This window comes from Oreochromis aureus, linkage group 18 (genome assembly GCF_013358895.1).
Source record: "Oreochromis aureus strain Israel breed Guangdong linkage group 18, ZZ_aureus, whole genome shotgun sequence".
NCBI classification, from domain to species: Eukaryota; Metazoa; Chordata; class Actinopteri; order Cichliformes; family Cichlidae; genus Oreochromis; species Oreochromis aureus.
In genome coordinates, this window is record NC_052959.1 from 12,172,112 (window position 1) to 12,233,059 (window position 60,948).

General features: G+C 41.3%; 6 protein-coding genes across 14 annotated transcripts in view; 3 read left to right on the forward strand and 3 right to left on the reverse strand.

The window, feature by feature from the left end:
* pcyt1aa (phosphate cytidylyltransferase 1, choline, alpha a) overlaps window positions 1-752 on the reverse strand; it is an 8,194-nt gene extending 7,442 nt beyond the window's left edge. Inside the window, exon 1 of the mRNA XM_031734844.2 lies at window positions 352-752. The gene's annotated coding sequence lies outside the window, so the exon portion shown is untranslated. The remainder of the gene's footprint in view (window positions 1-351) is intronic.
* Window positions 753-3,193: 2,441 nt separating this feature from the next.
* On the forward strand, window positions 3,194-10,955 carry LOC116316287 (dynein, cytoplasmic 1, intermediate chain 2a-like). Of its 4 annotated transcripts, none has more exons than XM_039601930.1 (17): window positions 3,194-3,347; window positions 5,111-5,219; window positions 5,313-5,445; window positions 5,871-6,006; window positions 6,368-6,430; window positions 6,630-6,757; window positions 6,847-6,936; window positions 7,371-7,533; window positions 7,612-7,711; window positions 7,938-8,063; window positions 8,151-8,297; window positions 8,392-8,505; window positions 8,634-8,767; window positions 8,906-9,050; window positions 9,156-9,296; window positions 9,422-9,547; window positions 9,639-10,955. In XM_039601930.1, exons 2-17 carry the CDS (start codon window positions 5,112-5,114, stop codon window positions 9,738-9,740), a joined length of 1,956 nt encoding a protein of 651 aa, XP_039457864.1. In that variant the 5' UTR covers window positions 3,194-3,347; window position 5,111; the 3' UTR covers window positions 9,741-10,955. The 4 variants fall into 4 exon arrangements, with proteins under 4 accessions (XP_039457864.1, XP_039457865.1, XP_039457866.1 ...); XM_039601931.1 differs by having other exon boundaries at window positions 5,922-6,006; XM_039601932.1 differs by lacking the exon at window positions 6,368-6,430.
* Window positions 10,949-20,357, reverse strand: LOC116316278 (calcium-binding mitochondrial carrier protein Aralar1-like). Of its 2 annotated transcripts, none has more exons than XM_031734823.2 (18): window positions 20,210-20,357; window positions 19,426-19,479; window positions 18,154-18,299; window positions 17,648-17,763; window positions 17,130-17,269; window positions 16,870-17,016; window positions 16,514-16,652; window positions 16,297-16,390; window positions 16,115-16,199; window positions 15,871-15,952; window positions 15,608-15,766; window positions 15,342-15,394; window positions 14,296-14,376; window positions 13,665-13,805; window positions 13,320-13,458; window positions 12,933-13,091; window positions 12,731-12,821; window positions 10,949-11,905 (listed from the first exon to the last, which is right to left on the reverse strand). In XM_031734823.2, exons 1-18 carry the CDS (start codon window positions 20,219-20,221, stop codon window positions 11,713-11,715), a joined length of 2,031 nt encoding a protein of 676 aa, XP_031590683.2. In that variant the 5' UTR covers window positions 20,222-20,357; the 3' UTR covers window positions 10,949-11,712. The 2 variants fall into 2 exon arrangements, with proteins under 2 accessions (XP_031590683.2, XP_039457863.1); XM_039601929.1 differs by lacking the exon at window positions 20,210-20,357 and adding an exon at window positions 19,836-20,197.
* Window positions 20,358-24,052: 3,695 nt separating this feature from the next.
* On the forward strand, window positions 24,053-29,711 carry metap1d (methionyl aminopeptidase type 1D (mitochondrial)). The gene is made up of 12 exons (XM_031734733.2): window positions 24,053-24,397; window positions 24,487-24,521; window positions 24,624-24,710; window positions 25,705-25,862; window positions 26,430-26,579; window positions 26,659-26,807; window positions 26,957-26,999; window positions 27,108-27,271; window positions 27,355-27,452; window positions 27,674-27,721; window positions 27,807-27,885; window positions 28,178-29,711. Exons 3-12 carry the CDS (start codon window positions 24,671-24,673, stop codon window positions 28,266-28,268), a joined length of 1,020 nt encoding a protein of 339 aa, XP_031590593.2. The 5' UTR covers window positions 24,053-24,397; window positions 24,487-24,521; window positions 24,624-24,670; the 3' UTR covers window positions 28,269-29,711.
* A 7,143-nt stretch (window positions 29,712-36,854) lies between these two features.
* Window positions 36,855-49,612, forward strand: itga6b (integrin, alpha 6b). The gene is made up of 25 exons (XM_039602414.1): window positions 36,855-37,119; window positions 42,005-42,132; window positions 42,243-42,322; window positions 42,489-42,753; window positions 42,920-43,051; window positions 43,169-43,382; window positions 43,488-43,681; window positions 43,786-43,883; window positions 44,254-44,378; window positions 44,460-44,555; window positions 44,657-44,718; window positions 44,846-45,012; window positions 45,095-45,238; window positions 45,322-45,461; window positions 45,594-45,750; window positions 45,830-45,904; window positions 46,023-46,102; window positions 46,264-46,338; window positions 46,427-46,520; window positions 46,652-46,819; window positions 46,942-47,043; window positions 47,148-47,258; window positions 47,681-47,776; window positions 47,902-48,027; window positions 48,817-49,612. Exons 1-25 carry the CDS (start codon window positions 36,944-36,946, stop codon window positions 48,979-48,981), a joined length of 3,270 nt encoding a protein of 1,089 aa, XP_039458348.1. The 5' UTR covers window positions 36,855-36,943; the 3' UTR covers window positions 48,982-49,612.
* A 153-nt stretch (window positions 49,613-49,765) lies between these two features.
* LOC116316229 (neurabin-1-like) lies at window positions 49,766-59,692 on the reverse strand. 5 transcript variants are annotated; one of them, XM_039602241.1, is made up of 19 exons: window positions 59,559-59,692; window positions 57,187-59,349; window positions 56,389-56,521; window positions 56,144-56,264; window positions 55,947-56,051; window positions 54,154-54,241; window positions 53,907-54,068; window positions 53,716-53,769; window positions 53,143-53,243; window positions 52,826-52,954; window positions 52,622-52,718; window positions 52,468-52,537; window positions 52,122-52,258; window positions 51,808-52,034; window positions 51,558-51,623; window positions 51,216-51,420; window positions 50,941-51,039; window positions 50,597-50,785; window positions 49,766-50,281 (listed from the first exon to the last, which is right to left on the reverse strand). In XM_039602241.1, exons 2-19 carry the CDS (start codon window positions 57,358-57,360, stop codon window positions 50,042-50,044), a joined length of 2,397 nt encoding a protein of 798 aa, XP_039458175.1. In that variant the 5' UTR covers window positions 57,361-59,349; window positions 59,559-59,692; the 3' UTR covers window positions 49,766-50,041. The 5 variants fall into 5 exon arrangements, with proteins under 5 accessions (XP_039458175.1, XP_039458174.1, XP_039458177.1 ...); XM_039602240.1 differs by having other exon boundaries at window positions 55,947-56,075; XM_039602243.1 differs by lacking the exon at window positions 50,941-51,039 and having other exon boundaries at window positions 55,947-56,075.
* Between the last annotated feature and the right edge of the window lie 1,256 nt (window positions 59,693-60,948).

The window sequence follows — 60,948 nt, forward strand, 5'->3', positions numbered from 1 at the left end:
TAAACACAGAAGCTATTTGGCCCCTGACGGTCCTCCGACCACACTTTGAACACCACACAGCATTTAACACAATGTTCCCAATGTCTAGTATCCCTGGGAAGTTATAATGCTGTTCAGTAAGGCTGCAGACACATGCAAAGTTGACACAGAGAGTGCAACAGGCATCTAACCTCAACTATTGACAGGAGGGACACCAACAGCTGACAGAGGGCTTGGTGATACTAGTTGTGAAGTACTGCCTGTGCCGACTTTTTCGCCTCTCACTGAAATTCCCAACCTCACTAGGCTAAAAATCTCGGCTCGTAACATTAGCTAACGTCAGGTATCTGTTTGAAGTTTCTGCTTGCTTACCTTTCGCTGTTTTTTCGGAATGCTGCCTTGCACGAGTGGGCGGCTTGCTACCCTCGCAGTGCCAGCAGGCTAGCTGGCTGAAAACAAGAAAGCTAGCTAACGCTGCTAGCCACCCTCAGTTGCTAGTAGGCAATCTACCTTTTAAAGTTGGCCGCTTATTCGCTAACTTTAGCCGTTAGCTCGCTAGTTCGCTAGCACAAGTGACAACGGTAAAGATGAACAATCCTGTGCGTCCAACGTCCCAGTATTTTCTGTGTCGCTGTCAAAATACCGCATCAACCAGAAGGACAGACAAATTCTCAGCAGTGACAGCCTGTACTACAAGGCTGACAGGTCAACAACACAGGAACTACAAAACTTGGACATCCTTAAAGGAACTGGTACAACAACGGGCGCTTCCGTGACTGTACTCGACTGCCACCTACTGGAATTCTTCTTCTACTTCTTCTTCTTCTGATGTTTTCCAGCAGCTGGCATCGTTTTACGTTGCATCACTCCTTCTATATCTTTAGTTTGTCATTGTCCTTTCGTTCTAAGTCGTCCTAATAAGAAGATCCCTTTCAATAAATAACATTGTCCTTCTCTCTGTTGTGTCCCACACATAAGCATAATGTGTAACCCTAAACTTTGCACATCTCTTATCAGCTCTTTTGCTTCGTAGAACTTCTTGCACAAGATTAAGACATTCCACAGTTTCTCTTTCCTGATTACAACAACCAGTAGGATGCTTTCCAGCAGTAAAAAATGTTCAGTTTAAATGACTGTGTCCTGTTCTCAGCCTACGAGCGATCACTTGTTCTTTCCGATTAGAGTTCCTGCTTCTTATCTCTCCCACCTCCTTCTGTAAATTCAGCTATTTATCTACACATCTCTCCAATGACTTTGACAGTTTGATAGGAATATCTGTGTTTTTTTGCTATTCACAAATTAGCAGGCGAACATTTTATTCTTTGTTTTGTGGTCTGTGATCTGCACTGTCATACTACCCTGGTTATATTCTTACACAATTTCCTATTTATCCTCTTACTCAAGTAAATAAAGCATTGTCACAGTATAAAACCTTCCCAGTAGGATATGTTACCATGATGAGTCACAATGACCAGTACATTACACAACACAGACATCACTGATGTTATCTTTAGAACTCTGCTTTTTATTCTCTAACACTATACATTTATTCTTACATCATGTTGATATGCTTAATTATCAAGACTGTTGTTGGCATGTGACTAATGTGGTAGTGACTGTCTGGATCTATGCAGGGCATACTGTAACTATGACAGTCTAATCAGCTTAGATATTCACTGAATGACTATAGAAAGGCTTAAAAGATCTGTGTACTGAACACAGTCCTATTCTGGTAAGTAATTCATAACCACCACTGAACAGTATTTTTTTAGCTCTATGTGGGCTGAGTAAAGGTGACTGTGGGGGGGTCATCGGTGCAAGATTTTTTATTTTATTCAACGGTTTCAAATTTCTTCCTGCATCAGAAAATTTGGTAATGATTACAGTCAAGTTGGCGTCAAAGTACGAAAGATATGGCACATTACATTTGGTGCTTTATCCCCATTTATCCCAGGTTTTGGACTAGTGTAGTTGGAAACTGATCCTCTTATGTCCAGCAGAGAGCTCCAGAGACAATGTGTAATTTCCACAGTAACCTCAAACACATGTATGATAACTGATACCTTGAAGAAAGTGCTGAAGTTGTGCAATGAAAGTGCTTGACTTGAAGTAAAAAGTACAGAGTGGATTATTCTGTGTTATACTGCAAGTAAAATCTTTCCCTCAAGTAGTGGGAAGAATTAAGGTGCCTAAGGGGCATTAAAGTTAGAGAAAGGGTGGGGGTAGGGCAGGACACTGAGGTGAAGATGGATTAGGCCAGTGACTCTGCAGTAAGCAGCCACTGCTTTTTCTTACATCTGAACCATCTTGTTTAGTTTGTTTCCTTCATGAAAAAAAATACATGTTTCCTGCCCAACTTACACCCTCTGCAAAACAGACTGATTTATGTTGCATGGTGCGAAGTATGTAATTTAAGATTCCCAAGTACCTTTACCCTTGCATTTAGAGCATGATGTTCACCATTAGGCAGATCACTGTCTCCTTCTTGCACCCTTTGATCACAATCTGCTCTACTAGTTTGAGGGATAGAATTTACTCTGCTGCTGAAATGACAAAGACAGGACTGGCTGATAGACCCTGAGAAAAATGCAAATAAAGGACATGAAGGTTGCAATAAAGCAAATACTAATCAATCACCATAAAATTAAACATCTGGCTCATCTGAGGAGAGCATTTGGCCTATACAAACATGCTACACACTGAAGCCAACAGCCAATCACAAAAACTCTACGGTCACCAAATACCTGCTGCTTTATTATTTGATTCCTTTTAATTCTTTATCAAGCCCTTATCAAGGTGGAGCCAGGTCTTGTTGGTTCAGTATTCACAGCTGTAGTTATGAAGATTAGACAAGAGATTAGACAAGAACTGTGAGGTTCAGTGGCAGGTGAGCATGTTTGGTTAGTAGTTAATAAGTAAGACTTTGCTTATAAAAAAATCTATAAGCGCTGGCAGATGATATGTTTTTATAGGGAAACATGATATTTGTTTTTTATAGACTGTAGCACTTTGTGTATCTTTTATGACTTTTATTGTGTTATATGTTCCTGTTTTATAGGCCTTTGTGAATAACAGCAGTGATGCATAAAAAAATATATTAAAAAAAACTATACCCCTAACCATATAACCATATAAATATAAATAAGAGACGGTTAGATGGGGATTCCGCCAGCAGGAGGCGGTAATGCTGTTGCTTTTTAACAGTTTTGTGTCCGACCCGTATAGAAGAAGAGCTAAGTGCAGCCAAGCGCTGTCTCTTCCAGCATCATCAGTCCCCCCTCCGTCTCCATCATCTCCCTTCACAGTTAGCGTCCAACAAACTGGGTTCTGTTGTTGTCTGTCTACGTAAATTTGACTTCTGACAGCAGGTGCGTTATTATACTCTTATAACTATGTAATTAGACACGCGTGCGGGGACATTAAATCAGAAAAGCTCGGCCGCTGGTTTGCGGGACGTTTCCGTTAGTCGGTTTATTGTAACAGCGGGCCCGCCGGCTGCCATGGAGATTAGCATGCTAGCACGGCTAGCCGCCTGTGCTGACATCGCAGCTGTTTATTAGATTAGAAACACGTTTGACAAACGCCGGGCTACATGTAAACTCTTAACATGCTGAAAAATAAGACAAGTATTAAGCCGAGGATTAAGAAAAAAGATTAAAAAGAGGCGCAGCAGCTAATTTTGTGTTTTATTCTGCGGTTATGACATTGGGTGGAGTAGTGATGAGCGTCTCGGCTGTGGTCACCAAAGAAATCAATGTCTTTGGATTAGGACACAGTGTGGAGATTTTGTGTGCAGGTTATTATTTAAAACGATGCTAACTCTAACTTTTCACAGGCTTATAAATGAAAATTATATTATTTCTTGGATGAGTTTTGACTGAAGGAATGATAATACCCAATCTGTGCATTTTGTTTTTTTCTCTATTTATGAAACCTCGGCTGTTCGCGCTCGACTGTAACATTATGGAGAAAAGAGATAAAGAGAACATTGTTATCAGCAACTGGCGGGTGTTCACATGTTAGCAGTGTGATAGGCCCACGGCTACTTTAAATCTCAGTTCAAACAGCCAAACTGATGCACTCCGTTGTTAAGTTTCTAAGTCAAAGGGGAAGCTTAAATTACGTTAGTTTTATTTGTGTAAACAATGGAAGATAGGAGTGCTTTCATTATATTTATTAACATGTAATTGGCATGTAATAGTATGATAGGGTGCATGTAAAAAAAAAACGTTTAAGAAGAAAACATGAAAAATTGTTGTCAACATGATTTCTTAAGGCCAGTATAGATATTTGGTGATTTAGTATTCCAAAATTATGATACAATGGCCCAATCTTTTTTCCTTCCATAAACAGGGAACATAGACAGATTTCCCTAACATTGTTTATGTATAGTTTTTTTGTTTTGTTTTTGTTAATGTACATTTGTTAATGTGCTCGGCATTTGTGCTGTGCTCAGATCAGCTGGTTGTTGAGACTGCTAGTTGTTTTGTGGCCAACGGAGGAGCTGCAGAGTGCCCACTAGTGGACAAACTGTGCAACATCAAGACTCATAACACGGTTGAAGGGTGTTTCTACTGTCTCATCTTTACTTTTTAAATTTTAATTAATGAGCTGGTATAAATACTGATGCCAATAGACCAGGAAATAGCTAATACTTGCTCATAATATGGACTACCAATAAAACTTCATGAACAAGTTCTTTGAGTGAATGTTTAACAATTTCAGGGAAAATGGATTAAATGTCATTTACAAACACTTTAATTCAATTTTAAAACAAAATGTGTCAGAAGGTTTTGTGTATCAACATACTAGAAAAATAGCAGTAAATCTTCACATTCGAGAGTCTGGAAATTTAGAACAGTTTTAGGATTTCTTTGCTTGAAAAATTACAGGTAGAGTAATTGGCTATTAAAGTAGTTGTTCATATATTTTCCACAAGCTTAGTATCACGTTACTAGAATATTTTTTTCCTGGCTTTTGTCTTCATACTAAGGTCAGAGGTTAGTAGTAACCCCATTCAAACCCCCTTTAAACTAGTGAAGGTCTGCTGTTCACAAGTAGGTAAAATGACTGGACTCATATTTGTGGACCAGTAATTTGTTATGTGGTAACGACCTGCTCCATCCTGCAGCATGTCTGACAAGAGTGAGCTCAAGGCTGAGCTGGAAAGGAAGAAACAACGGATCGCCCAGATTCGAGAGGAGAAGAAAAGAAAAGAGGAAGAGAAGAAAAAGAAGGATGTGTGTAATAGCAACTATTACATAAATTTTGTAGAAAGGCAGTGCAGCAGTCAGACTGAGAGACTGAAGTTGTTTGTGTGTGGTGCTTTGTAGGGAGACTCTAAACGTGGAGGTGAGGCAACGGGTGGATCTTCAGCCGGCCATGAAGATTCAGACCTGGAGAGGAAGAGGAGGGAGGCTGAGGCTCTGCTGCAGAGCGTTGGCATAACCCCCGACGTACCCCACGGTAAACGCGTGCTGCCACCATGCTCCTGTTTTTTAACATTCACCTCCACTTATCTGCCATAACTTTGTGCTCATGTGCTTGATGGATTTGCAGCGTTTTCAAAGTTCTCTCTAAGCTCTCTGGTTCTGACTCGGTCTCACACTCATCGCTTTCTCCATAACACAATATGTGGATGTTTTTACATGTTTTGCGCATGACACCTAAAACCTGCCTGCCATTTATTTTCATTCTCTCTTCTCTCCCCTTTTGTCTGTCCTTTTGTGTTTTGTCCTCTTTACTGCATGCATTCACCCACTCATTCACACACTTCTTCTGTACCTCCCTCCCTTCCCTCGTTCACTCACTTACTCACTTGCTGTCTCCCTCACTCCCCCACCTGTCACTCACACTCTGACAAACACACACGCGTACACACACATTCGCAGCTCAGCCCCTGAGGGTAGTAACAGAAGATACATGTCTGTTTCACTACCTAGTCCCTGCCCCAATGTCTCCCTCCAACAAATCTGTCGGCAGCGATGCAGGAAGTCAAGATTCTGGCGATGGAAACGCAGGACCAAGGTCAGAGAGAGCAAGAGAGATGGGGATTGGTTGCTTATTCTCATTCTTTCTTATGTGATTTAGTCAGTTAAGTGTGCATTAAGTGCATGCTAAGTGTGGGTGTGTGTATTAACAAGTTTATTCTACTTTGATGAATTCTAAACTGTCTGCTCTTTGCTTTTTCACCAGCACGCTGATGTTTCTTAATTAACACGCACTTTTCTCTGTCTTTCTTGCTTTCCTTTTGCCATATCTCCCATCTTTAACATCTCTTATTTGGCTCACCTTTTGTCTGTCTTCTGTGTTTTGTTTCATTCTCCTGTTTTCCTGCTCCTTCCTCTCTGTCACTTACTAACGATATCTGGTGGTTTGGCTGTATAAGGACATTGCATTGGGATCCTGACCCCTCTACTCTGCAACTCCACTCCGACTCTGAGCTGATGGGGTACTGCACCTCCTCTCTCCTTTAGCTTGTCTTCCAACTTTTATTGTGCTTTTTTTTGTGGTTTCATCTTAGATTTGTCCAAATATGTCCACGCATATATCACTATTTATGTCTGTACATGAAAAAAAATTGGCATTCACTTTTGTTTCATACTGCAAACCCGTGTGTGCATCTGCTTATTTCCGCAATGTACGTGTAGACGTGGAGCCGTGAGGCTAGGCATGTCCAAAGTGACCCAGGTGGACTTTCTGCCGAAGGAAATGGTGTCCTACTCCAAAGAAACGCAGACACCCACGGAGGCAATGACACACACCGATCAAAAAGCAGGTAAAGAAACACTTTCCCAAACTTTCACCCCAGCTAAATCAAAACTGAGTGGTGGGAGAAAAAAAAGAATGTGAATCTGTGTTTTGCAGATGAGGAAGAGGATGAGGAGATAACTGCTCCTCCACCAGCAGAGGACAACCAGGAGGACAACGATGAGCAGGGTGAACAGCAACAGGAAGGTAAGGAAAGACATTTGTAGAATGTAAGCTTTGTGTGAGCTGGCTGTTAACGCTGTTAATGGAAAAAATACAAAGCCTGCTGGACGTAACCCTTGAAGCTCTTTTCTGAACTGAGCAGTTTCTGTCATATATCAGGTCTGCTTATAGAACAAAATGACTGAGTTTGCATTAGAAGTTATTGAGGGTGGTCTCTGCTTATGCAGCTGTCCCTGGAAAAACCTGGAAATGATCATCAAGCCACATCTTTGTTGAGATATCATCATGTGTACAGGGAACATCATCAAATATCGTGCTTATGGGGAGAAAGAGTTAAACTTTTATGGTTTTAGTGCTTTTTTAAACTCTTTTCAGTATTTTCTAACAAATATAAAATGGCAAATAAGACATCTGCATTAATGATCAGCATTTACTCCTCTTCCTTTATTTCCACATAGACGCCCCCAAGGAGCTGACCGAGGAAGAGAAGCTGCAGTTACTTCACTCGGATGATTTCTTATCATTTTTTGAGCGCGGCAGCAGAATTGTGGAGAGAGCTCTGGCTGAGCAGGTGGATGTCTGCTTCGACTATAGCGGCAGAGATCTAGAGGACAAGGAGGGGTGAGGCACATGACAGAAAAAAGTGTCAATGCTGTAAATAGAAATGAAGTGATTTCATTTCCTCGTGTCCCTTTTCAGTGACTTGCAGGCTGGGGCAAAGCTGGTTCTGAATAGACAGTTTGCAGATGAGCGCTGGACTAAAAACAGAGTGGTCACCTGTCTCGACTGGTCTCCTCAGGTAGGAAGGCTCATGTGTCCATAACAGCACCCTCAGTGGGAATTCAGGCTGATTCAGGCACACACGCAGAGGTTCACATCTAAGAAGTAACACCTAACTAAAATTCAGGAACTGTAATTATGTGTATGGCGACTGACCACTAATTAGATTAGTGATACTGAATGAATCTTACTAGGCATCATTGCTCCTTGTCTGCGCTTACTAATGACTGCTATATTTCTCTTAGTATCCAGAGCTGCTGGTGGCCTCATATAACAACAATGAGGACGCTCCACATGAGCCTGATGGTGTGGCACTGGTCTGGAACATGAAGTATAAGAAGCCCACCCCTGAATACATCTTCCACTGCCAGGTAAAAGATGCATTTCAAGTACAGAAGCTTCTCTTCTTTCCACTTGGAATAAGAAATACTTAAGACATTACTGTTGTCTCTCCCCAGTCTGAAGTGATGTCAGCCGGCTTTGCAAAGTTTCACCCCAACCTTGTGGTGGGTGGGACATACTCGGGACAGATAGTATTATGGGACAACAGGAGCAATAAGCGCACCCCTGTGCAGAGGACTCCCCTGTCTGCAGCTGCACACACAGTAATGCACTGGACCACACAATCTTTCATTGTCTACACACACTTTTCTTTTCCTGCATCTTTTTAATCTATGAACTGTGCACCACTGTGTGCAGCACCCAGTCTACTGTGTGAATGTGGTGGGAACCCAGAATGCCAACAATCTGATCAGCATTTCCACTGATGGCAAGATGTGCTCCTGGAGCCTGGACATGCTCTCCCAGCCACAGGTACACGAGATGTATGGACGCATATACAGACATGCAGACATAACGTCAATGACCTTTTTTGCTGCCACATTGAACACAGACGTAAATATGAGCTGTTTTGTCTGAGACTTTGTGCATTTTCCCTGCAGGACAGTCTGGAGCTGGTGTTCAAACAGAGCAAAGCGGTGGCTGTCACCTCCATGGCGTTTCCTCTGGGTGACGTTAACAACTTTGTGGTAGGGAGCGAAGACGGCTCCGTCTACACCGCCTGTCGCCATGGCAGGTAAGACCTTATAAAATGCCTGTATTTCTACTATAATAATGTATAAAGTCTCTGTACCCATTTAAGTGAGAGTGTTAAAGCGTTCCACGTTGGGGTTCAAAGGTCAGGTAGCAGAGCTGTCCTGTGTGTGTGTTACAGTAAGGCAGGCATCACTGAAGTGTTTGAAGGCCACCATGGTCCGGTTACTGGACTGAGCTGCCACAGTGCTGGAGGACCTGTTGATTTCTCTCACCTCTTCATCTCGTCCTCGTTTGACTGGACCGTCAAACTCTGGAGCACTAAGGTGAGACTGAATCAGTCACTTTTAGCATGAGTCAAGATTAGAACAGTTTCCAGACATAAATCTATTGTTTCTCTCTGCCACTTCCACCCACGCTTTCCCTTGTAGAGTACCCGTCCATTATACTCTTTTGAGGACAGCTGTGACTACGTCTACGATGCGATGTGGTCTCCAACACACCCTGCCCTGTTTGCTTGTGTGGACCTAGCTGGACGTCTGGACTTGTGGAACCTCAACAATGATACCGAAGTATGCCCAATTTTTTACCTGAGTTACAGAATTGACTTCGGATTTGACAGAGAATCCAAAGCGTACCTGAGCACACCCGAGCATGTATGCATCTGCTTCTCAGTAAGCTCTTGTGTGTATTTTAGGTTCCAACTGCTAGTGTGTATGTGGATGGGGCTCCGGCACTGAACCGTGTCAGATGGTCTCACACTGGAAAGGAGATTGCCACTGGGGACTCAGAGGGACAGGTTCAGGTCTACGATGTAGGCGAGGTGAGATGTCAGCTCCTTTTGTGTTTTCATGTAATGCCACAAATCCCCCCCACTCAAACCCCTCCGTTTACATGCATCTGTCTTCCTGCAGCAAATCTGTGTTCCCAAAGCAGATGAGTGGACCCGCTTCGTCAGGACGCTGGCTGAGATCAATGAAAACAGAGATGAAGCTGAGGAACTGGCCAATGCATGATGTTGCAAACCCCACTCACCCCCACACACAACCACTCATAAAATTCTCTCCAGTCCGCTACACCTATAGTACATTACACAGTACTGCCAGAGCTGCGCGCGGCTCTCTCTGGTTGCCAGCTTCTCCACATTCTACATTTGGCCTGAGGAGATGTGCAGAGCTAGAATGGATAGAAGTGGAAGCTTTAGATGTTTTTTGAATGTCTCTTTCAGAGTTTTAGAGTACATTTGTAGGAACAATGAATGTCAGGTGTAGTAGTAGCACAGAAACCAGAGTAAGTTGTTGAAAGCTTAGAGGAATAGAGGAAAGTGATTTTCAGTGTAGATGTGGCTGCCCACTCTGAACTTCTAGCTTTGATAACATCCTCAGGGCTCCAGAAACTGCTCTTCTCCTGAGGCCTCAACAGACTCGTCTCTTTTTTTAAATATGCAAACCTTTGTACTTGCACCTTTTTATTACCGTTTAAGTGTTTTTACATGTTTTCCCAGACACGCTTGTGCACAGCTGGCAAATTTTGAAAAGACTGAAAATACGACACCCTTTTATTCTGAGAAGCACTAAAACAGCTAATGCACTCACACATAGATACCTGGCCTGTGCAGAAGCGTGTCATTCTTACATTTTAACCACTACAATATTTAATATTTATCACGGTGGTTGTACTTATTTAAATATTTTGTGTATTATTTTAAAGACGCTGCTTTGTACTAAAAGTTTGAATTGTACAATCTTGAAATTAGCACTACGAGCTTCTTAATAAGCAAAAATATGTTACTCTACTTGGCTTGAATTTATTGACACTAGTACAGTGAAAAGGGGATGCGTTTTTCCTGTACCAAAGGTTAATGTTATTGGAAACATTTCCCTGACACATCCTCTTTAAGAGGAGCTAAATAAACTAAATGAAGTTTTAGATGAAGGCATGAAGCAAAAGTTGGAAACTAAGTTAACCACAAAATGGGAGTCCTTTATTTCGTTTTTTGTCCATCCTGTTTTTCATTCCTTCCATGTTTGATGGATTCAACATCCTGCCTCACAAAGTTAACATTTAAAAAAAAAAAAAAAAAGCACACTGAAGCAACCACACCTGATGTAAAATAAGACAAGTGCTCTGCTTACACTACTTGTACTGTATTCTTCTCCATTTCTGTTCCCGATACAATGGATGGTTGCACTTTCCCATTGGAATAAAATTTGAGACATACTGGTAAAATTAAAACCATATGGATGATTTATTTCATTAAAATACAATGACTCAAATGAGATACACTTAATTTATTAATAACTAATTCTCTGCTCATGATTCTTCTTTTTAATCAAGAAAACACTTGAAAAGTTCTGTACATCAGTAAGAGTGATTCTCAGAGGCGAGGACCCAAAGCCCCACAGTGCCATAACATTACAGTTACTGAGCCGTGATGTTGACTGAATGTTATGGAGCTCTCTCGTAACATCTGGTCAGTACAGTTATACAATATGTACAGTATCAAACCTCCTGAATGAGGACAGGTTGACAGTGAAGCCCCACATACCATGCAGATCAATCTAATATTTTCTATACCCGCTGTCCAAGAAGAGAAGTCCTGCTCATACTGAGTATCAGATAGAAAACAAAATGAAAATCATATCATGAGAGACAGAGGAGTGCCCAAGGCTCCGTTTTGAGAAGAACAGAAAAGATGGAGCTGACAGGAGCATACAGCCACTGAAGATTGAACACAGTCAGAGATTCTGGTCCCCATCGCTGTCTGCTCTGTTGTACACAGCTGCAGGCAGCTCTCCACCTCTATGGCTGGCTAGTGGCCACTGAAGCACACCTTTTACCCTGAAGAGAGTAATGGGCCAGTGGTGTTTGTTCCTAAGTCAGTGACCTCTGTTTGTGGAGTGTGTGCTTCATTTGTGTGTCTATCTGAGTGTCTGGCTCCTGGTAGTTGTGAAGAGGGATGATGAAATGATATGGAAATCGAAACCTCTACGGTGCTTGAGCTGGGTGATGTATGGAAGCCACACCGGACGACTTGAATTTGGGAAGGTGGAGTCCAAATTTATTCTCCACCCCAGCAAAGGTAGCTGCAGCCAGGCGGTAACCTCCAATGTGGTCCACATTGATGGGAGGAAGCTCTGAGATTCGAGACTTGGGTTTGGGTTCGGATCCAGATGGACGACTGCAGAGAGGAGAGGACATGATGAGTCATTTCACAACCAAAGTTGTTTAGCAACTTTGTAGGCATCTACTTCACAGTGATTCTAAAATGTATTTTTATGGTTGAACCAGCCATAATACCTACTTAAATAGACTTCAAAAGGTCTGTTTTTTAATGAGACGGCCTCCCTTAGCCAACCCCAAAGGTTCCTTAGATTGACTTTAAATCTTTTCTACTAAAGATGATTTTTTTTTAAAAGTGCCATTTTTTTTTTCTAAGGGAATTTGTAAAAAATGTAACTGTATAAGGGAGCAAAAAAGGCAGAAGAATCACTTCAGAGATAAAAATAGGGTAAAAGAGTGCAGTAAAGAAAACTTAAACCACAAAGGAGAGTGGTTGATTTAAGGCCTTTAAAGAGCAGCAAATTACAAGATTGACATGAAACATGACTCAAAATGTTTTCAAAAATTGGAACCCCCCTTTCACAACTGTCCTTGTGATATCCTCATTTCAAATAAATGCCATTTCCTTTGATAATTTATACCTAATGTATCCAAATACTTTGTGGCACCACTCCAAGTCTCTTTTACACTGACATCTGTTACAATGCTGCTTTTCTGAAAATGTCTTTGTAATATAGCAATGTTATTGTGCTACAGTACACCGTTCTCTCTCTCATCACAGGAGCACTGACAACTTTCAACATATTTTTAAATACTTATATGGATACAAACAGAAGAAGAAGAAGACTTAGCTGGATACTCCTGTGTGTATAAAGGAGTATCCTTTATACACACAGGAGTATCCAGCTAAGTCTTCTTTTAAAAGAAAAAAAAACAAACTTACTGTCCGCCAAAGTCAACGAAGAACCACCGTTGCAAGAGTTCATACGTCACCAGAGTCACACCAAACTGAGGAGAAGATCGGCACATACGAGCTGGAGAAAGGAAAAACAAAACAAAAACAAAAAACAGTTTATTTTAGTTTAAATGCAAAAACAATCAGAGACACAGCACGTCTACTTGTCCAGTGACACACAGCCACACACCTCCAGCTCCCTTCCACAAAGCTCGGAAACCTTCCTCTTTCAAAATCTTCCTGAAGCAATCGATGACTCCAGAGTAGGTGGTCTGCCCTGCCCTCGCAGCAACTTGTAGACGTGTCTTAATGACATCAGCAGGTGTCACAAGGGAGGCAGCAGGAATACCTGGAAAACAGTTACAGGGAGTCGTGAAGATAATGTAAAATGTGGTCTTTGTGCTTTAAGTGGAAGTGAAAATTGTGCCTTTATTAATTCAACTAAAACTAAAAAATAAATATAAAAGAAAAACAGTATGCACATATGGTTTACTTTATAAATTGTAGCACAGATCAGATGGCATGCTAATACGAAGCACTGGCTGACTTCATGTTGTGAATTATAATCTGAGGTCACCTGCGATTGCTCCAGCAGTGAGAAGCTGCAAAGGTCCCAGCCTGCCTTGTTCATCAGCTAGTTGAGTCTTTGTGTGGGCGTACACAGGGAAATAGATGGCTGAGAAGGGGATGTCCCTTAAAAAACAAGCTTTAGCACCCTAAAAGGACACATTAAAGAGAGAAAAATGTAACATATTGAAAACCAGATGTAAAGATGGCATGTGTCCATAGATACAAGAAGCTTTAAGTGCAAGAATTTATTTCTCCACCAAGGAGGAAAGAATACCGTTTGTAATGCTACTCTCATGATTACAGACTGGTCTTACAACCTCCCGTCTGTTTTATACGTTTCAAAGAATGTTACCTTATAGAGGCCGAAGAAGCCCAGGTCACGGACCACACTCAGTGCACTGACGCGAGGTCCAGTGGTGATCTCACCTGCAACCTGCAGGCGGATCTTCACAATCTCCAGAGGGTTGGTAAAGATCACCTGAGAGGCTCCAGCCTAAATACACAAGTAAAGAAGGCAACAGATGACTTTTCCACACATGCAATTTTAAATCTGCTCCTGCATCTCACATGTATGCAGCTCAGGGATGGGAACCAAGTTTTTTTTTTTTCTCATGAAAAAGTATCAAAAGTAAAAATTACATCCTGATCGATCAATTACTTTGCCATTTCCTCGGACGGTAAGGAGTGCTGGGCCAATGTGTGTAAAGATGAACAACGCTATCAAAAAAAAACAGAAAAAAGAACATGTTGCATTGGACATTCGGTTCACTCTGGGAGCAAATTAGCAGTGCATCCAGTGTTAGTAACGCAAGTCGGACTCTGCAGGCAACTTAATGCAGCAAATGTGAGGACTCCATGCATGTTACTGCACACACTCTTAAATGACTATCCACATTTTCTTACTGAGTGCTCTTTGATTCATTCACACGCACAAAAGATTAAAAAAAAAAAAAAAAAGAGAGAAAGTGGCACTCAGTACTTACACAGCCACCCGCCATAATCTCAGCGAAGAGAGGAATTGTGTCATCTTTTTCGGTAAACTTATCTCTTACAAAGTCATTCACCTGTGGGACAAAAACAAAAAAGGACAAACTCAATCAGCTTAATCTTACTTTTGTGGAGCTGCCTCAACATAATACCCTACTTTTTTCCCCCCCAGACTACTCTTTTCCATGTTGTTAGTAAAACTACTGTTGAAATGCTACAGATTGTGTACAGGCATCTTTATATGGTGGCCCTGAGAGGTCAAACCCACTGCAACTTAAGAAAACACCAACAAACAGAAAAAGACACAACAGAACTGTTTTTGGGGAGACAGTAACGTGACGGAACAGTTGTGGAAAACACTTTTCCATTTCCATTGTGTTTTGTGTGCTTTTGCAGCGTTTTTGTATTTAGTGGTGTTTACTTAAGCCAATGTATTGTTATACTACAAGAACCTTATCTCAATACTTACAGAGGAAGTCCCCCATTATCTGGTTTCTCTGTACTACAACTGCTAACAATTATCAGAGTTCCTACAACCCTGCTGTGAACCCTTTAACCTCTTGCTTTAGTTGAGGTACTCTCCAGCATATAAGGAAACACTGAGTGATGTAACTGATTGATCTTGACATAGTGCCTCAAAAGTAACGGACGTTTTCAAAAAAGATAAAAAGGAAAAAAGGACATGTAAATATTAGCACAGAAGGACTTTGACATTGGCTGCACAAACAGCTAAAAATAGAAAGATATCTCTAAACATTAAACACAGAAATGTACCACAAGTGAAGTCCAGGCTTTTTAACTCTGTGTGTGACACAGGAAATGGAAAAACCTTCAGTAAGATTTCCTCTTAACTACATAGAGGTTTCCAAACTACAGTGAAGCAATGTAGAGAGAACATGATGAAACCAAAATTGGACCAAAGCAAAATACAAACATTAAACACCCCAAAAAACCCAGCTTGAAAGGGTGGAGCAAGCAGAGTATGAGGGAGACCCCGGACCCGTTTGGTCGTAAAAAGCCTTTAATAATGACAGGTACTCACTGTAAGTTTGATAGCCTTCTCAGGTGCCACACCTATGAGCTGAGGAAGCAGACCTGTGGGGCATTATGGGAGACTTGGTTACAGGACTCTCCTTTCATTAGCAATACTGGGCAAACAGAAACACGAAAAAAAGAGATAAAAGTATTTACACTGATTTTTTTAGCAAGATAAATTGGGTGTTGCAGATAAGAAAATAACATGAGTTGAGAAACGTATGACGTTCTGTGTAGAGACAGGAGGATAAAACAGGCAGCAGGTGGGCCTACCTCTATAAAAGCCAAAGAAGCCCTCGTAGCGCAGCACCTTCTTAGCACAGTCAAAGCTGTTCTTGTACATCAACTCGCCAACAAAGGATCCGGTGGACCTCTGATTCTGCATACGAGTCTTTACCAAATCAATGGGGTACACAGCTGTTGCCCCCGTGGCTATTAAAAACAAAAAACACACCCAAAGTCAGACTGATTAGAATCCACTAAATGAGATAACAGGCTTTTGGTATGTGTCTGTTTGAAAGCACTGTTAAGATCACCTCCAGCAATGGAGCCCAGGGTGAACCTGTAGGCGGACTCTGCGATTTGGAGCCACACAGACCTTGAACCATCTCCGTGGGCCTGATGAAAAACACATAATATCATCTAAATTGTTTTTCATACTGTATTAAATGAAACATTGCACTGAGGTTTGAAAATATTTACACACAGTAAAATCTTGTTCTGGTTTTAGGTCAGTTATTAATAACAGAATGTGTAGCCAGCCCATTACAAACATCCTACCTGTTTCTGGCTTTCAGCCAGGTGATAGGGCAGGCACCCCTCCTCTAGTGGAGCTATCCTGTCAATGTCAGCAAGGTTCAGGCGCCTGAAGAACATGGTCATTTCCCCATTATCAGCATTGTATGCAAATATCATTCAAATGCATACTGAATGTAAGAATTTGGGCATGAGTGTGTCTTTACCCAGAGGGAGAGTGCAGGCCTGATAACTGATAAAGGATGTCAATTTCCATAGGAGTGATCTGACCAAACTTGTTGGCTGCATGAACAAACTCCTCTGCAGATCAGAGAGGTCAGGAAGAAACACTTCAGTTAAACATCAGCATTTATGACTGTCATCCATGAAACATGTTATTTGAAACAAAGCCACAACGTCACAGTAATGTAACGATATGTGCACCTTTGGTCACGAGTGTGTCCTTCCGCGTGCCAGCCAGTGTGCTGTAAATCTTGCGAATTAGCTCCATGTTGTTCAGGAGAGAATTGAAGGCATTGAAGTAAGAGAAGCTGACCATGTGAGAGGTACTTCCTCCGGCAGCCTGGCAGAAAGAAAAAAGGCATTGCACATCAGGTACGGCTTTATCAGCAAGTTTTTTCTTTTAAAAATAATCTCTTCATGAGGTCACAGGATCAACTTTAAAATAATTGACATATTGTATAACTTTTGGAACTCCTCACGCTTTTAGGCCAAAAAGGTTATGCTTCAAAGTGGGTTATAATACCAGTCAGCTCTCCCTGAAGAGCCGAAACACTCACCGAGACAAGGTTCTCCTCCACAAAAGGGGTGAGCATGTGGTGTCTGATAGTGGACATAATGTCACTGAAGTCCAGGGCAGAGATGACACCATTCTTGTCTTTGTCCTTTTGGGCAAATGCCTGGCGTGCATGCTCCAACTGCAGCTCCTAAAAAAAGACATCGCAAGACAGTGTGTAAATAATGTAAATATAGTCAAAGTCACACAGTATGTCAAGAAAGGGAAACAAGGAAATGAAAGCATAAAAGGCACCCAATTTACCTGCAGGAATTGGGTGAACTCGAGGTAGTTGAGGTGTTTTTTGCGGTCGTGTCCAAAGTGCAGACGGATGAACTCACAGTTCCAGTTGAAAGGAATATGGTGGTGCACTGTGGTCTGGCTGAAGATGTCCTGGACATTTTCTGCAGCCGATACACATTAGAAAAAAAAAAAAAAATCTTAGCAGGACTTTCTTAAACTTTATAAACAATAAGGTTAAAACATTTCATTTCTACAACAGAGTTTTGTGTGTGTGACATTGGAAAGGAAGGAGACACAGTGCATGAGAACAATTACATAAACTCATCCATGTGTAATGCTTAAGCCTAAGGAATAATCTGATTAACAACGTCATGTTGGGAAATTACTTCTCCACTGCAGGAAACCACAAAAATTTCTTTGCTGACAAATGGGAATGAATTCAGTGCAGCACAATAAAATCCATGCTGAAACATTTTGAAACTGCATAAAGCTCAATCTTTACGCGTATTAAGTGAAATAAGGCATAAATTCACACATACCGAAGGAAATGTCTCCAGTTCCAGACTTGTCAAACAGCTGAAAAGCTACTATGAAGAGAGCGTCCGGTGCACACAACACAGATTCAAATGCAAGAAACTCCTGGAATGAAATCAGCCTGCAAAGGTGTGTGAGTTTTGGAGAGAGAGAGGAAAAAAGAAGGTTAAACCTTTAAAGGCATCATTAAGAGATTAAAAACTCTGGAATGAAGCAAAGGTGAGCTCACACAATAATGGTTCAAGGAACAATAAATTTTCTCAGTTTTATCACCCCTATAAAAAAACAAAAAAAACAAAACATGGTCACTATGTTTCTGTAAGAACTAGAAGGCAAGCCGATGACCGACAGAAACACCATCTGTCATTTCTGATTTTTTTTAACAAAGTCACTGTGTATTTTATCTTATCTAAAGTAGCTGTAATAGCAATCAGACATGTCTCAATAAATCGTCAATTAGTGCTGATAAACTGAGAGCTTGTGTATGCACAGGGTTTTTGTCGGTACATACCCGTCCTTTGTGGTGTCAGCCACAGCAGCAATGACCTGAACAGTTTTGGGGTTGTGGTGAATCTGTGTATGTAGTCCTAGATACGTCTGGACAAAGTCTCCTGGGGTCATGAACCTCTCTCCATCCTTGCCCTCTACACTGGCATACTGAGAGGAGAAAGAACATACCATCATCTTAGATACCTTAAAAGACATGCTAAACAAATACAGGTATTGCCCTTTTGATTCATAATTTCACCCAATCCACCAGTATAACTTGACATTACAGCTTTTTAACCTAACCAAATACCTGTGTGCCCACAGTGCTTGGAGACAAAAGTGGAGCATGACAATGACTACTTTCACGTGGATAGCGCCACATGTTTTCATTTGGTTTTTTGTTTTGTTTTTTTTTTTAAATTATATACACGCCCTTCATACAACCTCAAAGGAATTGATGTCTCCTCCCGGGAGCTCACAGGGACACTAGCAGTGGAGAACAACAGTGTGAAACTACACACACTTTGTTACAGATGCAGATTATTAATAAAAGCTATCAAGTTAACCACCCTGCATCACTTGTTGGCGTCTTACCAAACTGTAATGACTATTTATGCTGCACCTGAACAACCAAGGTCACGAATCATGCAGCTACAACATGACATGTCAGAGACACATTTGTACAAGCATGAGCAGGCACACGTGGACTAATGTTTTTTGGCAGGAGCTAACTTATTTGACCTTCTGTATTGTCAGTGTGCTAAAAACTGCTGACCGGCAGGACAACCACGCAGCGGGTCACACACTCTCCACGCAGAAGACATTGGAGAAAGCTGAAGGTTAGCAAAGTCTGCTGTTACCACAGTCTCTCATTACATCACACAGTTATACACGGACATGCAACTAAGTTCAGCCTGATCGCTTAACTGAGGTAACCAGGCTCGGTGAGCAACCACCGAGTATGACAGCGTGACACATATTGATAATACGAGCAGACAGCTGAGGAAAAAAACATATTACACTTCTGCAACGCTGTATCAACCACTCACATCCGCTGTTAGTGACTAAACAAGAATAAACCACAACTGACTTTGTGCTTTAACTTCAGTGAGGAAAAATAAAGCACTGTTTGGCTAACTAATGAATGTGCCATTCAGATACACCCCGGCTATGCTGTAATTTAAACCCCATGACACAAGTTTACAAGCTCATTCACCAAATAAAAACAGTTCAGACTACACCCCCCCTTATGCAAATATGCATAAGATGACATACAGATTTTGTTAGCGCTTACCTGCTGGAAGATTGCTTTAAGCTCACTTGGGTCCCCGCGTTTGGTAGATTGCACCTAAAACAGCACACACCGAAATAACGATGACATTTTCGAAAGTGCTTTTAAAACACCAACAAAGCAGAAGCAAGTTTTGCAGGCGGAGAGCTGGACATAGCATGAAGCAAAGCGAGCAGAAAAAAAGAAGCTTTAGGGGGTGATGTCTCCTTGAAAGAGTCCACTGCCGTGAAGGAGAACCGACCCACTGCGGCAAATACATAGAACCAAAGCACTGCGACGTGGCGTACATTTAAGTTGAGCCATGTAGGAAAGCCCACCAGCCAACAAGCCAAGCCCTTCTACAAAAATCTAAACTACCGTTATCCGGTAGCCAGCTAGCAAGCACACACTACTCATGTGAAAAGGACACAAACCGTTTCAATGTTACGCTTTAAATCGGGCAACGAGCAACATGATGAGAGCAAACTAAGAGTCGACTGCTGTGAAAAGATGGGAGTTCAGCTAGCGGTAGTGATTTTGTTTAATCACTGCAGTAATAGTAGTCCGATAGCTGTATAGCATTGCATCGCTAACTCCGGGCTTCGTAGATGTCTCGTCAAGGCCAGCCGCTGTGCGGCAGCTAGCAGGGATGCTACAGCGTCGGTATACACCGAGCCCGAGACAGCCTACCCGGAAGGGAGCAGAAAGGCTAGCTTCGATAGCTCCTACACAAGAAAACGAACAGAAAACATGCAAACACGGCAAAGTAGAGGTTTGAAAAACGCTAGGAGAGCGATCCACAAGTCACCTTGACCGCCATGCTGGTTTGACGTCAGTACAGTGAGCGAGCAAGACGCAGCGCTCGCGCTCAGACGTGTAGCTACAAGTGTCGGAAAATGAAACGAAACAGCGCGCGCTTTGAAAAAAACAAGGTGCGGCCAGTAAATTGGTTTAGCTATCAATCTGTGCCAGCTCTGAGACTCCTGTTACTGCGGTTAGTAAAAGTACTGCACTACTGTGACTATCCCACTGCTAATACTACAAATACCACAGCAGCTAGTAATACTGTCACTTTAGTTGTTGATGACACCCCCGAGCTACACATTGTTGGAACAGATCAATAAAGAATGTTCATTATAAAAAAAAACAACAACAAAGACCTCTGGGTTTGAATTCTGCTCTAAAAATATCTATGAATTCAGCCCGACTTTATTTCGATGTCCTGTATATGACGTAGCAATTATTTATTTTCATGCTTAAAAAACAAAACAAAAAATACACTTTATTTTACTTTTTGTTTGTTTGAAAATAGATAAGAGTTTATCTCCCTGACCTTGGTGAGGTGTCCTTATGAGAGATATGAGCAGTGTTTGTTTTCACTGATAAGGCAGCTACCTGCTACAGTATCTCCACTAGCAGTCCTATTATGGCATATTATCTGTATGTGCTACGATAATTGTAGAAATGTCATCTGCTCTATACTGTAGAGGTGTTCACTAGAGTACAGTACGTTTAGCCCTATTGTTAAATAGCACAGCTACATTACAGAGTCAGTCACTGAGTCTGTGGTTTGTATTATCTATTATCAACTTACCTACCTATTATCAACTTAAATCTTCATCTGATAAAGAGGTGGCTTTTTCAGCAGAAGCCTCAAAAGCAGAAGATGTTAACAGTCATTAATGGATGCAGCAAGAAAGAGCTGGCACATCCATAACAGGCCAAACAAGTAGGCATGCTGTAGGACAGGGAAGGTAAGTTCAGACATCACAATACCAAAAACCACAAGTAGTTTATTTCTTTCTTAACTTTTCATAGTGATTCAGGTGACAATTTTGTTTAGAGAGGGCTTTAAATCACAGGAAACATCAAAACTGCCATAGTCTGTCTGAAATGCAAATCCACGCTCACACAGGGAGAGGAAAGATAGAAAATAAGAACTAGGAAAGATTGAGTTAAAGATTGAGGTAAACTACTAAGCTCACTCTACAACTGACATGAGTAACCTTAACTGGAAAAAACACAAAACTAGGAATAAATACAGAAATGTCTTTTTCTTCCTTTGGCTGTTCCCTTTAGCGGCCACCACAGCAGATCACCTGTCTACATCTTACTGTTTTCCTAATATGCTTCTCTTTAACATAAACCCTGAATCTTCTCTGTGGTCTTCCTCTTTTCATTCAGTCTGGTAGCTCCATAGTGAAGATTCTTTATCTCACTATCCTCTTGTAAACCTTCCCTTTCACTTTTGCTGGTATCCTTTTGTCACAAATCACCTCTGACTCCACCTGCTCCACCCTGTCTTTACTCTTTTCTTCAGTGTACCTTCTGTTGCTTTGGATTGTTGACCCCAGAAGTTTATTCTAACAACCTCTATTTCTTGCAGCTTCACTGTTATAACTGTCTCCCTCTCATTCGCACACAAGGTATGCTCCTCCAGAGCATACCTCCACCTGTCAAATCACAGTATCGTCTGCAAACATCAACGGCTGCAGAGACTCTTTCCTGACCTCATCTGTTTGCCTGTCCATCACCATCGCAAACAAGAAGGTGTTCAGAGCAGAACCCTGAATTAATACCAATCCCTGCTTGAACCTATCTGTCACCCCTACCGCACACCTCACCTGTGTCTTTTTGTCATACATGTTCTGCACCACCCTCACATGCTTCTCTGCCACTCCTGCCTTCCTCATACAATACCATAGTTCCTCTCTTGGCACAGTATCATATTCCTTCTTCATTTCCATATGGTTTCTTTACAATGTGGAGAGGCTCTGTCTACACCTTCTTTTTTTTTATGCTAAGTGCACTGTGTGCATTTTCGAGTCTCAAAGTGAACTAAACAGAAAGTCCTGAGACTTTTAACCTTACCTTCAATAAAATAAAAACCAATGGAATCACACAAGTTGTTTTACAATCACAGGATTACATAGACAATCACAGGGTTCACTCTTTGAACCACATCATCTTAAATGAGCATATGAACAGGTTTGACCACTTTTACACGTGATATTCTCATTTCCTTGTTTACTACAAACACTACTTACCAGTAAAACCACTTACTAGTAAACTCTGCTGAAAACCTTTACCAGTAAAACCACATTACATGTGTGACAGTGAGGTGTGGAGATGCTTCCAGACATGTTTGTGTGTTAATATTTTACACAGCCGTTTTTATCATTTCACTCTTTTCTTCTAACTTATACATGTCTTATCCATCCATCCATCCATCCATCCATCCATCCATCCATCCAAAAAAGAAGTACTGTCCTACCTGCAGGACATGAGGTCATAGACTCAGTCTTTATTTTCCATATTCACCTACATTTGATTTTGAAGGACAAAAATATTTAATCACAGCAGCACCATCAAGTATAGATTTCCATCAGCAATTTGTGCAAGCTCCAACATCGCGCTTGTCAGGTTGATCTGTATAGGAATCAGCTCTACAGATAATCAGAGCGCCCTCTAGTGACATTATAGAGGAGGTGCCAGATTCACAGGCTACTGTAATTTACTAACAATAAAGGAGTGAAAAGATTTACTATTAAGATTAAACAACTGCATATTTATGGATTTCCATTTGTTTTTTTAATAGTATTTTTTGTTATTAAAAATTAGATTTCACATTAAGTTTTCTGGTTTCAGTTTTTGGTTTTAGTAGTGTCCATTGTTAATTGTACTTTTTAAAAATGATCTCTAAAGTTATAATTTAAAGACCTTAGCAGGTCTTAAAATGAAGTAAAAACAACCATCAAGAATTACACAAAGAGGACAAGAACAAAGACTTTGAGACAAACTGAATAACAAAAGGTGACACTTTATTTTGTCTGATGCAGATCTGAAGAATACAAAAATCCACTGGGAAAGGAAAACTGAATCCAGACAGGAAACTCACTGGAAGGAAAACAGACGCTGTGAAACTAAACAAAAATAAATATCAAAGAGTCCAGGAGACAGAGAGAACAGTTCTGGAGGTTGACCTTCTAGTGACATTACAGGGGAGGTGCCAGCAGGCTACTAGTAATTAGTAGCTAAGAGATTTTACTATTAATATGAAAAGAGTGCATATTTTCCATTTGTTGTTTTCTAATATCAGCTTTTAGTTATTGCATGTTTTCACAATAATTTTTCTGGTTTCAGTTTTTGTTTTTATTAGTCTCCATATTAATTGTAGTTTTATTTTTTATTAAGGTGATAGTATAAAGACCTTAACAGGTCTTAAAATTAAGTAAAAAACATCCAAGAATTGCACAAAGAGGACTCAAACGGAGACTCTGAGACAAACTGAATAACAAAAGGTAACACTTTATTTTGTCTGATGCAAATCTAAAGAATAAAACACACAGTACAGAAAAGGCCTGACAGAAGTAGAAATCGAAAGATTTCAAAGACTCTGGAAAGAAAACTAGAGAGAGATGTTTCTAGAGAACCCAGAAAAACTGCCAGGCTACTACTGAATGACTTAATTAAGTCGGGAATTGCAGTCTCAAAGATTTCAATCACTAGAACCCTGCACAGCAATGAACTGAGAGGTTTCAGACCAAGAAAAGCTCTGCAGAAGAGACACTTTCAAACCAGACTGAAGTATACATTACCGACAAGCTGGAGAAAGATACTGGAAACGCGTCCCTTGGTCAGATGAAACTAAACTTGAGCTCTTTGGCCACAGAGATGCTGCTTATGTTTGAAGAAAAAAGGGAGAGGGGTACAAGCCAAAGAACACCATCCCCATACTGAAGCACCGTGGTGAGAGTATTATCCTGTGAAGATTCTTCATTTCATATGGAAGTGGAAGTCAGGGTCGAAGGAATCATGAAGAAACAAGGATATGTGAAGATTTTGAAAGAAAACCTCAAGCAGTCAACATTAAACCCGGGTCTGGGTTGTCGTATTGTCTTTCAACACAACAATGAACCAAAACATAGCTCCTGGTGAGGAGACCAAAGCTAACGTTGTTGACTGGCCTGCACAAAGCCCCGACTTCAGTTCCACTGTAAATCATGTTAAAAACTATATCAAACAGAATTGGATATTAGCATCAGTGGAGCTAATAATTTTGACTCTGGTAACTTTTGTTTTTAGTGAAATAATTTTGTTTCTGCGTGCAGTAAAATCATGTGAGTATCCAGAATATATTAGAAAAAATCTATTAACAGCCCCTTGCTCTGTTTAACAGCGCTTGGGAAATACTTTTCAATAAAAATGTTTGCTTACGACAGCCGAGCACCACGTGACTCTTTAACCACGTGACCTCTGCAAGGAAAGCATGGCGGCGCGCTGTTCAGCAGGACTTGCAATATCGCCAGGTACAGCGCTGAAGCCTTTCTCACTCATTTTCCAACACTATTCATTCATTCAGCATCGGCGAGTTCAGCATATGAAGACCGCTTTAAACAAGTTCACGAGTTTCATTTGTTCCACTTCACTTAAATAATGAAGACTTAAATCTGAGTGCCTGGGAATAACATTAATTCTAAGAGGCTGCTAAATTTCCAGACCGCCAGAGAGACACAAAAAACCAGTGACACCTTTACGACCATCTAGAACCAAATTAGATTTACCGTTTAACCTGCACGTCTTTGGACTGTGGGCGCAAAGCCCACGCAACGTGCAGCATCTCAAACATGGCTTTATCCATACATTGTTTAAGGTGACTTTATTGAAACACCTCTCAGTAGAATTAAGCCCAGTGTAAAATAAGCATATAAGACACTTAATATAACTGCGAACTGAAAATACAAACAACAATGAACGTATCCTATTTAGGCTAAAACGGCTCAGTTGGTATACATGAGATAGTACAGGTGTACCTATTAAAGTGGCCACTCATTATTTGTGGCCTCCAAATCTTTTCTACACAGAAGGCTGGAAAAGCTTTGTTTTTTTGACAAGACATTAACCAGGACCACAGTGCTTGAACACTGTATATGCATAATGTTCACATAGATAACCAAAGAGATACTACTAGTTAGAGAATTTCAGCTCACATGCAAACATCCAAAGTGATGCTGACCTCCTCCTTCATAAAATTCATAATGGATGCTTTTGTTTTGTTTGGGATGTTTTTGGGGTTGTCTGAGTGGTGCATGCCAGGGAAAGTTTGAGAACCACTCTAAAAATCAGTGGGTTTTTTTTGCATGCCTGATACAGTATGCAGTGTAAAAGAAACATTAGTCTCCTCTTCAGCAATTATTAGAAACAAAGAAAATGTGCTGAAAGTCTAAACTTCTTAGCACTTAATGAACCCTTTTTCAATTAAGAGGGCTCTCTTCATCATTGCCTTATTCTTCTTTTCTCTAGGACTGGCCAGTTTTCTGCGCAGAGCTTGTCTGGGCAGCTGTAGTCCCCCCCCAGGCTCGCTGTGTCAGCAGCATCGACGTTTCTTCTGGAGGAAGTGGAAAAGTTCTCACAATGTAGTTCGTCCAGCTACTGTCAGGCCCGCCTATGCAGTGCCCAAGGTACAAGTACCCTGCCTAAAATGACCCCTTTATTAGCTGAATCAACAAAGATGTAGCTGGAACAAAACACCAGATGTTGTAATCATCTGAACTTCTTGTGATTCTGCTCGACATGCTGAGAGCAGTGTTTTTAATATCAGCAGTTGCAATAGGTAGAAGCTGAAATGTTTAATATATGCATATAGGTAGGTTAAGGGTCATCAGTGGAGATGAGGGATCTTGGGACTAGTTTAGTTAGGTTAATATAAGTTTTATTTTCATGGTCAATAATGTCAACTCTTACTAACTTATGAGAGCTTTTTATATTATTCTACTGGAGTTTTTCAGTTAGGATTAAACACATGTTGGATAAAATGTACCAGAGGTGCAGTAAAAATGAATTAAGAGAGTTGGAGGTACTCAGAATGAGAAACACTCTTAACATCTGTCATTTGAGGAGTTTCATCATTGCTTTTGGTTTGGACTCCAATCTCTAAGAAATAACTTCTTTTTTAAAAACTTTTATATTGAACTTACAAAACAGACTCATCCTTAACATCCTGTCCTGCCTCTGCTCCCTTCCTGTAGCATATTGTGCAGCCTGACTATGTGCAGACTGGACTTGTCCCAGAATGGCCAGACTACATAGAAATCAAAGACAAAGAGCAGATCGAAGGCCTGACTAGAGCATGTCAGCTGGCCAGACATGTGCTGCTCCTAGCTGGGCGCAGTCTGAAAGTAAGCATATTACTGCATGCCCTGTTTTTGTTCTCATGCCATCGAAAACAACACAAAGATAACAGCTTGTGCCTTTCAGGTTGGTATGACAACAGAAGAAATAGACTTTATCGTGCACAAAGAGACAATCAAGCACAATGCCTACCCATCCCCTCTCAGATACGGGGGTTTCCCCAAATCAGTCTGTACATCTGTGAACAACGTGGTCTGTCATGGCATACCTGACAGGTAAATGAGTGTTTCATTTCCTTTAGAATACTTTCCTTCCTTTTACTCTCTAACATTTAGTAAAAAACAACATTTAAATGAATGGTGGTAATATAATTCTTTCAGTATTACACTTTTGAATAAGATTTCATTGTTAACATGTCCTGCAGTCGGCCACTTGAAGATGGAGATATCATCAACATTGATGTAACTGTAAGTTCACACCTTTCGTAATCACCCAGAGAAACTCACATACCATACTGCATGTGATCAGTCAGGCCGGCAGTAATCTAATCAGTTATCGCTGCCTCTTCCTGATAGGTGTATTTGGATGGTTACCATGGTGACACCTCAGAAACCTTCTTGATTGGTCAGGTTGACGAGGTTGGGAGGCGACTGGTGGAAACCGCCAGGCGTTGCAGAGATGAAGCCATCGATGCCTGCAAACCAGGTGCACAGCTTTGTGTTATTGGAAATACTATCAGGTACACACATACTCATCAACTGCATATCACATACAGTACTATTTTTCTTTCTTTCTTCTAATATTTTTCTGTACTGTTTGCAGTGAAATAGCCCATGCCAGTGGCTTCCAAGTGTGTCCGTATTTTATTGGGCATGGAATAGGCTCCCATTTTCATTGCCATCCTGAGATTTGGCACCACGGTGAGTTTGAGTCTGTAGTCAAATGTTAAATATCTCTGTGAGGTCATAAGATAGTGGGCTTCATTCAAAAACACGCTTTTGGTTTTATCCAAATTCACTTTTTATTTGATGTTTGTCTGTGCTGTTTCCCCTAATTTGATTCTCTAAATTAACTTAAAACGTCTTCTCTTCTTAGCCTGATGCTTTTTCTTTGCCGTCACTATTCTTCTCCTTTATTTTAGCTAACGACAATGACATGACCATGGATGAAGGGATGGCTTTCACGATAGGTAAGTTACACCTTACAGTCTCTGTGTGCACATTAAGATGATGCTGTTTATGAGTGTAGGGTTACTAATATCTGTTCATCTGTAGAGCCTATACTGATGGAAGGGTCTGCAGAGTTCAGAATCTTGAAGGACAAGTGGACTGCAGTTTCTGTAGATGATAAAAGGTACACAGTGCACAAATGAAGGCCTTTTTTTAATGACTTGCTATTTCCTGACTTTCAGGTTTCGGTTATTCTGATTTCTGTGCAGATTTATTTATTTAGCACTTTAATTAGAGAAATTTAGATGCTGGTATTGCTATTTTTAACCTCTGGAGAGCCAGACCTTTTACAAACTTTATACTAAACTAAAATAATTGTCTGCTAGTTCCATAAGCTGCACCCAAAAACATCAAAGCTATTCCCCTAAATGTTGATCTCTTCTTTTAAGATCTTACATGTTTGTTTTGTCCTGCAGGTCGGCTCAGTTTGAGCACACAGTGGTTATCACAGCGGACGGTGTGGATATTCTCACCAAACTGCCAGAAGAGACCAGTGCATCAACCTGATGAGCCCTAGAGTGCCTCAGCTGAAAATCTGCACTACCTTTTGGGATGACAAGTGGAAGAAATAACAGAACATATTTTAATCTATACAGTTTCTATCTGTAAAGTGAAAAAAAGGGCTCTAGTAAATATAAAGAACTATCGATATTTAAGTTGGCATTGGAGTGGATCTTATTAAAGCTCAGTTTTGTGTATGAGTGAGGATTTTTAAGGTATTTAATTTAAACCTCGTTGGTTTGCTGGATCACAACATTGATCTATTTTTCTTTTTAACATGGTTAAATTTGAGCATGATGCAGTCCTCATTACAACAATACCCGTATCTGTTCTTTCCACAGATTTAATGATGTCAAAAACCCCACATTTCAGCTTCTTTGTATATTTTCTGTAAAAGATCTCTCATTGTCCTTGAAATGCAGTTTCAAAGCCTTTTATTGTGATTAGGTGTCAAGATTCCTTTTAATTCTGTATTAGAGTCATTTACGATAATTTAGCGAGACTTTTGAAACACATGCATGACATACATCAGATAAGGTTTAGTGTGCTGGTTGATGACTGACGTTCTGTGGAGGATGGCCAGCAGATGGCAGCAAACACCGTCAGACATTGTATTATCAGCAGGTTTCTCATGTGCCAGACTGATTACTTAAAATAAATAATAACAATAATAATAATGATCATTTGCTTCTGGCCCCAGGTTCACAATTGTAACTTGTTAAACATAAAAGAATCAGTCTTAATTCAGATTAATTAATCAGTTTGGCACATCTATTTACAGGGCCAGAAGTTTACTTCACTTGACACACACAAATATTTTTGTTATATTGTCATAAACTCTTAACATCTTTGTTCACTAAATATAACAGATTCACTCACTGCACACTTCACCAACTTATGCGGTGAGTGGGAGAATTTGCACAAACAAGAGGTTAAAAAATTGTGCTCGAGGCTTTAAATTCCAGGCATAGCAAAATCCTTTTGTTTCACATTTCAAATTCCTCATCACTGTCTGTATCTTCTGTCTCCTTAGGTCGATTTAGCAGAGAAGAATAAAGCAGCATTACAGAGCTGTCTTCTCACATGTTTGAGTGTTTGTACATTATGCGTTGTTGAAAATGTAAAACCTCATAATGCTGCTGTAATTGAGGTGGTGTGTTGAACTGATGATGCTTCAGGGAGGAAAAAAAGGAAGAGCTACTGGATTTAAGCCTGCCAGAGGGTGTTTTCACTTCCTGCCAGTGTATGATGTGTGTGTATCTGTGTGCCCATACCGGTGCCACCTGTGGGCGAGGCAGGAAGGATTAATCAAATAAAGGTGTAGTCTGCACATGTCCAACCAGGAAATGATTCATGTCATTTTAATTTGATGCATGACACATGATAACAAAACTATATCATAATCATTTTTATGATACATTTTTTTAAAATAAAGAAAAAAATCACATGTAACGTGGCAAAGAAAGCTTTCAAAGAAGTGAAGTGGTGTTCTGTTTACTGTAGCTCCCCCCCCCCCCAACAATTCATCTGATTTTAGCGCAGGGTGTGTTCAGCTGTGTGTGAGCTGCCTGTGAATCAGTTCAAGAGTGAGGTTAACAATTCTTAGTGATTCCCAAAAGCATGTGATTCATTTAGTATAAAGCATGACACAAATCTGAAAACAATCTTAGAAGGCAAAGGGGACAGGGGGCAAGGATCAGATACAAGTGCAAGCGGAGGTGAGTAAGAGGAGAGGTTTTAGGGAGGAACAGGGAGTGGCAGGCAGAGGTGTTGGTCTCTGGATCTGAATACTCTGTTCTTCACATTCTTTTCCTGCAAGTTGGGACTCATTCCTGATCTCCGTATTTGAACTGCAGTTTTCCCAATAAACCCCTGCTCGGTTTTACATTTCAAATGGAACATTGACTATTTTAAAAAAACAAAATCAAAACACTTTCTGTTAAAGATGTGAAGTCTGTACTTTACTTACAAGTAAACTGTGTACATGTATTTGTGTGGCAATGCTACACCTGAGATCTAGAGAAGTTGAACTTGTTTGCTTTTTGCCACATCATCATGTGACCGTTTGTGAAACTCTTGATATGATTATAGTTCTTGTAATGCAAGAGGTGGACTTTTGTCAATAGGATGCCAAAGTTTGTTATCTATGTGGGGAAAGACTGTTTTTTGTGCAATAAAGCAACATTAATCTTGTCTTAACTAGATTTGGTGAGTAGCACATGTGAGTTATGCATGCAGAAAGTATTCTCTGTAATTAAAGTATTTGACAAGACCTGTTGCAACACTTCATATTTCTGGGATTTAAAGCCAAAGTATCAAATATGTTTAAAACTGAAAATACATGTTTGTAGTCAGAAGCCTGAATCTAAACCGGGGCTTTTCCTAAGTTTTAAATTTTCTGTTTTTGAGCTTCAGTTAATGTTTAATGTAGTCACACCAGCTCCTCATTTGGTCAGCACCTTCTGGTTGTTGAATTCTGACATTTCGTGTGCTGGGTCTGCACTGTGCAAATAGATGCACTTTTTTTTCTGCAGACACACTAATGCTGAATTTAAAGGCACATCTGACGCTCATATGACATCTGCATTCCTTATTCTACATCATGATATTTACCGCCTATTGCACAAAGTTGTTCTGTCATAACTGTGGAAGTAGATTAACGTGTTATGTTTCTCAGACTTTCTCACATTCTGTCTGTGCATGCCAGCATTAATGTATGTGTGTGTGTGTCTGTGCGAGACAGCCAGCCTGCGATATATCACATGTACCTGTGAGGATCACCGCAGAAATTCTTGGTTTCCTTGGTGCCCTCTGAATTTGTGATGTTAACACAATGATCTATCATTTTCAGACTTGTGGAGGCAGATCTGTCTCACTCACTCATGCACAGATGGCGTTTATTGAATCTTTCTGACTAAGAGTCTCAGTAGGGACTTAGAACACCTAAAGGCAAAACAAAAAGAGCTGAGTTTGTTGCTCGTTACTTGAACATTCACTGTACAGGACATGTAACTACATGATGACATCGATGGAATAAACTCAGCTTCTTCAGACTGAGGTTGCAATGAGGAAAAAACAACTTAAAACAATTATTTTAATGTGGTTTAGCTGGGAATTTAAAGCTAACTATGAGAGTTAATACATTTGTAGAGCCACAAAGTTGGTGTGTTTGTGAGCACTAAGGATTTATGTGTGCAGTTTGGGCTGGGTTTGTTATCTTTGTGTTTGGGAATTAGTCTCATTTCATTTATTTGTTCTAACTCATGTCCCATCTTCTCTTTATTTTTTATTTTTTAAAAAGCTTCCACACCATCAGGGCAACATGAATGTACCACTGCCAGCAGGTATTTGTGCAATGAACAATGGTCATTTCTGCTATAACTTATGTTTATTGGCAATGTTTATTATGTCCATTTGTTAGCATGCTAACATTTGGCTATTGGGAGTAATTACACAAGTGCAGTCTGTCCTTAGGATTGTAGGTATTTGGTCAAAAACTACAGTCCTGGTAAAGTCAAACTTACTAGTTGGATCACAGTTAGATCCCAAAATTACAGATGTACCAAAGGCAGTTCCTCCAACAGCTGCTGGAATATTTCAGTATAATCAAAGTGACCTAGCAAACAAAAAAAATGACATTGTCACCCCTTGAGCTAAAATTCATCCACATATGTTACCTAAACTACTGTGCAAAAGTCTTCAGCCAACCCTCATTTCTTTATATTTTGCTTCAAATGAGCCAGACTTGGTCTTGAGAAACAGGTCTCCAGACTTTTTGAAGATTTTAAAGTTTTGTGTTTATTTGTTTACTGACCTATAGCTGCCCTATTGCATAACCATAAAAAGACAACTAACTCAAGGGATGAACCTCAGTTGCACCTACACATAACAGACAACATAGCAAAGAACAAAACGTATCTGCAGGGAAAAAAATCTACTGTTCACTAAAGTCTCATCAGGAGGGGTCTCAATGAAAGGAGGTCAAGAAGTCATTGTTAAGTTAGAAGGAGAAAAGGCAGAGGTATGTGTAATGTACACTGGGAATGCGTGTATGCATGTCTGGAAGTGGATATATCCTTACCATGGGACACTAGGCACTGAACCCTAACATTATTAAAGCAGTGTGTGATTATCTTGACAGAAAAGTCAACAACATCCAAAGAAAAGCTTTGAATGTCCTTCAAGAAGCCTGAAAAACCCGGAGTTGAAAAACACTACTATATAAATTTTATGTATTGTCCTGAAAAGAGACTTAATTCCTTATTTTTCTATATGTTTTTAAACATCATCAAGGACAAACTACATTAATTATTATTAAATTGTCTCTATAGAGTATGTGTGTCAAAAGTTATAGTTAATCTGCAAGAAAGTAAACTGGAGTCACCAGACTGACACAGGGAGGGTTTCCATTTGATTGATTTAAGGTGGAAAGCTTTCTCTTATGACCTCTGCACTGTTTCATTGTGAGGAATTCTTTCTGGCTTTCCAACAGAGTAGGAAAAAAAAATGAAAGAACCGATTTTGTGCTCTTGAGCCACAGATAAGTGGCTTGATTTGGGCTTGATCTGCTTGGCTTCTGTTTTTCTCGTTGTCCTTCCTGTGTCTAAACATCCAAAGCATGCTGTCAAAATAAGAGCAAGAGTGCAGTGTTATGTGTCTGTGTGTAGATGGTATGTATCGCCTGAGGCGGCTCCAAAAGGTCTTTGATAAATGGCCTCTGTCTGCCTCTGTTGTCTTCTGAGATGCACACTCCCACATAGGCATTATTCCCCAAAACACACTGGGAGCTCAATGCCCTGCACAATGCTCTCTCACAATGTCTCACAATGCTCAGAGAAACCAGTTATAGAGCTTAAAGCAGTGGCCTTTCAGCTGTGAGTGCATGGGCCTCACTAGGAGGTGTGGACACATTTGGGTAAGGATGGAAAGGCTTGAAAGGAGAGCAAGCTTCCCATTTCTTTATAAATCAGGGGAGAAAAAATCCACTAATCAAATTACCCAGATTTTTATTTACTTCAATCTACACATGGTAGTTCAATGAAGGTGTTCTGTCTTAACCAGAACACTGACCCACTCAGGTTACCCAACATTTTTGAAGCACACCTGGACTCATCAATGCACAGCTACAGCCATCTTACATTACATCCCCTGCAGGACTGGGACATGACGTGTTGCTTATTCTGAGAAAAATGCACAAAGGTAAAGCCGCTAGCGTGTTGAGATTGCACTTACAGCAATTACTTCTTATTGACTGTAATCAATACACTCATCGAGAAAGATCAAGGATCTGTTACAGCCTGCACTGTGAGTGTGTCTTCATCTCATAAGATATGCTAAGAAATTGGATCAATGCTATGAATAAAAGATGCCAGTTAGAATGCGGATTATTCATTTGCACTTACAATATCATTTGAATGCTTGCATTAAGCAGGTTAAGCATATGTACCTCCTTATGAACTCAGGGAAAGTGCAGAGAGTCGGTGTGCTGCAGTTATGAAAGATCTGCGGGTTGGTGTTGGTTGGTTGGTAATTGGTTGGTAATTTTTATTTCAACATGTGAACAATATACAGGTACATTTAGAAAAGAAAATAAGAGAGAGAGAAAAAAAAAAAAAATATATATACACTATACAAAATACATACAAAAACACCCCCAAAGAACATTCTGATTAATTTACATGTTGAAAGGGGTGGGAAGAAGTAAACACTTATTTAAGTAAACACTTATTTCAAGTGTTTACTTAAATAAGTGTTTACTTTTCCCACTCCCTTTCAATTGTGATTGTGAAACCGATGTGTGTGTGTGTGTTTCTCAGTATCCCTAGGCTACATGTTTCTACAACACTCATCGCCCTCAGCTCAGTGTGCTACACCCACAGGTGCAGCTTAAGAAGTGTGGGGTGTGGCTTGGACAAGTTCAGGTGCTGCATTTGGACTTGCGTGTGCCAGAAGTTTGCTATCACTGCCATTTTTCTCCTCCAGCACCCGGGGGAAGGGTTTTCCTGTTGGAACAGCGAACATGCTGTACCGTACACATGACTAAGATCTTAATTGTGGGTGTAGATCATTAAGAAAATATGCTATGTGTGTCAGCATATGAATTGTTTTTCTAGAAAATTTCCACATTATTGTTATTGTTGATCAAGAAAATCACTGACTGTTTAACGTTAGCAACAAATAAACTGAAATTCAAAGATGGTAAATTAATTCATCATTTGAAGATGGATGCGCTGGTGAGATTGTACGGGACTTGTGCCCCTCTATTGTCAGGACAGTTTGTCACAAGATTGATGCTCAATAGTTACAATAGACGAAATGTGTGAGCTACACTCACTGGCCATATCATTAGGCACATCTTGCTGGTACCGCATTGGACCGCTTTTGTTGTCAGGACTGCATTAATTCTTCATGGCACAGATTCAACAGCATGCCGGAAACAATCCCCAGAGATTTTGTCCATACTAACACGATAGGATCACACAGTGGCTGCAGATTGTCAGCTGCAGATCCATGGTGAGAATCTCCTGCTCCACCTTGGTTATGTCTTTCTATAGGTTAAAAGCACTCTGGCCATTTTACTCTGACCTCTGGTATCAACAAAAGTTTTTCACCCAGAGAACTGCTGCTCACTGGACTTCTCTCTTTTTTTGTACCATTCTCTGTAAACTCTACAGATTGTTGTGCAGGAAAGTAGATCTGAATTACACAGACTAGCTTGTCTGACTCCAACAATCAAGACACATTCAAAGTCACTTAAATCACCTTTCTTCTTCATTCTGAGTCTTGGTTTGAACTGAAGCAGGAGTTGCATTAGTTACTGTGATTGGCTGATTAGATAATTGTGTTAAAGAGTTGAATGGGTGTATCCAGTGGAGAGACCAGTGACTGTAGGACAGTAAAGGAGAAAAAGAAAAGCATGTAGTGAAATATGTGAAGTAAAGAAAAAAATATAATAAAATCTTTATGAATTTTCAGCAGGTGCAAAGTAAGACTGAAGGAGAACAGAAGTTGAATGAAAACATAGAAACACAAGAGGTAATGAGAACTGCCACATATAAACACAAACACACTTTAAACATGAAGGTTTAGTATCAGAAAAGTTCAATTCAAGGCAAAAGTGAACTAAGCTAACCCAAGCTGCTTTGCTCCACACACTCCCGCTCTTATCAGTGATAAGGCTGACTGTTGTATCCGACCTTCTGCAGTCATAAATCGCTGACGGTTGCCCAGTTGGCATGCTCACCTTAAAAGCTCTACTGTACCAAGACAAAGACACAAATATAAAGTTGGAAGGCAGATGGACACATGATTTAAAGATTCCACCAGATTAAGAATGAGATTTTGACGTGATAATATTATCAGCTGCCAAACATGTGACTGACCAAGAGAAAAAGAATGTTTTTAAACGTTGATTGAATTAGTCTCTTCTAACATTGGAATATCAAAAAAAGTGCACCTTATGTTTACTAAAAATCCCCCAAAATTAGGCTTTGTAATGTTGAACGATCCGATCCTCAATCAATTTTTCTTATTAATGAAGACTTAAATGAACAATAGACCTGTACAGGAACCACATTCTTCTTCTGCCCTTTCCCCTTTCTGCACTCCATTCCTCCATTATTTGTGCCTTTTATAGTACAGTATTTGGGCAGTTTCTTTCTCCCTCTCCCTCCCTGTCTGCCCTCTTTCTCCGTGGGCAGACAAAGCCGCCGTTGTTTGCTGATATGCTGCGTTGCGAGGACAAGCTTTGGGTCACCGTCTCATGGAATGCCTTGAAAATCATCTGGTGACAGAGTCCACTAATGTGTGGGTCTGTGCCCGCTGCAGTCTCTGGTTCCTTTTGACTCATCTAATGATTCATTACAGAGGACACAGGCCCCAGGGTGATACTATCTGATCAACAGTGCCAGAAAGATTGTAAATTTAAATTGTGGATTGTTGTTGTTGTAGAGGCCTGCATATTTCTCTTTTTTCTCTTCCTGCGCTCCAACATTGTATGTTTCTCACATGCTGTTCTCTCTTCTCATCTGTCTCTTCCACTCCCTTGTCATTGTGTTGCTATTGTCTAGACTGTGCAACCAGTGCCAAGAGGAGGAATTAGTATCTACTTATAGCAGCATGTTTCACTCTTCCTCTCTCCAAAAGCTGCTGTCTCTTTCTTAATTAAATGGATGCTTGAAGTCGGTAGGCTCAGGCACAATTTACTCTTATGTCACCGGATATCTTGACGATCTTTTCCCACTTGTGGGATTTTATGATGTATTTTGTTTTTGCTGGTTTCCAAGGGAGCTCACCAGCAGGCTTTATAATAGTGTTATACAGCCTAATTAGAAATTTACTATCAGATGCTGCCATTGTAGGCACAAGCACTATTTTTCTTGCCATAAATGCGTTTTTAGGCAGACTCAGGCATTAGTGGCCCAGTTAGATTACAGTATTGATCTACTGGAAACTAACAACAGACTAATGTTTCCATCAGAGTTACATTTTGGCACGTAAACTGCATTTGAAGCAATCTGAGGTGTGGTAGGATGGGGTGGGATGTGTGGGTGCATGAGAGGTAGGAGGAGCGGCTAACAAGTGGACAGCATTCATTCCTCCAGCAGCAGCACTCAGTCGCACTCTGCACCTCCTGCACTAAGGAGTCACTTTTCAGTAGTTCAAGGAAGCTTCGCGTTTTCATGGAGGGCTGGATCACCTGTGGACTTTGGCTAATCGCCTTTCTCTCTAGCTGTGGGCTACTCTCGGCTTTCAACTTGGACACCGATAATGTCCAGAAGAAGACCGGAGACCCCGGGAGCCTGTTCGGCTTCTCTCTCGCCATGCACCGGCAGCTCCTTCCGCAGGAAAAGAGAATGTAAGTGTCAGAGTTTTTGCTTTCAAAGGATAAAATGTCCGGAGGCTGTTAATTGAATTGTTTTTTTTTTTCTTGAAAGAACCTTGGAAACACACCTCAGTGTGTTTAAAATGAACTCCAGCATACATATAATTAAATTATTACTGCACAATACACACTTTAGACGGCTGGAAGAAAACAAAATCCGCCTAAAACTACTTTTGAGAGCCGCAGACCACAAGTGAGTTACCTCAGCAGCACCGCAAGTAGGTCAGTGCGTGATCAGGTCAGGTTTGTCGCAGGTACAAAACATTTCCACCAACAGCTTCTTCTTCTTCTTCTTTAGGCCAGACGAGCTCTTATAAGTTTAACTCGAGGCCCGTCTTGCTTGTTAATATTTTCTTCTTCCAGGTTACTTATTTGTGAGGGTTTTTTGGCGCTCCAAGGCAACTTTTTGTTCACGTGCACGCGGCGCGCGTTCACATCTCTCCTTTCTTGTTGACTTCAACTGGGACCCAGCCTTGGCTTTTATGGGGGGACAAAACATCTCAGTGAATCACTGTTGGTATTTTCTTGGGCACTGTTTCAGAGGGGACTGTCACCCTGCATAAAGGACAAGTGCCATCAAGTGGTCACCGATTGGAACAGCCTGATTATAAACTGACCTAAGAGCAGATAACTAAGACTTTTTTTTTTCTCTCTGAAGGCTCATGTCCTGCTTTATTTTAAACTGCACGGTAGTCTCAGCCGTTGACATTTAATTTGCATTTAATATACAAAGACATTTCACAATCACACCTAACCCAAGTGGATTAACTGATTACTTCACTTTTATATCTGCCTTGATTCTAATACTAATGAAGGTGTTACAGATTACCAGCATTAATGTACTTCCTAGCTTTACATTACTGCTATACACTCTTGTGCTAGAAGGTAGTTAAACAGACAACCAGGTTACACATGAAAATCTGCCCTGTCGGAAAAAAGCGTCTGTTAGAATTTGTGTCTGTAGCTACTTACATGTACTTACATGCTTCAGGCAGCACTATATGGTTTGACAATTTCAGTCATATGATATGTTGTTCAGTTTGTATTAGGTAATCTAGAGTATTTGAGTAAAAGTTGTCACATTTTAACTTTTAACTGTACATTACCAGCGGTGCAGATAGCGTAAGTGCCTCCCTCAGGGACTAAAATGTAATCATAAGAATAATATGTGTAAAGTGCATCTCTTAACTGTCTTTTTCCACAAAAAGAATCAATACTCAGGCATTCCTATGTTTTGATTAGATAAAGTAAAATTATGGTTTAAGTTCAGTTAACTTGTATTAAACACCACAGGCTGCAAGATTTCCTGCACTGCACTGTACGCCCAGCAGTGATTGAAACCCCTAGGTTTTATACCTTCTCCACAGCTGTTAAATACACAGTTTAAACTTTACACACTCCTGCTACTGCTGCACCTTCACACACACACACACAGTGCCAGTTTCTGTCTTAGCTCCAGGCTAAATGAAAGATGGTGATCTGCACGAGACTGAAGCTATAAGCTATCACCAAGTCAGTTTCAGGTTAAATACAAGAAAACAGAAAAGTGTTTAAAAAAAGGGCAAAAAAAATACTTGTATGTAGGAATAATGTAGAATGAACTGTTAGAGGAGGTGTTAGATGCTCCAGTGTTGGATGCTCAGGTAGTTGTAACTATTTTTCAACTGCTCTGTGAGAGGGAAAAGAAAACCTCTGAAGCAAAACCATAAATTAAAATATGCTGACTTCTAACTATCAGGTGCACGTGTACGTGTTGTGATGTGTGTGTGTGTTGGAGTATAAAGCCATGTCTGTTTTTTGCAAATAACTGTTAGAGAAGTGTGCGCTCACTGTGGATGCTGTATCTGTGTGTCTGCACTTGCATTCGTGTCCCGACAGTGGATGTGTGTGTTCATGCGAGTGCCTGTTTGGTGGGTTTTAATGGTGCTGATGCATGCTGTGGCTGAGCAGTGAGGCGTTGCCTTGTTGTCAGTCATTTGGAAAACTGTCAGAGAGCTCAGTGTGCTGCTTGCTTTATACATTCCTGACCTGGGGCAAAATAGGGATAGATAGATAGATAGATAGATAGATAGATAGATAGATAGATAGATAGATAGATAGATAGATAGATAGATTTGATCAAAGTTCATTAATATCCATTCCAGAAAACTGTGTGTTAATGTGTTGTTAGTGTGTCTGTACCTGTGTACCCCCCTGTTTGTCTCCTCTGGGTGTGCACTATTAGTCACAGTTCTTTGCAAGCCATGCATGCCAACTTGTATTCAGACTTATTTATTTCACAGTGTTTATGCCCTACAGGTATCAGTGTTGCAAGTTCCTGCTGGAGAGGGCAGGACCTGAATATGCATGTGCGCACACATCTGTATGTGTGTATGTGTGTAGCATTCCATGCTTCTTCATAATTGCCAGATGGAGCTGTCTGTATAATAAAGTCAAGAGGGAAAGCACAAAATACATAAGTGGAGAGAGGAGGGAGAAGGAGGAGACCAAGTGAGAGTTTAGGGTATTTTAAGAGGTCGGATCGAGTGTGAGAAATGTGTGGGAGAAAGTAAATGCATATGTGTGTGTATTTCTGTGGGATTTGTGAAATAATATGACTCTGGAGAGATGCAAACATGTAACAAGAAGAGTAAAGAATTTAGAAACAGGCTGTGAGTTTCAGCAGTTTCAGTGATATTGTCAGTGTCTTGCTGTCAGTGTCTTTTTAATATCAAATCAACTCAGTGTGTTAGTGTATGTGGGCTGTGTATTGCGTAAAGAACAGATATGAGAGCCAGATTCCCCTGAGGATAGTTGTGGTTATCCAACATCAAAGAGAAAGGAGGGGAAGCTGAAGAAAAGAAAGAGGTAATGGCTGGAAGAACCCTGAGAGGAACATAAATCAGGTGTACATCTGGACACCAAATACAAGCATTTTTCAACCAGTAAGATTCCGTGAGCTCGATGCTGGCAGAAGGATGGAGAGAGAAGTTGGGCAACATGTCGTGAACCTCTGTATCTGAAGGTCATTTGGAAGTAAATGCCTGTAGTTGATAGGGTGCCACTGACTGTTACTAGGCAACGGGCTGTGTCCTAAGCCGGCAGCCAGTTCACTGCTGTAAAAAGAAAAAGAAAAGGAAAAGACACACCTCTCTCAATGGGACGTCTCTCCAGTGGCTTTTCTAAACTATCTGTTGCGATACACAGGACGAGCTGATCTGTGTGTTCAACTGCTGCCTGTATGTGTGCGACCGTCAACGCACAGCTGGACCCAAACACACACACACACTCTCTCTCTTTTTAGTTGTCTTAGTTCTTCCTGTGGTCTGTGTCGTACGTCGGGCCTTCCTCCCCTGTTGGTAAATGATTAGATAAACAGCCGGGTCACTGTCAGCGAAGCCACCAATCAGCTCTATCACATTTCCTGACACATTGTGTCATGTGACAAAAAGGTTATAATGTGCAGCAATAAAAATAATTCATATTCTTTGCTAAATGTTTTTGTGTTTTAGAAATTTTGCAGTAGACTAACGTCACTTTCAGGTCCCAATTAACCCATTATTGTTAGTTGGATTTACTCCAAAGGAAATCAGCTGATTGAGTATAGTGTATATATATAGATTTTTTAAAATCTCCTATTCATTCTTATTACTTCTTGTGTCCCAGAGGATACTGGGAGCGGATATGCATCCACTGGAATTCACTGTTAGCCTCCGGTTCTCTCTTTGAGGTGATGACTCACTAAAATTGGGCTCATTGCAAGAATTTTAGTGTGAAAACACGTTTTCTGTTTTTTGCATAGTGAGCTTGGAGCTGGAGAGTTGACTCCAGACTTTGTGGTATGAACCGTCAAGTGTCATTCACGTCCCCTTATAATTTAAAAAAGGCTGGATGGGACACTTAATAGGTGGATAACAGCAAAAATTATAGTGTTCTGGTTTCTGAAACAAGGCCAAACCAATCCAGCGGTTGAAACAGGATAAACAAAGTGTACTTGTCCGTCGTGCAAAAGGAGCCTACTGAAGAGAAATTTACTCCAAATGTACGTGACTATTTGGACATCTATCTGCCATTTTTGTATGCCATAAATAGTTGTGATTACCCATCACCCTTGCTGGAGTTAGTATCCATCATGATTTATACTGCCTCAGTAGGCTGGCTGTTTAGTTTGACATCTACCATTTTCGGTGTTGGCAGCTGATCTGTACAGCTGATATGATGGTTTCATAAAGCCTCAGCTTTTTACTCTGCTATATGTTTCAGGATGGCATTTATATCTGAGAATGCTTTGTAATTCAGCTAAAATGGCTTTTCTTTATTTTATCTGTGGATGACAGTTTGCCGGACGACCTTAACTCTGAAGGTCAGCGATCAGACCAAGCAAGCTGGATAAAGACGGATCATTGTACTGGCAGTGTTTTACTCCGTCTCCCATGAAAACCTGTGCAGAGTTTAATTTTCAAAGGATGACATTGTTGACTTGATTCACTTTGTAGGAAACCCTGAGATCTGGAGGCCCATCATCGATGGCTGGGTGTGGCATTTTCCCTTTTTTTGGACCATAAAGGCAGAGTCTGTATATGTGTGTGTGCAATCTTCCACAGCAGGCGACCTGAAAGGATTCTTTGACTGAGTTTGACTGTTGACTGTGAGGACATGGAACATCAGTTTTGTGGCGGATGTGCATATGTGTTTGTGAGTCTGTGTGTGTGTGTGTGTGTGTGTGTGTGAGTATCAGTGGAATGTGTGATCATTTTATGTGCAAGTGAAAGAAATCTTAGATTGTTCCTCATGCTAATAAATGTATGTCAGAACAGAGTAACAATGAGTGTTTGATTGTGGTGCGTATGGGCCCGATTCATACATGCATCTGTTGCAGGCTGCTGGTTGGTGCCCCGAGAGCAAAAGCTTTGAGAGGTCAAAAATCTGCTGTGACAGGAGGGCTCTACAATTGTGACATGAGCACCACAACCAGTGGCTGCAACAGGGTTATCTTTGATAATGATGGTGAGACATTAGCTGACATTTGAGCATTTTTTCTTAATATGAATTTGGTCATTTCAAAGATTAAGTCGAGTTACAATGTCTTCTTTGTGCCTATTTTTATCCCTGTGTAGAGAATAAGGCCGTAGAGGACAAAGAAAACCAGTGGATGGGAGTGACAGTCAAAAGTCAGGGACCAGGAGGCCAAGTTGTGGTAAGGGTTTTTTTTTGTATCTGAACACAAATTTAATTTAAACTCATTATTACTGTTTAGTTGTTCAAACAGATGGTTATTAATGTAACAACAAATTATTGTCTCTCCAGCAAAGCACACCTTAGTCTCATTCACTGCACTTAACTGTGTCTTCTTCCCCTGGTAGACCTGTGCTCATCGCTACCAGCGCCGGGCCAATGTGGGCTCACCGTTGTTGGAATCTCGTGACATAATTGGCCGCTGCTACGTGCTGAGTCAGTCATTAAAAATCAACTCATTTGAGAATGGAGAAGGAGGTGCATGGTATTTTTGTGACCAGAGGCCCAGAGGCCACGAGATGTTTGGTTCCTGCCAGCAGGGCCTATCTGCTACATTCGACAAGGACTACCACTACATCATCTTTGGGGCTCCTGGAGCTTACAACTGGAAAGGTAGTGTGTATGCATATGTTTACTGTGAAATGTAATAAATCTACTTTGTATGAATTTTTTTCCCCCTGTCAGGATAGAGGAATGTGCTTGTGAGGATTATTTCAGTCAATACTTTTGCAATTTATAAACTTTCATTAAAAGCCTCCCCTCTGCTTTTGTCTTGAAGGTATAGTACGCGTGGAGCAGAAAAATGACACTTTCATAGACATGGGCATCTTTGATGATGGTCCATATGAGGCAGGAGACGAGAACCAAAAGAACCCTGACCTGGTCCCTGTTCCTGCCAGTAGCTACCTGGGTAAAAACTTTAACTTGACTGTGATTCCAGTCATTCGCTTTATACAGAGACACATTTTCTAGCACTTCATGGTTCTCTGATTATTTAAGGAATCACTTCTTTGTCTCTTTGTGTCAGGCTTCTCCCTGGACTCGGGTAAACGTTTGACTAACAAAGGCCAGCTAACAGTGGTGGCTGGAGCTCCCAGAGCGAACCACAGTGGAGCGGTGGTGCTGCTAAAGACAGGTGGGGGCACAAGCAACATATTAGTTGAAGAGTTCTCACTAGAAGGCGAGGGGTTGGCTTCATCTTTTGGCTACGATCTTACGGTGCTGGACCTCAACAAGGATGGGTGAGTGATGCCGGATGATGCAAACAGCAACCTCCAACTTCTGCACCGTCGCTGTTGCTACTGTGGCTTTACTCTAATGAATGTGCAATGCTGTTTTTTTATTAGCTGGGAGGACATCGTGGTGGGGGCACCACAGTACTTTGAGAAGGATGGAGAAATTGGAGGAGCTGTCTACGTCTACATCAATAATGCTGGAAAGTGGAACAAAGTAAAACCCACCAGAATAGATGGACCCTTGGACTCAATGTTTGGCCTGGCTGTAGAAAACCTGGGAGACATCAATCTGGATGGTTATGATGGTGAGCATGCAATAGTTCTGCATATACACCTATACTGTGGTCTGCTAGTCACTCTTGATATCAGCAGAAATACATAACCACCCTGTTGTTGTTCTTCATGCCAGATTTTGCAGTGGGAGCTCCTTATGAAGATAAGGGCAAAGGGAAGGTTTACATCTACTCTGGATCAGCTACAGGACAAATCTCTCCAAAAGCCTCACAGGTACAGAATAAACACCTGATTTCTATCTTTCTACTCTCTTGTTATGCCTCTTAGTTGTGACAGAAAAGTAAAGCCAAGCTGCCAAGTGCTCAACAAAGGGGAACAGTTATGTTACTTTGAATAAGTGCCCTGAAATGACATGTGCTTTGGCTTGGCATTATGAATTCGCTGACCTGAATTCACATTTTTATACCCAGATTTGAGCCGGCACTCTGGACTTCTCTGAAAAGTCATCAAGCATAACATTCAACCAATAAAACACGATTTTCTGTTCATGAATTGAAGTAAATAACTATAATTTAGCATCTTAATTAAAATAATTTTTTTTTAAAAGATAGCGTGCTGAAAGTATGTTTTCCTCCTCCGTCAGGTGCTGCCTAGTCCTACAGAAATGAAACTGTTTGGTTACTCCTTGGCGGGAAACATGGACTTGGATTACAACTCCTACCCTGACCTGGCTGTCGGATCCCTCTCAGACTCTGTCTTTGTCTACAAGTGCGTGAGCTGGCGCATGGATCACATTGTGTTATCTCTCGTCCTGTTTGCTTAAAAGCTCACCGAGTCGTCTCTTCACAGAGCCCGTCCGGTTATTGACATCCAGAAGAAAATCACAATCACACCAAAGGAAATTGACCTCCTCACAAACAACTGTGAAAACAATAGCAAGTTCTGGTGCGTGTCCCCAATCTGTTATTGAATTTCTACATTTCTTCAACACTGAGCTGTAAAACTGTGCTCTGTCTGACTGTACATAAATTGGATTGTGTCCCCAGCTTGACTATTAAAGCGTGCTTCTCCTACTCTGCCAATCCTATGAGTTATGCTCCAAAACTGGGTAAGTTGAGGCACAATTTTTTTTCTCCTTAGTTTACAACAATCTTCATTATTGCATTTGCTCCCCTTATTATCACAGCAATACTTCACTTTCACTTACACTCTATTTCTTTCTCTGTTGCATCCAGAGGTCAAATACACCCTTGCGGCAGACACTGAAAACAGGAAGAATAATCTTAAAACCAGGGCGGCCTTCATTAACGCCTCCCCCGGCAGTAGCCATGAATCCTCAGGGACCATCACTTTGGACAAGAAAGGAGTGGAACAGTGCATTGAACGACAACTCGCCTTGCAGGTATCGAAGGTTTCTGCATTCTCTTGCGATCCAAGTTAACTGCCGGCGGCGCGTAATGCTTTGTAATGTTGTCGTGCTTCAGGAAAATATTCGAGACAAGCTACGCGGGATCCCCATTGATGTGTCTGTGGAAATCGTTGGTGGCAGACGTAAACGCAGACAGAGCTCAGGTCCTGGGCTGCAGCCGGTCCTGGATGCTGAAGCGTCAAAGCCAACTCGATCAGTGGTGTGTGTGTGCATCTTATTCAGTTTATGTGATGTCTCCTCCTATTCTGTGTTATTTCTTAAATGTGAAAATGTTGTTTGCAGGTGGAGTTCATGAAGACCGGTTGTGGGTCTGACAATGTGTGTCATAGCAATCTGATGATGGAATATCGCTATGGCCACTGGAACGATGAAAATTCATTCCGTTACCAACGTAAGATTATAAAAACACTTTTCTTTCTCTCGTTTTCTTCTTTTTAAAACTCGATTTAAAATGCTCATCCTGAGATGCGTTCGCCACGCTGTTTCCCGCACCGAGCTGTGAAAGATGTGCACACTTGTCATCAAACGGGCTCACGGTTTGTGTGTGTTTGAAGGGAGAATGGCGTGCCGGTGCTCTCACTCAGTAACCAGAAGGAAATCGCCTTGGAGGTCAGCGTGAGCAATGCAGGTGGGGATGATGCGTACGAAGCCTCCATGATCGCTTCTTTTCCTAGCTCCTTAACCTACTCTGCAACCCGCGTGCCTAATAAAGTAAGTGTGTCTGATAATCTCTCTCTCACATACACAGACACCCACTTTAGTTCTGATTTGGACTTATTATTGATTTCAGGTAAGCTGCCAAGCCAATAGAAATGGTTCTCTGGTCGATTGCGACCTTGGAAATCCCTTTGAAAAGGATGACAAGGTGAGAGAAAAATCACAGTTTGGCACCATCTAATTTCCCTCCAGATGTATAAATATTAACACTTAATAAAATAATAGTAATAGCACGGAATAAAATATGGATCTCTGTATGTTTATAGACCACCTTCTACATTATTTTGGGTACAGCTGGCATATCCCTCAACACCTCTGAAGTAGAGGTTAATCTTCAACTGGAAACGTAAGTACATCCGAGTTTGTAATCCTGCAGCCCCAACTGCTAAATAACACTGGTTGCACCTGCAAATGCAATAGCTACACTACTGGAATATAACAAACTTAGTTTATGTATGTTAGAATAAAATTTGTAGTTTGATATCTGTGTAAATATTGTTTCAACAGGACTAGCATCCAGCAATTAGCGCCGGTCAAAGCAAAGGCAAAGGTGGCCATTGAGTTACAGCTCTCTGTGTCAGGGTAAGAAACACACGCATATACACAAATGTGCAGGAAACACATAGATGTGCACCGACTCATGCTGGCTACTGTGTACTTTTCCTTGCAGACAAGTCACGCCATCTCAGGTCTACTTTACTGGAGATGTCAAAGGTGAGACGGCTGAAAGTGACGATGGCAGTGCCATCACACATCACTTCAGAGTGAGTACAGGAAAAGCAACTAGATCGTTTATTTATTTTCCTGAATTTATCGTTAATCCAACAATTTTGTGTTCCGAACGGGGCGAGTAAAAACATTTTAACTTAACTTTTACTACTTCCCGTTTTTACAGATAATCAACTTGGGAAGGCGTTTGACTGATTTCGGGACCGCCACTCTCGACATTGACTGGCCAAAGCAGACATTGGATGGGAATTGGCTGCTCTACCTGATGAAAATCAGCGCCACGGGAGTGGATCAGATAGAGTGCACACCTAAAAGTGAGATCAATCCTCTTCAGGTAAAACGCCACGTTAATGTGTCATCGCCATCCTCCCATGAAAGAATTTATAAATGTATTTTATTTTGACAAGATGTTGAGTTAATGGCAATAAACTAAATACATTTCTTTTCTTATTTCAGAAAGAAGTTAACACAAGGATGAGGAGAGAAGTCTCAGGCACCCAGGAGAGTGATGAGGGCACTATTTCCCGCTTATTGGATAGCAAGAAATCAAAAACTCTGGTAATGCAACCTTTTTTTTGTTCTAGACGATTACATTATTTTATGCACCTTTTCAGCCAGCTGAATGGCCATTTGGCAGTAACCTTGTACTCTCTTGTCAACAGTCTTGTGACGATGGGGCAAAATGTGTGAAGATAAGGTGCCCTCTGCGGGGCCTGGACAGTAATGCAGCCATCATTCTTCACTCTCGCCTCTCGAAAGACACCCTGATCAAGGTAAGTGGTTGTACTCAGTTGTTATCTCTGGATTTGAAAAAAGGAATCCCCAAATGTTTTTCAAAGGCAACAGTGTAATCTATATTTGTTAGTTAATCTCAAAAATAACAGTTGAATTATGATAACATGGGTTGATACAACTTTTATTGTTGACCTCAAGATTGCAGTTTTTTACTAAAGGGCCCAAACCATCACACCACCAGCTGCCTGACAGCGTTACAGTGTTAACTGTCAATATTAGATCCCTCAAAAGTTCACAGTCTTCCAGCTGTTACTGACTTAATGCGGGAGGTTTTTTCCCTGCTGGTGGAAATTTAGAAATAAAGAAATATCATATGGGTTTCAGGGGTTAAAGCATCTTTATTGAGATGAATCTCTACTTTTGTATTTCCTTTGATTTGATTCGCCTTTTCTTTAAACAGGATTATTCCAAGTTACATCACGTGGAGGTGATAGTCAACGCCGCTCTGCACCTTGATAACATAAAGAACACTGTTCTGATGAATGCTAATACACAGGTAATTGAACATAGCGGCAGATCTTACACAATCCTGTGCACTCTCTAAACATAAAGCCTGAGTTTTTGTACAGTATACAGAAAACACTATGACATCACGTTTTGCCACTTCGCTGTGTTCCCTAGGTGAGACTGACGGCCTTCCCAGAGAGGCGTGAGGCTCGGCATGGGGGAGTGCCGTGGTGGATCATCGTGCTGTCCCTCCTGTTCGGACTACTGTTGCTGGCCCTGCTGGCTTTCCTTCTTTGGAAGGTAGGGCTAGAGGAAAACAGACCCTATCCCAGTAGTCCTACGTTTTACTGATAAAGCCTTCAGGCTTAAATCTGTGAACATCTGGCAGTCTGTAAAGCACCTTGTACAGAACAACTGTCACTATTTATTATAGCGATTGCACATTTTCTAATAATTTGCCTCTCCTCAGTGTGGAGTCTTTGGGAAAAAGAATAAAGAGGACCCGTCAGACAAAGAGAGACTGACACCAAATGCATAAAAAAAAAGAGAAAGAGGGTAAAATTACCCAGCCTGTCATGAATGAGTGAAACCTTTTTTTGTCTTGCTCCTCCTTGCTGCAAAAGGGCTGCTTTCTGGTACCAGGCAGGCTGTGGGCAATTCTCACACTGTGACGTGCCATTTAAAAAACAAAGTGTGTATTACTACCTGCATGGCCAGGGGAGGTGATGGCTGATAAGCAACGACTGTTTCTTAAAGCTCTAAGGAGGATTCGGGGTAACTTCTGCATCTCTATGATTTCATCCCCTTTTCTGTCTCCAGTTTGTTTTCTTGCTATTACACCTGCGCTCACACGGTCTGAAGGTTTCTTTCACTCTACATTTAAAAACGGGGGACACTGAACACCTTTTCTTCCTGTATAGAGGAGCGCAGATGGCTCATCTACGCCTCTTATGGGATTAATTGCATTTTGGCACCTGTGAAAGAGACCGATGACAAACGTCTCAAACCGCTTGGCTTTCTCTGAACGTCTTTAAACGGCCTCGTTCTCAACCCGAATACTGAGTTTTGTTTTCCCTCTTTTCTCTGCAGTGTGGCTTTTTTAAACGTGCCAAATATGAAGATAAGGTTCCCAGTTACAACGCAGTTCGAATCAAACGGGAGGAGAGGGCAATAAATCCTGGAAATGCTAACTGGGAAAACCTGGAAAAGAAACCCTGGATGACAACCTGGCATGACAATGAACGCTATTCTTAACAGCCAATGAAACGCTACAGATTTACCCTCGCTTACGGATGAACTCCAGTTTCATAAATTTCCTGCTGCCTTGCCTTTGTACAGTGAGGACTGTAAATAATCAAATGTGTTTAAAAAAAAAAAAAAAAAAAAAAATGGGATCAAACATTATGCTTCAGGGGCTGATTTGATGTTTAATAAGTCTTCATGAATCACTGGAAGGAGATGCGCTGTGTGGGAGATGGTCCGGCACAACAACCATCAGAGCTTTGGTGCTTGTGTTGTGGAAATTCAGTGTTGGGGTTAAAATGTTTCTGAATGTATTGCACAATTTTTTTTGTATGTTTTGGAAAAGTTCGTATTTATTCTCACAAGGAGTTTCTTCTGTTACACGCTCTACAGACCAAAGAATCATGCAGTGCATACAAGTGACTTCTTTTTCAAAAACTAAAGCTGTATTAGCTTCCCATATTTTTTAAATCTACCACACATCTGCCTTTAAAGTGCCTCCGACTGACGGATACTGCAGTTTCTCTGCAGTTTGAGAACTTGGGCTGTAAATATCCACTGTATCTTTTCATTATCTTTTAAAATTATTACATTGTAACAAAATAGGAGAAGCCAGACAGCAAACAAATAAACTTTTTTTTTTAATATCTGTGTTCCCTGGGTGTGATTACACTGAATGAGCATTAGCAACAACAAGATGCTGAAAGCATTATTTATTAAAACATAAAAACAACATGTACAGCAAATACTTGAGTGCTTAAATCAGCACTTCATTAAATATTAAAATAAGGATAAATTATGACTGAAGTTAAAAAAACAAAAAAAAAAAAAAAAAAAAAGCATACTGTAATATGGTTAATTCACACTTAAAGGAAGACCTAGCAGACAAGTGCTGTGGCTTTGAACCTTAGCGCTGCTTTGAAGACCAAAGGTCTCATTCTTAAAATCTACGGATGTGTTCAGTCGATATAGACGTTTCTATTAGTTCAGTAGAAGTAAGTGCATTTCTGATTGTGAGAGACCACAAACACACACTCATGCTGGTGTATTTCATCTCATCTCCGTCTTTCCTTCACAGGAGAGACTCTGTTCTTACAGTTTTTCCGCTGCGTCTTTCGTCTTTCAGGGGCTTCCCCTCGCTCATCATCCTTGACTTCTCTTTGAAGTCGCTGTCCACGTCTACGTTTTCTTTATCCTTTTCCTCCTTTAGCCTCTTCGCTCCTCTCCTCTGGTCCTTCTCCTCTCTCTTCCTCATTTCCTTGAGCTTTTTCTTCAGGGCAGAACGGTCGCTTTGACTGCACACGCCCAAAGCCTGACAACATAAGTGTGTGTTTAAATGGGGGACTGATGGATTTGGTACACATGCAGGTTTGGACCTCACACAGGAGACAGACTTCACATTTAACAAGACGCAAGTTGAAAATTTGTTAGTATAAAACCTCAATCACTTGGACTATTTGGTATCAAGGCTACTCTGTTGTGATTACTAAGAAACACTGCAACCAGCATAAAGAGCAGAGGTTTAGCCACCTTGTCCACAATAAATCGTCCTATATAGTTAAACCACAACACAAAACAACCAAAACATTTGGTTCCTGCCCCCAACAGCAGTAGCTCATCTGCTCACCTTGAGTTTCTCGCTGTCCATGTTGAGAAGTTGTGTCCCATCCACACCCCTGGTGGAGAACTCTGATGTGTATTTATCCATGTTCATAGCGATTAACCACAGACACACCTGCTGGCTGTTCCACTCCAAGACGGGTCGACTTTGCCACTGATTGTTGTTGTTCGTGGGAACTGGGTCATCGTCCAAAGTCTGAGGGGCATGAGAGAATATAGCAGGAGAAGGAAGCTATGATTAAAGAGATTAAAGAGCCTGTGTGTGAAAGCTGGACAGAGAAGGCCGGGGGGTGTGTGTGTGTGTGTGTGTGTGTGTGGGGGAGTGAAGAAAAGAAAGGGAAAGAGACTCACCTCAGTGGAAGAAAAGGTGAAAGTGTGAGAGTGTCCAGAGAGGGAGTGATCAGACACATGACCCACCATACTGGAACAGCCCACTGGAGAGCCAATACTCTGGAACCAACAGAAACGAAACTGGGCTGCCTACATAGTTCATTATCTACTGCATATGTACAAAAGCATGCGAGCCAATTTGAAATGGAGTTTGTTTGTATGAGATTGCTCTACATCAGAAAGCTGAGGCAGGAAGAATGGGCCACACTGAGAAGGTTGTGGTTTTATTTTCTTACCTGCTGTCTTCTCCCTGAGGTGGTCAGGTACGGCAAACTGCTGCTGGATACAGACCGAAGTCTCTCCCGCCTACTCTCCCCTTCCTCTTCCTTTTCTCTTCCTCTCTCTCCAAACCAAGGAAATGGCAGGCAAGAGGGCATGGAGGTGACGGAGCCTGACGGAGAGACTTCAGCGGGCTCATCCAACAGGTCATCACTGGATGCCCTGGAGAAGAGCAGTTATGCCCTCATTAAAAACGTATGCACATTTTTTGTCAAGAGCAGTAGGTGTTCAAAACAGATGTTAGGTTCACATCTTTAAAAACATTTCCTCCCCCCCCCCCAATATTAGTGTCACCACACCTCTTGCTCACAGACGTCCTGCTGCGTTTTTCGCTTCTTCTTTTGCTGAGAGACTTGCGAAGGCCACTAAAAGAAATAGTAAATAAGAAGCTTTAAAGAGTAAATACAAGAAAAAAAAAAAAATACCACCAGCAAAATTTCACTCAGTGCCATATTCAGTCTGTTTGGCAAAACCATCAGAACTCTGAGGCTGAAGAGCAATTTAAGGCTTTAAATTTAGAAAGTGTGAGCCAAAATAAAGATCCGCCACCTGAAGTCGGGAAATTTCCTTTTGGATTTTCTAGAGGTGGAGGATTTGCTCGGTGAGGACGGGGTGGTATCCGTGATGTAGATTGGAGGGGTAAAGACGGAGTTGTTTGCAGCTTGAGGACTGAAGGCTGGGAACGATGAGGTGCTGGACATGTCGCTTCTACTGGTTCGGATCGCTGTGGGTGCAGACAGTGATCGTCCCTCTTGTGCTTTCTGGGCCCCTTCTTCCTGTAGTGAGAGAAGACATGAGCACAGCTAGAAACGGCATCTCTTTCAACCCCCGTTTTATTTAAAAAAACCAAAATTGTTCCTTACCCCTTTTCTGAAGCTCTCTCTGAGTTTGTCTCGTGAAGGCGGGTGCCGCTTGGATTTCTGGGCTAGCTGAGCCCTGGCTTTGTGAGCGCTGGAGTCTAAACGGCTGGTATCAGGAACTGGAATCGACCAGTCTGTGCCTGAGACAAATGCATAAAAGCCTATTTAAATTAAATAATAATTTTCCATACTGAAGTTGCATTAGACAACTCAAAAAGCTTCAAGTTCCTCCGCTTCTGAAGCTAGAAAAATAATAAAAATATAGTTTATCATCAGTAATCTGTAGAGCCAGCTGCTGAGTCAAACAGACATGCAAAGACACTTCGCTGTCACCAAAACTGATGCTTACCAGTGTTTGAAGTGTCAGTTGAGTGGCTCTTTCTCTCAGGTATTGGCTCTTTTCCCTCTAGCTGTGCAATCTGTGATACACAGTGAGAAACAATGACTACAGAGAAATGTCAGGATCAGGTAAATCCTCAAAGCACTGAAAAGCCTCCCCTCACCTGGATTTGAAGCTTTTCAATTGTCTCTCTGTGCTGCCTCTCCCTCTCCTCCATTTCTCTCCTCAAATCTGCCTCCCTTTTCTCCCCCTCTTCCTCTCTTAAAAAACACATTAAGTCACGTGTAAGACACCTTGGTGTAGTTTTACTAACTTGCACAGCCTCTCCAGCAACACTTTTAGAGAGTTAACAGGATTTCATGAGTACCTGCTCTGGTATTCTCTGACCAGTCTCTTGGCCTTATTGTATTTGATCTCCAGGCTTTCTGATTGGCTCTGGGCATCAGCCAGTCGCTGGCTTACAACTCTGCACAGGGTCTGGGCCTCTTGCCAATACCTGATAAACAGAGTGGGATTCATTAGCACCTTATCAACCCACATCATAATCTTCATTGTATTTATCAACAGTCTCCAATTGCAGCCTTTAAGCTTCATGCCTGCTCCGGCAAAATGCTTTTCTATTCCATACGCTCTAGAAAAATAATCACAAAAATGGGACAACGCATTGAAGCTGCTCAACCATACTTCTCTAGTTTGTCTGCTTTGTCCTCTCCATCCTCCACTCTTTGCTCCAAGTCAGCCTTCTGGCTCTCCCAACAGGCCTGCTGCTCCTCCCAAGCCTTTAACTGAGAAACAGACAAAACTATATCTTTATGCAGTACGAGCATGTCATGTGCACAAGAAGAAAAAATGTCTTCCCAAAAAGGGCCTTCATGGTGTTAGATCATATGCGTCAAGACACATTTGTTGGAAAAACCGCACAGTTCCTCTTGCTTTATTTGTGCCATCAAAGCTGTTGAAGTAGTCACAAACTCAACACAGTTGGAAAGAAGAAAGAGACTTCTTTCAGAAAGGCTTTCACCAACCCAGTTATGTCACAGTGGTGATTACTTCAAGGCAAAGGCAGAAAAAGCAGGGCTTGACGAGGAGTGCTGGAAAGCAGCCATGTCCTAATAACTCCACTCTGTGCCGTCTCACACACAGTTAAATGGGTCAGATGCTTCCAAATTTGGATGCGAAGGTAGTGTATTGAAGTGAGTACAGTTATTGGTTTGTGAGTGAGAGACTGAGAGCCTCAACCTCAACTGAGTGACCTACCTGTTCTTTAGTGTGCTCAAGTTGGGTTGCTTTGCTTCTTAGTTTGGACTGAAGCTGTAAGCACATTAAAGAGCAAATTCATGAATAAACCTGGACATTTTAACAATTACAAGAAAGGATGCAGACTTTCAGTATTTTTTTGGTTTTAGAATATGAATCCAAGCTAAAACGTCTGGTTGAACACAGAGTACCTGCTGGTATTTGAGGCAGAGCTGGTAGTTGTCTAGACCTGAAAGAGCGGACACATCCTCCTCTTCGCAGTCGTCATCCTCCGCCTCCTCTTCATCAAACACCGAGCCCTTCTCTGATATGCTGCAATCATTGTCCTCCACTCCTCTGCCATCTCTTTCTCTCTTCATATAGACACACACGCACAGTTAAATTGAACAGAAACAGTTAAAACAAGCCAACCTCCCCCACTTCTACAAGAGGACACACCTTTTTGCTTTTATCCATTTCCAGGCTTTCATTTATCAGTCGTGCCACCTCGCTCTCCACCCCCTCCTTCTCTCGGCCAATCAAAAACCTGCAGGAAAAACACAAAAAAACCCCCAGAAATCAATCACAGGTGTGATCAATCACTCCATCTCATTACACACCTGTGCGGATTGTGTTAAATTGTGTGTTTTACAGCATTCTGGATGCTTTTTTAATTTGCCGACTGATGGCAGATCTTTCAAACCCTAAAGTGCACCTGAGAGAGACGAGGAAACACCGATGTATTCTTTGCCTTTCATCAGCTGGTGTGACATATAATCGCTGCACCCCAGGATTTGCCATTTGGCAGCCATGCCCCCTTGCTTCTCACTTTCTCATCCTCACTAGGAGGAGCTATCCGACTTGTCAGGTGTCACCAATAACATTAATGATGGCATGACAACTAATGCCAGTCAGCAAACACGGATAACAAGTGCAAAAGTACAAAGGCGACCCCTGAACTAAAGCAGCCGACTGGAAACGGATTCATCATTATTATTTACTACCGGGTTCTTCCTGCTGTGGCGTGTCAAAATGTATTCTGAGTGTTGGTGGTACGCTGTCATCATACGCTAGTATAGCTGCAGGCGCTGACTTTTTTAAACACGTTCTAAATGTCAGTGCATTTACAGACACTCAGATTATCCCAAAATGTTGGATGCGATTTATAAATGTTGCTTAAAAGTTTATGTCAGAAGAAAAACCCCAAAACATTGCGGTGTGCAAAGACAGACCACATGTGGGTGTCATGAAGAGGAAATAATGAGCTGATGTGTTCATTTCTGGCATTTAAAGATTTGCCAGATGGCACCCAAAACCTACAATATGAGGTGCTTAAGTGTTTATTATAAAACAAAAAAAAAAAAAATAAATGTGTTACTATTAGTGTTTTTCATTATGATCTGAAGGGCTGACAGACAATCCTGCACACTATGGCAGACTTAAGAAAATCTTAGACAGTACTGTGAAGTATATATTATGTGTTAACTGAATTAAACTTGCAAATAAAATATCACCCTTATGATAAAATACTAAAAATATCTGAGAAGACTTCATTTATTCATAGCACTAACATTGTTTCATCTTTATATAACTTTTAGATATCTTAGGAGGCCCTGTCACTTATCTTTGCACATTATTTTTAAAGTGGCATATCAAAGAAGTTCACAAACACACTTTTATATACTGTTTACCAAAAAAAAAACAATGCTGGAGCCTGCATGCTTTGTTATTCGTCTAAGGCAGTGGTCCCCAACCTTTTTTGCGCCACGGACCGGTTTGATGTCAGACAATAATTTCACACACCGGCCTTTAAGGTGTTGTGGATAAATACAACAAAATAAAATGATACAACCAAGACAAAAACTGTGGTATTTTCTAAATATAACAATAAAAGCAAATTCACTGTGTAATTGTGTAACTTTATTAGCAGTGTCCTCCTGAAATGCGCCAAAAACATTGAGAGTAATGTCCTCCTCTCTGCCCCTTAGTGCTCTTGGGTCGCTATGGTAACGCGTAAATATTTCTTTCAAAATAAGACACACAACTAAAACACGGGAAAAAGAGCCAGGGAAACCGAGTTAATGATAAAAAACCCTGAAAACCATAAATTTCACACCCGAGTCTCAACTCTTGTGGCCCAGTACCTAACGACTCACGGACCGGTACCGGTCTGCAAAAATACACAAAGCTGTTCAGCATAACAAGAATCAGGACGTGTTACAGACAAGAAAACTTGCTGTGTGGTAACTTACTTGACCAGACCCGATGTGTTCTTAAGGACTGTGGCTGCAAACAGCTGGGAGACTCCAACTAAACTCACTCCATCCACCTCCACTATCTGGTCATTCACCCGAATCCTTACAGAGATAAACACATACAGACTGAGGAGAGTATCTACCTTTATCTTGGTTTTATTCAGAGAAAAAAAAATAAAGACACTAAAGCTAACCTTCCATCCTTCTGGGTTGCTCCTCCTTCAGTGACTGTCTTGACAAAGATGCCGAGTTTTTCCAGACCCTGGTCAGCACCTACACCCATCCCTATGATGCTGATGCCGAGTCCATCTTCACCTGGAGGGTGTGGGAAAAGAAGACATTAGAATTTATCCTTATATTAGCTTTATTAACTGCTAAAAATCATTAGACGTTAAACATAACAATCAGAGGAGAGAGGAAAATAGATGCTCATACAAACCCTTTTTTATTTCCACTGGAAAAACATCCATTCTTTCCACTCTCTTCTCTAGCTCAAACTCAGCTGAAGCAGACACTGGGTCAATATCCTCATTGTGTCTGTCGTACTCTGCATTAGAATAGGTGTTGTACACCTGAAACACACCATTCAACATGCAGTTAAGAACTCAACTTAGATTAACATTGATGGCAATTTTAGGCTAAATAAAAATGCCTGTTTTTTGGGAGGTTGTTTTGCATTCTTATCTAGTGCATATGTTCACCGTGGGCTGACTAGAAAGAGAACCATCTGCAGCTATTGACACAACAAGACCTTGTTTATACAGACAAATGTGGTTAGTGCCAGAGTCAGCATTAGATCGAGTAAATGCAAAGACCTGAGCAAACTGTACCAACAATTACAGGATTGCAAAATATCCAAGTGTACACACACAACTTCCATGTGACTTTTACTGATGCCACACTGACTACTGCTACAGTAGTTTGTTATAAATCGATCCAGATTAATGCCACGGGATCTTTTTTCCGGTGTAAAGGCAGCTCTGAGTCGAGCGCTGACAGAGGGAAGCGTGTGGAATCTTGTCTTTCCTCCTCCCTTAATGGATTAGAAACATTGCTTTGGGCTAACACCTCGCTTACTCAGATTCAAATAGCAGCTGGAACTGACAGTCACACAAATCTACGACAAAAGAGCTTCTTAAGTGCATGACTTTACAGACCTTAAAGCTTTCAATAAAGTGAGCAATGGTAGCCTGCAAACCCTTAAAGTTTGCGTTATTTTTCACAAAGGTTTCCCTACCTTGATTGGTGCCGAGCAGAACCTGACCTTCCTCTCGGCAGATCCATCCTCATTCTCCTCGTCGGAAAGTTCAGGCACACCGGGAATTTCCTCATACTCCAACAAAAGCTGGTTTTCCAACTCTTGTCTTGGACGGAGTGGAAAGCTCTGGATGGGACTGGGATTCCTGATCATATGCAAAAGCCTTGTTCTCAATGCCACTGATTAATGCATCTTCTTTTTGGGCCTCCTTGCCGCCTCCTGCTTCAGTGTTTCCATCACTACCTCCTCTTAATGCTACATGCTTGACCTCCTCAGTGGCAAACTCCGCTTGCAGCTCAGGTGTTCTGCCTTCTTCCTTCCTACTTTTCTCTTTCCCATTTTCCTTTTCTTGACTTTGTCTACATTCCTCCACTCCACCTTTGCCCTTTCCCACAGCCTTGTTGTAAACTTCCTTCTCTTCCACGATGACCCTTTCCTTCCCACCAACACTTTCTTCTACCACTGCATCAGTCATTTTTTCCCTGTTGCCTCCTTCTTCTGTTGACTTCTCCTCAGCCCGTGCTACGAACTCTCTGTTCTGCTCCTCCCTTTCACCCTCCCATTGTTCGCTCACCTGCGGATACTTGTCTCTTCCGACTTCCCTGCCATCCTCCATTCCTCCTTTCTCTTTCATGCTCCCTGACAGCTCCTTCTGCTGGTCTCCTGATGAAATGATTGGTCCAACATTTCGTACTTGTAATACCACCCCGTTTTCCAATTTGTAAGGTCCTGGTGTTTCCACACTAGGCTCCTCAAACACATCATCCACTAAGGACTCTTCACCTGGAGCTATGCTAATATATGTCACTTGATCCTTAATCCAGCATTTATTCTCTTTCCACTCCTTCCCTTCTTCATTCTCATCACTTTCTGATGACTCGTTTTTTATGCTGACCAACTCTGCCCGAAGCATCTCTTCAGGGGTCAAGAAGGGGTTAAGACAGGATGCTTCTCCCTCTGTTTGTGATACTTTGATTTGATCGTCTTTGTCAAAATAGTTGTACTTGTTGGATGCATCGCCAGGAATATCTGAGACGGGGGATTTAGGGCACCTTGTCAGAGAAGATGGTGTAGAAGGCTTCAGCAAGGAAACATTTATGATATGGTTCATGGATTTGTCTTTATCTAAGCCATCCTCTTCTGTGTTCCTCCTTTTCCCATTTCCCTCTTCCACCTTTTCTACATTGTTGACTTCTACTTTCCCATCTTCCATTCCCTTGCTTCCCCTGGCAATCACAGGTTTTGAAACCTGGCCTCCACCACCTCCAACTTCCATCATCTTGCTCTCAAACAATCTTCGAGTTACAGAGAACTTCTGTGCCAGAGCAGCTCGGTCAATATCTGTAATTTCCTCCGCTCTGGATGGTTTATCTTTCAGGGAGGATTCTGGGGTAGAAATATTTGTTGTTACAGTGCTCAGAGCAGATGAGGAACTGATGACTGAACGCCTGGATCCAGGAAAAGGCGAAGTCTGGAGCTGTATGCTAGGATTTTGGGGAGAAAGAAGCACCGTGGAGCCAGAACTTGGCACTGGGCTGCTATCTTGTTTCAACTGCTGGCTGTCCATTTGAAGAAAGATGTTATCTCTGATTTTGGTCCCCCTGGTGCTGTGGATTCTACCTCTGCAACCTGTGCTACCACTGGTGCTGGTGCAGGACATTAGGGGCTCTGACAGGCTGGACTCCAGCTTGTTAGGGTGCACAGCAGAGCGCTGGGCAGCAGCAGCAGTTTTGGTCCCTGGCTGTAAACTGGTCCCAGTGTCGAATGAGCATTTGATAGCATGGAAATCAGATTTGTAAGTTATCCTGTGAGGGGAGGCACTTCGGCCTTTGCTCTCTGTCCGCATCATTGGAAAATTTGGAGGTTCTCTGGCTAAGAGAGAAACTGTGGACAATCTGAAGTAGATGCTTTTCGTAGCTAGACAAAGCACCTGCGGAAAGGCAAATGTTTGAAGACTTGCTGGTACAGTGAAATGGTTGCAATAAGGCAAGATATTCTTGACAAAAGCTGGTGGTTTACAAGTTTACTGCATTTGTGTGATGACAGCAAACATTAAAGGCAGGCTCTTGGTCTGGGAAGTTCATTGTCATAAGATAGACTCCAGATTCTTCAATTCATTATCACCACCACAGTGAAAATCTCCTGAAAAGCACATTAAGAATAGCTCAATAGGCGTACAGTGCAAACAAACATGTAATAAATAATACCCTTTTTAGGTGCCTCAAAATCTATAAAGCATCGCTCTGTCCTTAAACCCTTGAATCAAAGAAGAAAACAAAACGCTAAGCCTCAGTAACTGACTGAGACAGTGCCAGGATTAAAAGCAACACATTTAAAAAAAAAATACTCACTCTTTTATCGAAGAATTTCAATCGCCAGAACAGTTTAAAAGATAAAAACATGGCATGTAGACGTTTTTGTATATCTACTCGACACAGGTATCCACAATTAGACTTGTTTGCGGTCCCTTCTAGGCAATCACAACATTTACGTTTACGCCCTGTCGAAAAAAAGGATTGAGGGCGTGTGAACGTAAGCATGCGCATTTTTGCACTTCTAATGTCAACGACAGTCTAAATCAGTTTATTTAGATTATTGTTTCCTTAATGTTTTAAGCAAAAAAAAAAAAAAAAAAAAAGAAATCCAATTAGATAAATTAATTAGTCACATTAACTGAATCTGGGTTCAAGCCCGGGTCAGTTTTGCCTTCTTTTCATTGCAACCCTACACCCACCTGTCTGACAGCATACTGCAAAACAGTGTTTTTCTTGGCACGAGACTTTTTCTCGGACTAACTGTGACTAGCTAAAACTGTCTTGCAAAAATTAAATCGCAAATTTGTCGCTCGGAGCTCGGATTTCACGACTGCATTTGAAGGCAGCAAAGTTTACCAACCTGGCGAGTGTGCGCGCGCAGTTTAAAGGTCGCGGGCTCCAGCGCGTTAGGGCTCGTGATCCAGTGGTTAGCTAAACTACAAGAAAGTAACTGGAATATTAAAGTAATAGCTCTTTCCCTACACTGTCCCCGACAGTTTCGTCTTACCATAAAAGTGCTGCTGCTGTCAGTCGATGCTGACGGCTCCCTTGCTGAGATAAATACAGACAGATGGCGACTCATGTCTCTAAATACTGTAAATGGATTATCCCCCTGTAATCCTGTGTAAACTACTCCAGTAACTGTGTAGCACTGACGGTGAGTGGGTACCAGCCCTCGGGCATGTTAGCCTACATTTAAAGAGCCAGTTGTAACATCTGTGCCCTATAAAGTATTTATCTCCAGTGGAAAGTCTTATTTTGGTCACTAAAGCCTATTACAGTCCCATATTTAGTGGTGGTTGTTAACCATTGTGAGGCTAATAATGCCATCTGTTGTAATACCTGTTTTGTAGCTTTCCCCCATATTATTGCATAATGCTAAACATAGTAGTTCTCTCTTAAACTTCTACCAAGCATGCAGATCTGTGCTACATCCACTTACCTTCACCTGTTTCCTGCTTCTCAGCATCACTGCCAGGGTTGCTGTCTGTAGTAACGAAAAAATGTCACTCTAGCAGAGCCTCTGTTGGGCTCAGAGGCAGGCTTGGTGTGAATATTCACCTGTGTGCATGATGCAGGTTGGTGCAGTCAGCCAGATCTCCCACTGTCTACCTGTGTGTGTGCGTGAGGCAAATGGGAGCAGTGATGCAGCACCTGTGCATGCTCCTGCCTACCTATGTGTGTCTGTGTGATGCCAGTGGGTGAG

Coding starts and splice junctions, on each gene's coding strand:
- LOC116316287 (XM_039601930.1), top strand. CDS start 5,112: ATGTCTGACAAGAGTGAGCTCAAGGCTGAGCTGGAAAGGAAGAAACAA. Junction 8,506..8,633: donor ACATGCTCTCCCAGCCACAG/GTACACGAGATG, acceptor TTTTCCCTGCAG/GACAGTCTGGAGCTGGTGTT. Junction 8,768..8,905: donor ACCGCCTGTCGCCATGGCAG/GTAAGACCTTAT, acceptor TGTGTGTTACAG/TAAGGCAGGCATCACTGAAG.
- LOC116316278 (XM_031734823.2), bottom strand. Junction 14,377..15,341: donor AGAAGGCTATCAAACTTACA/GTGAGTACCTGT, acceptor TTTGTCCCACAG/GTGAATGACTTTGTAAGAGA. Junction 13,459..13,664: donor GCTTCTTCGGCCTCTATAAG/GTAACATTCTTT, acceptor GTGTCCTTTTAG/GGTGCTAAAGCTTGTTTTTT.
- metap1d (XM_031734733.2), top strand. CDS start 24,671: ATGGCGGCGCGCTGTTCAGCAGGACTTGCAATATCGCCAG. Junction 24,711..25,704: donor AGGACTTGCAATATCGCCAG/GTACAGCGCTGA, acceptor TCTTTTCTCTAG/GACTGGCCAGTTTTCTGCGC. Junction 26,580..26,658: donor TAGCTGGGCGCAGTCTGAAA/GTAAGCATATTA, acceptor TGTGCCTTTCAG/GTTGGTATGACAACAGAAGA.
- itga6b (XM_039602414.1), top strand. CDS start 36,944: ATGGAGGGCTGGATCACCTGTGGACTTTGGCTAATCGCCTTTCTCTCT. Junction 44,379..44,459: donor GACTCTGTCTTTGTCTACAA/GTGCGTGAGCTG, acceptor GTCTCTTCACAG/AGCCCGTCCGGTTATTGACA. Junction 45,239..45,321: donor CAAAGCCAACTCGATCAGTG/GTGTGTGTGTGC, acceptor TGTTGTTTGCAG/GTGGAGTTCATGAAGACCGG.
- LOC116316229 (XM_039602240.1), bottom strand. CDS start 57,360: ATGATCAGGAATCCCAGTCCCATCCAGAGCTTTCCACTCCGTCCAAGA. Junction 54,242..55,946: donor AACACATCGGGTCTGGTCAA/GTAAGTTACCAC, acceptor TTTTTCCTGCAG/GTTTTTGATTGGCCGAGAGA. Junction 51,040..51,215: donor CCTCAGGGAGAAGACAGCAG/GTAAGAAAATAA, acceptor TGTTGGTTCCAG/AGTATTGGCTCTCCAGTGGG.